Raw genomic sequence first — 72089 nt, 5'->3', positions numbered from 1 at the left:
CTTGGATGAAATATACTGTTGAAATTAATTAGCTAACAATAAGGTACTTTTCTATAGTTGATTGCCATAGAATTGAAATGCCTTTCCATTAATTAGGTGGCAAAATCACCACTTGCTTCAAGTATTCAATGAAAGAGAATTCTAATTAAATAATATGTAGCATGATTGTGTCTAGAGTACTTTCCTAAATTTTAGCTCATTATACTTATTTCTTGTGCATAAATATTAAATACTAAACTACAAGCATTGATGTTCTTTTGTGTCCATTAACTGTATTACGTGGTGTTTGTGATCTTGTTACATATATAGTCCTAGTTATGCGCATGGAAATCCTTGAGCCTATTGACCGCTCATGCATTGTTTTAGAATTAGAGTCTGACTTTACCTACCTCTTTGTTTTTTGGTAAGTGATTTAAATAATTGAATGTAAACCACAATTCGTTTTATTTATATTTGGTAAGTTTAATTAATTTACATTTCCTTATCATTTTTCTTATGAAATTAGGGTTCACTGTCAATATATATATATTATCTTTCATAAATTTCGCTAACATCCTTGGGAGTTGCAACTTCAGATAGGAACTTGAGAACATTTTCTAATAGCGAAGCATAAACTTCGACAGTTTCTTGAACCATTAAGTTTTTAAAAGAATATTTTCCAGGCAATGCAACATTGTGAGCTAGAGGTGATAATCTTCCCTTTGATACCACTTGCAATACAAGATCTGTTAGAGCCCTGATATTCTCCACTGGGAAAAGATAGCCATTCACCTTGTCAACAGCCTAAATGTTATAGCCATAAGAATAATAAATAAGTTACAACCAGGAAGTTTAAAGACATTTTCATTATTATAATTGGACATGTCATAACCTTCCAGAAAGATTGGAGACCCATATTGCACATGAGATCTCTTAAGGCCAAATATTTAACCTTCTAGAAAGCCTTAAACACATGATTTAGAGAAGGTTCACTCAAAGTGCAATCAGAAATTCTAAGTAAAGTAGGATCTGCAGATAATTTTTGTTATGTCTCCAAAATAGATGACTGGAAGAAGGTTCACTTAAAATAAAATATTAGATTCTAGTGAAAATTGAGGCATGACAGTATCTCTTTCTTAAAGTCTCCTAAGCCTAATAATGTTGGCCTTCAAGAAACTTGTCCACAAATTACAGCATACTTTTGAACTGATAATTTGATTTAGATCACTGGGGGGGAAAAAATGACATGGCTGAATGAGAAATGAATGTATTTAGAAAAAGCTATAGCACCAATTAGAGAAGGCCAAAGAGAACCCACTAACAAAAATATGAATAAGACAAATCTGTTTTGCAATTTGAAAGAAGATATAGTCTACATAGAGAGGCCATTACTTGGTGCAATGGCAAAAGTTATAGGTGACAAACGTAGGTGTTCAGATTCAAAATTCAGAACACCTACTTTGAATTGTTTGTTGTATATTATTGCTTTTACAACTTTTGGTTGAATTTCACAAAAATTCCTAGTGCCAATGTTGTTGACAGTTCTAAAAGAATTGAAAAAGAGAGCCAAACTTGAAAGAAAAGGAAAGAAATTTCTAATAGAATAATGATGGGGGTTGCATGAGAAGTTTGATTTGTTTAACATCAGTGTTTTAAGAGTATCATGGATTAGTCATGTTTATTTTAGTTAATTATGGAAAGAGCATGCATGAGACTTTGCTTGTGATGCCCTTTCAATGTAATTCAATGAACTGAATTATAGCAAAAGGCATTGCTTTGCGATTGGTTCTTTAATATAACTGTTCTTTTTTATTATTATTATTATTTTTATTATTGTCTTGATGTATTACTAAATAGTTGGTTCATAAACTTTGATGCTCTTTCTTAGGTTAGTAGTCCTTTTTTAAAAAAGTAAAAAATTTAATTCACTTCCATGCTCACTTTGCCTTTAGGAAGACTTGAATACTTTACAATGAACTATATTTTTGAATTGTGTCAAGTCACTAGTAGTAATTACAAATAAAATTTTGTTAAGTCAATAGTAGTAATTACAAAGAAATTAGTGAGGCATTGGACCAATTTCTGTAGTAGGTGTAGTGGACCAGCTCCTTAGTGGGTTCTGTCATGCTAGGTACATAGTTCAACCTTACATTCATTAATCTCCTCCCAAAAATATAGAAATATTCCTCAATTTGCAATGGAGCTGTAATGACCCAGATTTTTACGGATAATTTTTTTTCCGTTGTCTTTCCTTTCTGAGTTTGCTTTCTCGTTGATTAGTATCGTCTCGAGTACTCTGGAATGATTTCTGGGACTCATTCGTGTCGATTGAAAACTTCCTTTGAGAACCGAGTCATTTTCACATTTTTCTTTTTTCGACACTATTCACTTTTTTGTCCTTTTCCCTATTTCGTCTTTTTCCCTGTCTTGTCTTTTCCCCGTTTGTGACTTTGTTTGCATAACCACACTTCTTGTGTTCGGAGTTAGTTTTTGACTTCATATATCTTCATCTTGAGTGGTTTTCATAAAATACGTATCTTTACTTTTGCAAGAAAATATTCTGGTTGCTCCCGGTGTCCGTAGGGACATGGATGCAAAGTTCTTTGGAATCTTTTTCTTTTCTTAGGGTGCTTTTCGTAAATAGCTTTTAAAGATATTTTATTTCAGGAGTTTTTAAGAAAATATTTTTGGAAGATATTTTCATTCTGGGCCATAGGTGCAATTTTGACTTTTTGGACCGACCATTGCGCAATTAATGAAAGTTATTGCAAAATATCTTATTTTGAGCCTAAATCCTCGTACGGGATTCATTTTCACATTTTGTCGAGTTGTGTACTCTTGGAATTTCATCGCGCCAAACTTGTTTTGGGCATAACTTTCTGATCGGGACTTGGTTTTTGACGTCCTTTCTTCCGTTGTTCATATTTTATCATCTTGAATCTTTTTTGTTCACAGAGTTTTTTCATTTAAGCGCGTCTGCTCAAATTTCACTTTTTCGGACTTGGCGGAGCCCGTTCGGGGCACTTTTTGAGATTTCTATAAAAGGGGGGTGAGATATTTTATTTTTTCATCTTCCCCACTCTCTTGCACGACCTGAAGCTTCCATGGTAGCCCAAGGGAGACTGCCACCTTCTCTCTCCTCTTTTGAGCTTCATTCCTTTATCAGAACATAGTAAGGCCTTTGCGTTTTGTGTTCGCGTTGACTATGCGCTTCTTTCACCCTTATTAGAACCCATTTCTAGCTAAATTTTGAGTTGGGTTTTGATGTCAAGTAGTGATTTTCATGGGTCCTCTTTGGAGTTTATCGTTCATGGCGTTATCCCCGACAAAACCCCGAAGTATTGTCGGATTTGGAGCCATTTCGTTTTAATGGCTTTTGAGATTTTCATCTCAAATTGAGGTAGGGGATGTTCTAGGCTTTTGTGTGTGTTGTATTGAGTGTTTAGCATGATTATACAACTTAATTGCATGCCTTGTATTAAATCTAGAAAATTAGAATTAATTATTTCTTTGTATGAAATTTAATTCACAAGGATGTGTATAACTTAGAATGGAATTGAGGCATGCTAGAAAATCATGTTTTAATATGTTTGTTAACATATATTAAATTGAGATTAATTGAATAAGAGTTGCACTTTTTATTTAATATTTATCTTTTATGAAAGATTAAGGTTCATGACCGTACCTTGCATGAAATTGAGTTGCAATATGTTTTTAAGTTAAATCTTGGCATGTTTTTTAACATACTTAAATTTAAGGGCATTTGAATAAGTATAAAAATCTAGAGATTTTAATTAAATTGATTAATTAAATTCTACTTTGTTGTACCATTGGTCAAATTGAGGTTTTAGTTAATGTATGTGTATACCATGCTATGTTGTATAACATGTATAAATAAGGGACTATTTGGTTGAGATATGAAACTTAGAGAAATTAATTAGGCTATGTAATTAATTTCCGTTTCTTTTGCGTTGTTGATTGAATTATGAAATTGACATTGATAATATGTTTAAAGTATGATTTTGGACTTATAATGAAATTATGAGTTTGTCTTTAAATATTGGATTATATTGTTATAGCATGTAACGAATCGTACTTGAAGATTCGACATTTGTCATCCTTTAGTAGTTGTGGATTTGGAACATGTGTTGTGTGGTTACAACCTACTTGTGCATGGAAGTTAAATTCGTGTATTGTATAATTATGTATAAGTTGTGAACTTATTTGGATTATTTTGGAGTTTTGGGACATTTTTTTGTGAGATGACTGGCTCTAGTACGGGGACGTGAGTCCTCTAAGTCAAAAGTTCACGCGTTGGGTAGGCTGCCTGGAGGTTAGTAGCTCCAAATTAGCCCAAAGGAGTTCGCACGTTGGGTAGGCTGCCTGGGGGTTAGTAGCTCCAAATTTGCCTTGTCTCGGTGGAAATCCGAGCTTTGATGTCCAAGTCTTCCACTATTTGTTTTCGCATTCAATTCCAAGTTGACAACCAATGTTTAATTGTGACTTGTGATTTTGGTTATTGGCGATTTGATGTTGTTAAGTACATCCATACTATATTGTTATATTTAGTTGATTTCACACTTTTAGATTTCTAGTTGATAGTCTAGAGAATCTATGTCTTGATATGTGGTATTAGATATTCTAATTATACTAAATTGTTTTATTTAGTTGATTTAGCATTTTAGATTTCAAATTGATAACTTTGAGAATCTATATCTAGTTGTTTTGTCTAAACATGTTTCTATCTAGTTGCTTTGTCTAAGCATGTTACTATCTAGTTGCCTTGTGTAAGCATGTATATCTTGTTGATATGTGTAGCATGCTCTTGTGTTGTTGAAACTGCATAAAGGATGTGATTTGTGCTAGAAATGATCTTAAGTAGCTTAGGATGCTCCCTGAGTCTCACATAGACATAGACGTTAGGTGGAATGAACCACAATGATTAAATCATGCAAACTTGTAAAACGTAGGTCGATGCATGCTCATTTCCTACGAGTTACTTTATGTTACTCACCTCTACGATACTGTGGCATATTTCAGGTACAGGGTTCAAGATTGGATATAGCAATTGCTTGGGTGATTTGCTGAGTTGAGCTTCTTTAGAAACATTCTTGTTCACATGTAAATGTTAGCATGTTCATGATTTGTCTATGAACTGTAATTTTTCTAACTTAGAGGTTTAACGTGTCAAATGTTGTAAATGAAAGTTAATAAGGCCATGGGCCATTGTAGCATGATTAAAATGTCATTTTACATTTGCGTGTATTTTCACATCATCACACACTTGCATAGAATGTAATTTGATCATGCTATGGGGGATTCAAATGAAAACATAAGGTCCATTTTCAGCTTTGGTGCATAACAGGTTCATATGCACATTTTCGAGCCATTTCAGTTGACCAAAATGCCAGTTCGATCGATCGATTCTCTTTTGATTTTAATTGTTCAGCACAAAGTCTAATTCCAGTAGCCTTTTTCACTTCGAGGCTTATTTCGGTCGACCGGTTTGTCATTTTCGTCGACCGAAGTGAAGGTTTATTTCCTTCCTTTCTTGGTCCATTTCGGCAGACCGAAGCTCCATTTCGGTCGACCGAAATGGAGTTGTTTTGTGGTTTTTGCTTGGTCGTTTGTTTCGGCTGGTTTGTTTTGTCTGTTGTTCGACCGAAATGGAGTTGTTTTGTGGTTTTTGCTTGGTCATTTGTTTCGGCTGGTTTGTTTTGTCTGTTGTTCCCACATAACTTGGTTTATCTTGTTTAAGCCAATTAGTGGTGTACTTGGTCTAGTTTGAACTAGATCTTGTTCCTTTGGTTGTCATTGGTGCTATAGGGTACCATTTGACCTTTTTATTCTAGCTTTCACTTTCGATTTTTTCTTTGAGCTTCATGACTTCATGGAAGATCATATTGGTGCCTTAGAGATGGTTTATATCTCTAAAGACTTTGGTTTCATCTTTTTCTTCCGCATTTTGGATCCGTTATCGGATCATTTTTCGGTTCATCACTGACGCACCGGGTTGAAAAACTTGGGCCGTCACAAGTGGTATCAGAGCTCCTAGGTTCGAAAACCTTAGGACGACAAGTTTTGGGTGCATATCATGCTTTTGTTTCCATGCTCTATGTGCTTATATGCTTCGTGATAACATGTTTTGGTTTGATAACATGTTTATGTGCTTACGTGCTACATGTGGTATGTCATTTGTTTAAGCATGATGTTATTCTGATGATGATAGCATGACATGTGATGTATGCTAGATTAGAATTACATATGCATAACTATGTTGCATATTTGGCATGACACGGGATTGGTCATTGAGGCACGAGTTGAGATTGCTGGTGATTATGGTCACAATCTCGTGGTGGTTTAGGTTGTTGTCGACCTAGCATTGTTTTTTAGTAGGTGGGAGTTCACTTTTTGTTTAGGCTCTTGTGAGATGAGTTATTTGGTGTTACCATAGTGGTGGATTTGTTGGTTTTGGGCCATGATGTGGTTATGGACCTCTTAGGATCCTTGATTGTTCAGGATGATTCTTTTGGGACTTGCGTTTTTCGTGGGCGGGTACGCTGTGGGCGGGTGCATGGCACTGTCATGCTACCATACTGGCATGCTACATGTGCAGTTCAGATGGAATCAATGTCGATTTTGTTTTGATAGGCGTTGTCCTTTTGGTCGATGATGATGATGATGGTTGTTTTGGAGATCAGTCGTGGTGATTGATTTGGTTGTTGCTGGTATAGCCATAGTTGCCATTTTCTTTGGAGTTCTTCTTGCGTGATGACGCTTTTGGGATCAAGTCTATTGATTGATGTTTCGGGTAGAGAGAGCATTGTATTGTTAGTGTCACTTGTAGTGTCACCTTTAGATTCAGAGATGGATTGTTAGAGTCTTACCATTGTGGTAAAGGCTCACGTTTGTTTTGAGACGGGTGTTGTCGCATTGAATTTTGGAGTCAGTTTATGACTAGGATTGGTCCTTCCTTTTTCCTAGACACTCTAGGACACGATGTCCATAGGGTTCATGGTTGCATCATTTTTATCTTCTGCAGTTTCATTTACTACCATGTTAGTAGTTTGATTTATGATATTGTGATGCATGAGTAAGTGGAGGTCTATCCACATTTGCCTTTTTGACGTGTGGCATTAGCATGCCTTTCTTATATGCTTAGAGATGCCATGTTGTTACTGCGCTTTAGTGACATGATTTTATGCCTACGTGGAGACGTGCTGCATGTACCCTTGATTTTTATCTATGTGAGTAGATTTTCTTTCTGGTAGTTGTATTCTTTGTCATATGCATGACTTCCAGGTTTGGTTTCCCTTTTTGTTCTCCTCAGTCGCACGTAGTGTGTGTAGGGGTTTTTGTAAGGGTTTCGTTGTGAGATTACTTGTAGAGGAATTCTCCTCCTTTCTTGGTTTGAGTAAGGGACTTCACAAGGAGTGAGTCTCTTCTCTTCGTTGCGTTGTGCACGGTTTTGGGAGTTGGTTGGTCCGTGAGGATCACCATTGTTGTTTTGAGTCGTTGGTGAGGATTTGATGGGTTGTGGTCGACTTACTTCCATGTAGGGGGTAAGTCTTTAACCTTGTTGTCTTTCATTTCAGAGATGAAGTCGTGGTGTTGTCCTTTTTAGGACTGGTGGCTCCCTTTCTTTCGTGTCTTTCCTTGGGGAGTTTTTGCCGTGGTTATTGACGGTTATGGTGCTCAGAGTGAGTTGATTGGTGTGAGATCATTTTACAGGGACTTGTGTCCATATCATTGAGGATTTGTTTGATTCGTGAGGTGAGCTCGATGCTCTTTTGAGAATGTCTTTTGAAGACTTGTTTTAGTTTTGGAGACCTTGATGTGGTTGACTCTTAGGAGGAGTTTTGGAGGATCGCTATTGGATATGGCTTGTTTGTGTAGTTTTTTGTCCTAGTTATGACTAGGCGTGGTTTTGAGGAATGGTAGTTCCGATGATTGGTTGTGGATTGAAATTGAGGAATTTTGATTTAGCTTGGTCTTGCCAAGCACAATTTTGAGAGATTCATTTTATGACCTTGTTTATCGAGATTTTGATGTGTGTGCCATTTGGTGGACTTATATTTTGAGGATTTAGTTATCCGTGATAGGGATGTGGATCTGACATTTGATTACGGTGTAGTCTTGTAGTTGATCTGTTTCAGGGAGAAATGTGAAGGACTTTCGATGAAATGTCTTATGGTGAGGTTCGTTTTGATTTCTAGAAGTTTTGATTTGCTTCTCAGGTTTTGGATTCTCGATTGTTGTTGTTGATAGGAGTGTTTTGAGACATTGGAGAGGTTGGTTTCGTTGTATTGAGGATTTGGGGCCATAAGCATAGTGGTACCTATAGCATTGTTGTCAGAGTTTTGGGATTGGCCAGGATGGTTCGGCCGGACATCTTTGGACCATATCTCAACTCTCACAAAGTGTTGGTCCCCGTAGTGCTTTTGGTAATGATCATTTTTTACATTGATGTCATTGGTATCGAGAGTTCCATCGGTAGACCTAGTGGGGGCAGGTTATGAATTAGTGTCTTATACTGTCATGCTACCGTACAAAGTTGTGTGTTGTCGGCGAGTGCTAGTTGCAGTCGATGCTACCTTACTGACGAGTAAGTGTGGGCGGGCACTAGGTACTGTCATTGCTACCGCACATTTGAGTACGTCGTGGGCGGGTTCTGGTCTCTATTCGTACTGCCACTTTGTCTTGTTCGGTACCCTGATATGATATGTGGTTATCTTGGAGTTCTTTTGGTGGTTGTTTTTGGATCAGTTTGATGGTTCAGCAGGAGGGATGGTCACGGTTGTTGTTTTCTATTCTTTTGTCTGACCTTGGGTTCTGTGTATAAGTTTTGACTAGTCGTGTGACCATGTGATCACTTTTCTTTTGAGAGGTTGTCTTGTTATGAGCACGTGGGTGCAAATGACACTGGTTGTTGTGTTCCTTTCAGCTTGAGGTCGCTGGTGTGGCGTGTTGTGTGGAATGCTCGGAGATGTACTCTGTAGTTATCCTGGTTTCGCCTTTTGTTTTGTTGGGGCTGGATTTCGAGGACGAAATCCCTTTAAGGTGGTAAGGTTGTAATGACTCGAATTTTTACGGATAATTTTTTTCTGTTGTCTTTCTTTTCTGAGTTTGGTTTCTCGTTGATTAGTGTCGTCTCGAGTACTCTGGAATGATTTCCGAGACTCGTTCGTGTCGATTGACAACTTCCTTTGAGAACCGAGTCATTTCCACATTTTTCGTTTTTCGACACTATTCACTTTTTTGTCATTTTCCCTATTTCGTCTTTTTTCCTATTTTGTCTTTTCCCCGTTTGTGACTTTGTTTGCATAACCACACTTCTTGTGTTCGAAGTTGGTTTTTAACTTCGCGTATCTTCATCTTGAGTGGTTTCCATGAAATACGTATCTTTACTTTTGCAAGAAAGTACTCTGGTTGCTCCCAGTGTCCGTAGGGGCATGGATGCAAAGTTCTTTGAATCTTTTTCTTTTCTTGGGGTGCTTTTCGTAAATATCTTTTGAAGATATTTTATTTCAGGGGTTTTGAAGAAAATATTTTTAGAAGATATTTTCATTTTAGGCCATAAGTGCAGTTTTCACTTTTTGGAGGGCCATTATGCAATTAATGAAAGTTATTGAAAATGTCTTGTTTTGAGTCTGGATTCTCGTATGAGATTCATTTTCACATTTCATCGAGTTGTGTATTCTTGGAATTTCCTCCTAGTCGATGTTTCCAGTTTCAGGGTTTCTGGCCCTAGTTTGCGCCAAACTTGTTTTGGGCATAACTTTCTGTTCGGGACTCAGTTTTCGACGCTATTTCTTCTGTTGTTCATATTTTCTCATTTTGAATCTTTTATGTTCACAGAGTTTTGCCATTTGAGCGCGTCTACTCAAATTTCACTTTTTCAGACCCCGCGCGGCCCGTTCGGGGCACTTTTTGAGATTTCTATAAAAGGGGGGTGAGATATTTTATTTTTTCATCTTCCATACTCTCTTGCACGACCTGAATCTTCCATGGTAGCCCAAGGGAGACTGCCACCTTCTCTCTCCTCTTTTGAGCTTCATTCCTTTGTCAGAACATAGTAAAGCCTTTGCGTTTTGTGTTCGTGTTGACTACGCGCTTCTTTCACCCTTATTAGAACTCATTTCTAGCCAAATTTTGAGTTGGGTTTTGATGTCAAGTAGTGATTTTCATGGGTCCTCTTTGGAGTTTATCGTTCATGGCATTGTCCCCGACAAAAGCCCAAAGTATTGTCGGATTTGGAGCCGTTTCGTTTTGATGGCTTTTGAGATTTTCATCTCAAATTGAGGTAGGGGATGTTCTAGACTTTTGTGTGTGTTGTATTGAGTGTTTAGCATGATTATACAACTTAATTGCATGCCTTGTATCAATTCTAGAAAATTAGAATTAATTATTTCTTTATATGAAATTTAATTCACAAGGATGTGTATAACTTAGAATGGAATTGAGAGATGCTAAAAAATCATGTTTTAATATGTTTGTTAACATATATTAAATTGGGATTAATTGAATAAGAGTTGCACTTTTTATTTAATATTTATCTTTTATGAAAGATTAAGGTTCTTGGCCGTACCTTGCATGAAATTGAGTTGCAATATGTTTTTAAGTTAAGTCTTGGCATGTTCTTTAACATACTTAAATTTGAGGGCATTTGAACAAGTATAAAAATCTAGAGATTTTAATTAAATTGATTAATTAAATTCTACTTTGTTGTACCATTGGTCAAATTGAGGTTTTAGTGAATGTATGTGTATACCATGCTATGTTGTATAACATGTATAAATAAGGGACCATTTGGTTGAAATATGAAACTTAGAGAAATTAATTAGGCTATGTAATTAATTTCCGTTTCTTTTGCGTTATTGATTGAATCATGAAATTGACATTGATAATATGTTTAAAGTATGATTTTGGACTTATAATGAAATTATGAGTTTGTCTTTCAACATTGGATTATATTGTTATAGCGTGTAACGAATCGCACTCGAAGATTCGACATTTGTCATCCTTTAGTAGTTGTGGATTTAGAACATGTGTTGTGTGGTTACAACCTACTTGTGCATGGAAGTTAAATTCGTGTATTGTATAATTATGTATAAGTTGTGAACTTATTTGGATTATTTTGGAGTCTTGGGACATTGTTTTGTGAGATCGCTAGAGTTTGGCTCTAGTACGTGGACGTGAGTCTTCTAAGTCAAAAGTTCGCGTTAGGTAGGCTGTCTGGGGGTTAGTAGCTCCAAATTAGCCCAAAGGAGTTCGCGCATTGGGTAGGCTGCCTGGGGGTTAGTAGCTCCAAATTTGCCTTGTCTCGGCGGAAATCCGAGCTTTGATGTCCAAGTCTTCCACTATTTATTTTCGCATTCAATTCCAGTTGACAACCAATGTGTAATTGTGACTTGTGATTTTGGTTATTGGCGATTTGATATTGTTAAGTACATCTATACCAAATTGTTATATTTAGTTGATTTCATACTTTTAGATTTATAGTTGATAGTCTAGAGAATCTATGTCTTGATATGTGGTATTAGATATTCTAATTATACTAAATTGCTATATTTAGTTGATTTAGCATTTTAGATTTCAAATTGATCACTTTGAGAATCTATATCTAGATGCTTTGTCTAAGTATGTTTCTATCTAGTTGCTTTGTCTAAGCATGTTACTATCTAGTTACCTTGTGTAAGCATGTATATCTTGTTGCTATATGTAGCATGCTCTTGTGTTGTTGAAATTGCATAAAGGATGTGATTTGTGCTAGAAATGATCTTAGGTAGCTTAGGATGCTCCCTGAGTCTCACATCGACATAGACGTTAGGTGGAATGAACTACAATGATTAAATCATGCAAACTTGTAAAACGTAGGTCGATGCATGCTCATTTCCTGCGAGTAGCTTTATGTTACTCACCTCTACGATACTGGGGCATATTTCAGGTACATGGTTCAAGATTGGAGATTGCAATTGCTTGGATGATTTGCTGAGTTGAGCTTCTTTAGAAACATCCTTGTTCACATGCAAGTGTTAGCATGTTCATGATTTGTCTATGAAATGTAATTTTTCTAACTTAGAGGTTTAACATGTCAAATGTTGTAAATGAATTGTAATAAGGCCATGAGCCATTGTAGCATGATTAAAATGTCATTTTACATTTGCGTATTTGTTCACATCATTACACACTTGCATAGAATGTAATTTGATCATGTTATGGGGGATTCAAATGAAAACATAAGGTCCATTTTCAGCTTTGGTGCATAACAGGTTCATATGCACATTTTCGAGCCATTTCGGTCAACCGAAATGCCAGTTCGGTCGATCGATTCTCTTTTGATTTTAATTGTTCAGCACAAAGTCCAATTCCAGTAGCCTTTTTCACTTCGAGGCTTATTTCGGTCGAACGGTTTGTCATTTCGGTCGACCGAAGTGAAAGTTTATTTCCTTCCTTTCTTGGTCCATTTCGGCAGACCGAAGCTCCATTTCGGTCGTCCGAAGTGGAGCTGTTTTGTGGTTTTTGCTTGGTCATTTATTTTGGCTGGTTTGTTTTGTCTGTTGTTCCCACAGAACTTGGTTTATCTTGTTTAAGCCAATTAGTGGTTTACTTGGTCTAGTTTGAACTAGATCTTGTTCATTTGGTTGTCATTGGTGCTATAGGGTACCATTTGACCTTTTTATTCTAGCTTTCGCTTCTGATTTTTTCCTTAAGCTTCGTGACTTCATGGAAGGTCACATTGGTACCTTAGAGATGGTTTATATCTCTAAAGACTTTGGTTTCATCTTTTGCTTCCGCATTTTGGATCCGTTATCGGATCATTTTTTGATTCATCACTGACGCACCGGGTTGAAAAACTTAGGCCGTCACAGGAGCACATGTAGAGAGCTAATTTTCAACTAGCCAATTAAGGAACCATGTGTGCTCACATGAAATTAGAGAAATATCATAATCTTCATCATTACACCATTAGCATGTGTGTATATTTATATTGACTATGTGTGTGTGAGAAAGAGAGATGGTGTTGATGGTGATAGAGAAGAAGATGAAGCCAAAATAGGTGCCCATTTTCTAAATTAAAGAGTAAAGTTATGTGTAAAAAGAGGAAGAAGAGAACCGAACCCAGAAACAGCTACTGCAAGTCCATCAATAGTTGAAGACCAAACATGTTAATGTATTTGTAATCATTCCAAACATGTTGGCTTTTGTATTAATGTGAATTGTTTAAGATATTTTTTTGTACTTCTTTAATAATTATTTGTTGTCTTGTTGTTTGTTATTTGGTTTGTATTTTTGCATTCTTAGTGTGTAAAAAAGGCCTTGAAATTATGAGAAGACCTTGTAGAAACTTAAATTTGTTGTAGTGGTTTGAACTAATCATAATTTTTCTATGTTTTTTGACCGATTGCATGTGGCTGGGATTATCTTTTTGACTTTTTGTTACAGGTCCATTAACTATATTTTTTTTGTTTCATATGGGCGCAGGATAAACTCACTTTTGTACTTTTGGTTCTTACATGGAATTGGATTTATGGATCTCCCATCTTCCCAATGTTGGCAGATTGCAGGAAGTTGGGCTTATTAGCTTTTTGACATCTTTTTGTTACAAACCCAGTGACTATATTTTTTTGTTTCATTGGGCTCAAAACAAACTCACTTTTGTATTTTTGGTTCTTACAAGGGATTGTATTTATGGTTCTCCTATCTCCCCATTGTTAGCAAGTTACATGTTGATGGTATTAGTTTTTGTTACAGTCCCATTGATTATGTTTTTTTGTTTCATATGGGCTTAGGAAAAATTTACTTTTGTACTTTTGGATCTCCCATCTCCCTATATTGTTAGATATAGGTTTAATCATTCTCTATGTATATGAATCTCGTATTGATCCCATATTTGGAATATGTATGGATGATTGGATATATGAAATAGTATTTTACCTTTTCATTTGTAAAATATTAGATTGTATATTTTGTAATTGATAATTTGTTTAATTGACATGTTTGGTATTAGTGAGAAAAAAAGATATCTTATAAATTAGCTTATTGAGAGGAAGAAAAATATTATTGAGAACAAAAAAAATAAAAACCAAATTATGATTTTTAATGCATTTATTCACAAATTTTAAAAAATTGGCAACTAAAAATATTTGTTGTTAAATATTAACACTTGTGACAAAGGTAGTTTTGTTACAAATTGCACTACATGAGGTGACAAATATATTTTTGTTGCAAATTGCATTATATTAGGTAACAAATATATTTTTGTTGCAATTGTTTTATCTCTTAGTGACAAATTTAATTTTGTTGCAAATAGATATATTTTTAGAAACAATCTAGTTTTTTTGCAAGTATGTACATTTTTAGAAACAATCTAGCTTTGTTTCAAATAGATACATTTTTAGAAACTATCTAGTTTTGTTGCAAATAGATACATTTTTAGAAACCATTTAGCTTTGTTGCAAATTATTGTATATTTAGCAACAAAATTCCTTAGATTAGAATTGTATTAAGCAACAAATTTGTGGACAAATAAGGACAAATTGTTTGTCGCCAATTGTCATCTCTTTAAGGACAAGTAAATTTCTTGTTCCAAAAGATTAACCTTTTAGCAACAAAAGTCTTTTACCAACAAAAGTCCTTGGAATGGAGTTGTATTACGCAACAAATTTTTGGAGAAATTGAGACAAATTATTTGTTACTAATCGTTGTATCTTTCGTGACAAGTAAATTTTTTATTGCAAAAGATTAAACTTTTTGGGACAAAAGTTTTTGTTGCATAAAACCTTTTGTCATTAGCTTATAGGGACAATCTCGCCACAAAATTTTTTTGTTGCAAAAAGTTTTTTGCAACAAATTGTTCGTATTTCGTGACGAAAAGTTTTGTTGCAAAACACCAAATTTGTTGTACATTAATTATTAACGAGAGGCTAGTAGTGTCGTAAATTAATTATTAACGAGTGTTATTATTTCCTGTAGTAAGTGGAGAGTATTTACAGGACCATAATAGACGAGGGGCTTCGAAGTCCTGTGACAAGGTTTTCACGAGGTCTAAACACTCGTAAAAGACGTTTTTCTCGTAAATTAATTATTAACGAGAGGCTAGTAATGTCGTAAATTAATTATTAACGATGGGTTAGGAATCTCGTGAGAGTTTTATTTACGGGATGCTAGAATCGTCATGCTTTAATCTTTTACGACTGTTATTATTTACCCTAGCAAATGTAGAGCATTTACAGGACCATAATAGACGAGGGGCTTAAAAGTCCCATGAAAAAGTTTTCATGGGAGGTCCAGACACTCGTAAAAGACCTTTCCCCCCCCCCCCCCCCCTCCCCCCCCGTAGTGGTGTGTATATATATCAGCGCAACAGCCCAAATAGGGTGGTTTCATTTTGGGGTTTTTTTAATTTTTTTATAATCAAAGTACGTCATGTGAAGCAGATGAACAGTATATATAGGTGTATGTAAGGGCGTGTTTGAGTATAAGTTATTTAAAGAGGGGTTCGGATGTAATGGTTACAATAAGGGGCAATATAGTATTCTCATATTTGCAAGGGCATTATAGTCATTAAGTTATAATTTTTATGTCACGTGACCGCACATGATATTTTACCAGTGAGATCCAATCGGAGCATTGCCGAATGGTGTTATCTGCAACAAAAATGTAGTTCAGGTGGTTAATTGCATTTTTGGTATTCAAGGGGGTCAATTTTATTTTGGTCTAAGGTTTTTGTTTTTTTTTTTTTTTTTTTTGCACTCTACCCAGTATATATATATATATATATATATATATATATTAGGGTAAAGTGCAAAACAAATTCCTTAAACTATTGGTCTTTTGCAAATAATCCCCCCAAATTATAGATTTGTTGCAATTAAGGATAAACTCACCGCAAATGACTAATTTACCCTTTCTCATTAAGTTATTTCTTATTAAATTATTTTTATTATCTTTTCTCTTTTATAAATATTAATTATATTATTTACCTTAATTTTATTATTAGTATGAATTTATCATAAAAATAAAACAATAAATAAATAGATTTGTAATTACTATTTTCTAAAATAATCATCTTATTATTAAAATTTTATTATTTATAATAAAACATATTATACCCAATTTAATAGCAAATACAAAGCAGGATTGTGGCGTACGTTATCAACTACAAAGGCCAGTAGAGTATATGGCGATGGCAGAGGCAACAATTAAGGAGATGATTCTGTTATATGTATGTTGACAGAGTTGGGATACAAGCAGGTAAAGAATGTTTTGCATAGTGATAATCAAGATGCGATACATCTGGAAAAGAATTCAACATTTTATTTAAGGACCAAGCATATAGGATTTCAATATCACTTCATCAGATATTTGTTGGAAGATGGAGTGTTAACACTTGAGAAAATACTCCATCGACACCCAGAATCCGGCTGACATGTTAACTAATACAATTACTATGGAGAAATTAAAGTTGTGCATGTGAGTCGTACGCAGCGGAATGTATTTTAGAAAGTTTTAGATTTTGTAAAATGGATCTATATCATTACCAACTTTACTTATTTTAGCAGCTAAATAATTAATTGCATGCAGTAAAATAAAGCAAAGTATAATATTAGAGATGACACCAGGATTTTAGCGAGGAAACCCCAGCTGATAAAATACGTCAACTGTTATGAAAAAAACCTCGTGAATTGTGCAATCCAAAGTAAACCAATCCACTATGCTTGGAACAAAGTATACCGAACTTTGACTCTGGCTCACACCCTATCGTTCTATACCACACCAACCGCTGACGATCCTCTGGCTTTGCGACTCCCCGTCCAACAGTAACTTGACCTCAGGCTTACATTTGAAATTTATAGAAGAGTAGCACACCATGAATGCTCCAACCCTTCTAAAGTGTGACTGCATTTATTTCTGTTCTTCAACTGTCTGAATGATGTAGAAGAAGATCTGCTTCGTCTGATCAATATTAATACTACTGTATGATCACGATCAGGATTTGAACTCCACAACTCTAACCTAACTAGGTGAGTATGTGTATATTCTAGGAAGACTACAGAAAAATCAACTATGATTTTCTAAGAGGGATAAACTTCCTAAGGCTTTTAAAAATAATGAATCTGTATAACAAAAGCCGTGAATAAACCAATGTATATGACATGGTTTATATAGAGGTTTGCAAAGTCCTATTCCTCTTGAAAATAAAGGAAATTTCGTGCATAGGACTTAGAAGGAAGGTTGGGATCAAAAAGGAAACAATTAGAACAAGAAACTGAAAGTTCTAATGCTATCAGGATTCTTGCTACCGGTTCCCAAATTTACTACCGGTTCAAGATGGACTTCTGCTACTGGTTCCCATAATTGCTACCGGTTCAAGAAGGTCAGAAGCCTTTTCGACGTACTTTGGCTACTGGTTCCCATTTCTCTTACCGGTTCCCACTAGACAAAATCCAACTGAAACTTGGATTTTCTGTGTTTTGGTAACTCTGAACATATACCATATAGGTAATTGTTTCCTAAGTGGGAAACGATGTCCTAATGTGTTGTTCTTTTCTTTTCGATGATCAACAGTACTTTCCTCTTCTGTTCAACCTCTGAATTCCGCAGTCGATGTCAAGTCTAATATGGTAACTGAAATTACAACTCGACTAGAACTTGTTTTGTTATCGAAATATGCCAATTTACAAAAATATATCTCACAATCTCCCCCTTTGGCAATTTCGTGATAAAACCCTATAAACAATGTACAATCTACCCAAAGTAGAAAAATAAATTACAATTGTTTAAGGAAACACAAAATTTGTTTATCTCTGTTCTCTTTTGCCATTGGACAAAATTTCACCTGAATTCTTGCACATGGATTAAGCAAAACTACCAGTGAAAGTTTAATAAAATAAGTTAAAAACTCCCCCTGAATTAAGTATCCAAAAATTTTAGATTTTCTCCCCCTTAATGTAACCTTGTTCTCCCCCTTTTTGGAACAAAATTGACAAAGTAATAGCAAAATAACCAGAGAAAAATAATACGAAAATAGAGTAAACAGGAATTAGTTTAATACATGTCAAAAGCCAAAACAAAATATCCAAAAATATCAAGTCATGACAATGTAAAAACTGAGCAAAAAGTAACGTCATGATGTAGGACAAAATATCAAGCATTAGTATCTCCAGAACTAATGTTAGAAAGAAATCAATACTCTCCATCATCATTCTTATCATCATCCTCATCAGACTCTGTATCCATTGTTTTATCACATATGCATCACAATGACAATACTAGTTCTAGCTTGCTTAGGAGCTTTTGGAATCTCAATTCCTTTACCTTTGGCTTCTTTGAGTAATCGAGATGCCATGTTCTTCACACAATTCTTCACTATGACACTTTCAACTATCTTAGGAATTCTATCAAACACATAGTGTGAACCTCAACACTTGTTCTTGGATAAGCTTAATTTGATTCTTCAAAACCCCAACAATCAATCAACCTAATATCAAAGCAAGCAAAGCTTCAATCACAACCTAAACAAGTCTCAATCTCTAATTTTCTCAAATTCCTAAACTCCATAAATTCTCTTCAACGTCCAAGTTTCAATTTTCAATTCTTGATGTTGATACAAATATCACAATATATGATTGAATGTAAGCAACAATATTATGAGAATAATGCATTTGAAGATGTGAATATATGTGAGCAATATAAAGAGAGAAAGTGGGTACTCTAAAGAGAGAATGTGTGTGTATGCAACAATACCCAACATATCAAATGGGTTCCTTTTATGTCAATTTACGTTGCCAGGAACTGGTAGCCAAAATAGGAACCGGTTCCCACTAGGCAGTCAACAAATCCAAAACGTGGACCACTTTGGAACCGGTACCAACCTTGGGGTACCGGTAGCTAGCCTCCAGTGACTTAAGGCTTAAACCTTTTAAGCTTAAACTGGTAGGAGGTAGGACATGGATAGTAGGTTTTTTAAACTTGAAATTTTTCAGAAACTTTTATCGAACCTTTTGCGAACACTCAATGATGAAATCAAACCTAAACAAAACTAATCTTAAAAACAAAAACTCTTTTTCTATTTTTTCAGTTTTTTTTCAATTTTTTTTTTATAAATAAAATTAAACACAAATCATTGAGCAATTACCAAAAGTTTTTCAAGTCCATACATGATCCAATTTGCAGAGAATTATAGAGATATTTATGAACACAAATTCTTGACACCATAGAGTAGTCAGTCAATTTCAATTCTCAGGAAGTAATCACAACATGAATTTTCACTTGCAAATATTAATGAAATAGTTAGAAATCAATCTAGCAAGTTCAAGTGTGTGTGTACAATCCATCTCATTAATTTTCGATCAATTATCAATCAATCATTGTCTAAACCATATTGATAAAAAAATATCAAGATAAAATTGTCTTTGAGCAATTTTTCTAAGTTTGGTGGTTTCACTCTAAAGAGCAGACAGCAATTCCCCAATCAACTTGTTTCCACCTTTCTTTTTACTCATTTAGATCATCTTCAAAGTCTAATGGGAACTTTCGAACACATCTCAATAGGTAGCCTTTTCCTAAACAAAGAATTCAACATATTTTTCTTTTTCTTTTTCAAGCTGAATTTTTTTTCAATTTTTTCAAGCTCCTATTTTTTTTTTCCAGACAATAACCTTTATAACTTTTATGATCAATATACTCTAGTCAACAATTCAAAGATTGTCAATCAAATTTTTCAGATTTGGACTGGTGCACAAAATGTTATGAACTTAAGAGATTTAAATCTAAACATCCCTTAATCAATGCAAATGAACTTTCATTGTATAGATTACAAACCAAGAATCTATTTTTAATCAAAAAATCATGCGTCCAAATTTGCATTCAAAGATAGATCATAAATTCAATGGAAGATTTTTCACAAATATATCATGAAGACTATGATCAGAAACTCAAACCCTAGCACGTGATCCAATGGCAACAAAATTTTCTTTTAAACACAAGCCATGATCATTAAATTCATAGGACTTAGTTTGAAGGTGAAGTCCTTTTGGAAACTAGTTCTACGGACTCAACAGACACATAATTGATCAAATCAATCTTTTTGATCCACATAGCTTTCACTCTCACTTCCTGAAATTCTCTTTCATACTTTACCTCTTTCTTAAGTAAGTTTTCAGCTTTAAAAATCTTAGGTGACACAAAATCCTTTTTCTTTTTAGAAAACACCTTTTTTCTTTGCATGACTATCATGAGAATGAAAATCAGAAAAATCTTTCTTTTTCCAGTGTGAATTCCTTTTAGTATGAAAAATTCTAGGTTTATTCCAATTTCGCTTTCTAGCATTAAACTTATTTTGTGCAAAGGAATTATAATCATGTAAATCATAAAAAGAATTATCCTTTTTTCTTTTTATAACAATAGTGTTGATTATGTCCAGTTCTACTACAATAAGAACAATAACACACCTTGGACACATTCTTAGCATGCATAGACTTAACAAAAACTTTAGGTTTAACAATAGGCACATTCAAGTTCATAAGTTTAACAAAAACAGTTTGACCCTCTTTTCTAGATGAAGCCTCATTAAAACCTAATCCAGTTTTATCACTTACATGCTTACCAACACAAAACATCTTATCAAGCTTAATCTGCCCAGAAGTAAAAGCAATTAATTTCTCTTGAGATTTTTTCAATTCAAGTTTAAGAAAATTAAATTTGGTAATAAAAGATTCTCTAGTAGAATTAGCTTGACTTACCTCGCTCTCAAGGAATTTTACCTTGTCATGAAGATTTTGAATTTCAGATTTATTCTTCTCAAGCAATTTCTATTTTTACTTATCTTCCTTCTTCAATGATTCATTCTCCATCTTCAAGGTATCTCTTTCCCTTTCCAAGGCATCTTAAATGCTTTCTAATTCTGTTAACTTCTTAGATTGCTCATTGACATCCTTACTCAATAACTCAATTTGGGAAATATTTCCTACATAAACAGAAGAATTATTAGTAGTATCATCATCAATATGAGCAATAAATGAAATAGAAGTATCTTTATTATTTTCCTTTTCTTTCAATTTAGAATGATCTCCTTTATTACAATTTATATTCTTTCTATTTTTCAGGAACTTTCTAGAATTTTTAGATATGATGAAAACAATTTTTGAAAAACACAATAAAACTAAACTTTCCAACAAGGATCAACTCAATGTACAGAGAATTGCTCTGATACCAAATTATGAGTCTTAGGCAGCGGAATGTATTTTAGAAAGTTTTAGATTTTGTAAAACAGATCTGTGTCGTTACCAACTTTACTTATTTTAGCAGTTAAACAATTAATCGCATGTAGTAAAATAAAGCAAAGTATAAAGTTAGAGATGACACCAGGATTTTAGCGAGGAAACCCTAGTTGATAAAATACGTCAACTGTTATGGGAAAACCTCGTAAACTGTGCAATCCAAAGTAAACCAATCCACTATACTTGGAACAAAGTATACCGAACTTTGACTCCGGCTCACACCCTATCGTTCTACACCACACCAACCGCTGACGATCATCTGGCTTTGCGACTCCCCGTCCAACAACAACTTGACCTCAGGCTTACACTTGATATTTTTAGAAGAGTAGTTGGTAGATCAGACAACACTCTACGAATGCTCCAACCCTTCCACTGTCTGAATGATGTAAAAGAAGATCTGCTTTGTCTGATCGATATTGATACTACTGTATGATCACGATTAGGATTTGAACTCCACAACTCTAACCTAACTAGGTGAGTATGTGTATCTTCTAGGAAGACTACAGAAAAATCAACTTTGATTTTCTGAGAGGGATAAACTTCCTAAGGCTTTTAAAAATAATGAATCTGTATAACAAAAGCCGTGAATAAACCAATATATATGACATGGTTTATATAGAGGTTTGCAAAGTCCTATTCCTCTTGAAAATAAAGAAAATTTCGTGTATAGGACTTAGAAGGAAGTTTGGGATGAAAAAGGAAACAATTAGAACAGGAAACTGAAAATTCTAATGCTGTCAGAACTCTTGCTACCGGTTCCCAAATTTGCTAGAAAGCTCAAGATGGACTTCTGCTACCGGTTCCCAAATTTGCTACCGGTTCAAGAAGGTCAGAAGCCTTTTCGACGTACTTTGGCTACTAGTTCCCATTTCTCCCACCGGTTCCCACTAGACAGAATCCAACTAAAACTTGAATTTTTTGTATTTTGGTAACTCTGAACATATACCATATAGGTAATTGTGTCCTAAGTGGGAAACGATGTCCTAATGTGTTATTCTTTCCTTTTCGATGATCAATGGTACTTTCCTCTTCTGTTCAACCTCTAAATTCTGTAGTTTGTCAAGTCTGATATGGTAACTGAAATTACAACTCGACTAAGACTTGTTTTGTTACCGAAATATGCTAATTTATAAAAATATATCTCACAGTGCATAGCTTAAAGACAAAGATGAGCGCACCAACATGCATGAGAAGAAGATGGATTAGGTGTACAAATGCTCCAACCTCCAAATGAAAGATTGTTGTGATTTGTGGAGTCCTGAAGAATTTAAACAGTCAAATCTGTGCAAATTTAATTTTGTTGTCTACGTTTGCTACTGGGAGCCAACAAAACAAATATCCCTTCGTGTTCCTGTTTGGCATATCTGCCAGTATCGGGCTAGTAAGAGATGAATTCTCCAACACAGTGGGTTTGGAAGCTGGGATTTAAAGCAACACATATATTGATATATATATATATATATATATATATATATATATATATATTTGGATTGATTTTCAAACAAGATAAAAACAAACAATATATATAAAATGGATCAACAACAAAGTTACATCTGAGTACGGACTATCCAAACCGAATAGAGGCTGGCTAACATCAATCATGGTCCTTTTTTATTTATTTATATTATATTATTTTTAATATTAGATTGACAGATAACATTAAGAATGTATATATATATATATACATACGAATCTTAATGGGACCCTTCATCTGCCAATTAACACACAATAACATACAACAATGCCACACATAAGAATAAGAGGACGATCTTAGGAATGGGAAAAGCAAACCATAGTGATAGATACTTCCGCATAGGTGCCGACTTTTAGTCGAGCGATATATTTTTGTTTAGGGCAGACGAGTAGAACGATGGTAATTGTATGGATAACAGGATCTTTTTGAAAAGGAAGGTATCCAAAGCAACAGATAAGAGTAATTTGGTATCGTCTTTATATTTGGCTTTGATAAGAAGAGCGTAAGCGGTCCCCAAAACTACATTCACTTTCATGCCCACAACGACGCCATTGAACTCCAATTTATTTTCTTTGGTCGCCTCCTTTGCGATGCCTATCACTTTCGAGTCAGTTGGGTCAACCAGAGTAACCCAGTCTAGCACAGAGTGGACCACCCCATCAACATCAGCAACCTCCACCTTCCCATTACATGTCTCTTGTAGGTAGACCACCTTGTCAGGAGCACTACCATCAATTATTTGGACGGAAAGCTTCCCATTAGTTTTCTCATAAAGGGTCTCCCAAGCATCCGTATCACTGGACAGTGACATTTTCTCTCGCCGTATATATGTTCTCTCTGTAGCTATTTTCTCTTGTAATAGATTTTGATAGGGAAGTGGAGGTGGAGGGTCACGTATTTATAGGAACCACCATACAGGCTTTATTTGTGACAATCCCTTTGCTTTCAGATACATATAGGGATTAGTTTCTCAATAATTTTTGTTGTTAGAATTTTTATTTTATTTTAACAAGCTAGTATTAGTATTATATATATATATATATATAATATATCACATGTTCAAGCATCAACTTCTTCAGCAGCGTAGTTTGAGCATCAACTAAGTCTTGATCAACTAATTGACTTAAGTTACAACTTGGGATATATATATATATATATATATATGAAAGAATGGCAGAAAGAGAGAGGGAATATATTTATCAACTAATAGTTGACTTAATTTACAACTTCGGATATATATATATATAATATATATAACATGTGCAAGCATTAACTTCTTCAGCAGTGTAGTTTGAGCTAACTGTACAAATATTGTTCTTAATTGATCAACAAAGTCTTGATCAACTAATTGACTTAAGTTACAACTTGGGATATATATATATATATATATATATATATATATATATATATATGAATGAATGACTGAATGGCAGAAAGAGAGAGAGGGAAATATAATAATACGACTTTCCTAATCAAAACATATGTAGACTTCCAGCGAGCTATTGTTGTTAAAGAAAGACTTCAGCTCGTCTTTAACGGGTCAATGGATCCCAACAACAGAACAAAGCTAGAAAATATTAGTAAATTAAAAATTAAAAAATTAGTACGTCATGATCTACTGTACTCCTGACACAGTAAGACATTTATATATTTTCTTTGTTACTATTATTATTTTAAAGGGATAATTACGTATAAATGGGGTTAGGGCTCCGTATTTACTCAGAGGCGGAGTCAAAGTTTCATATTTCCCTAAAATGAATTGCTGACGTGGCACATGAATTATTACTGTTCAAGAAATGTTTTGCCAAAAATGTCCTTCTCACTTTTTTTGGTGTTGCCTAAAATGCCCTTTCTCCATAATTTAATATATTGCCCTAATTCGTTCGGTAAATACGATCTTCTTTGGCCCTAAAAATAAAATTCTCTCATTCGCTGCTCTCTCTCATCGCTGCTCTCTCTCTCTCTCTTTCTCCACGACTCTTTCTAAGCCGGTCCCTCCACCCTCTCTCTCTAGCTTTATCGCTGTAGGAATTGAGAAACCCAGCTCAATTTTCAGTCCAGCTACAATGGGCTCAGAAGAGGGATCAAGGGTTCTCGGTGAGCTTCAAACCATACATTTGTCAGTGCATTTTCATTGTTTCAGTTGAATTTTTCTTGTTTTCTTTTTTCAGCTGTAAATTTGGATTGAGTTATGATGATTTGGTGTTTCTTAAGCTTTTTTGTTGTAATGGTTCTTGTTTTTGTGTTTTCTTCTTATTGTAGGCTATTGGGTTTTCTAAAATTAGGGTTTTCTTCCTATTGTAGGCTATTGGGTTTTGTAAAATTAGGGTTTTCTTCCTATTGTAGGCTATTGGGTTTTCTAAAAATAAATATAGAAACTACACAACAGGAGCCAGCTGCAACTCCTTTTTTTTTTCACTCAATTTAATAGGAAAAATGTAGAGAGCGTGATTTTACATCATGGATCGCTGGCACTTATAAAATGTTTTACATAGCACTTGAAAAACAAGAGTTCAAATTTGAGGAGTTGTCACTTAAGAAGCAAGGAATTACTCTTATCGTGCACTATGGTTGGTGTCTCTCAAATTCGTTGTGAATCAGTTGCTCTGTTTCCAATTTATTTTAATTTTAATTTTTTTTTTTAAAAGAAATTGTCACTAAAATTTTCTTACTTCATCATCAATCAATTGCACAGAGCACCATCACATCAATCACTACAGACTCAACTGATTGATTTAACTATCTAACAAGCTATTGGTTGTTTGTGAATAGGCGAGTAATGGTGAGGAGCCAATGTAGCTGAAGCTATATTCTTCCTGGGGGAGCTCTTGCTCTTGCCGTGTTCGTATCGCTCTCAACTTCAAAGGTCTCTCTCACTCTACTACTTTCGCTCTCTAAATTTTGATCAGTCAATTTCTTCTGCCGGTTTCACTTTCTAAAACCCTGATTTTTTATTTGATTTTAGTTAAAAAAAAAAATTTTTTGTTAATTATTGACCATTAGTTATCGCCTCTTTCAACATAGATCTCAAATATGAGTACAAAGCAGTTGATGTCATGAAATGAGAACATTTTAGTCCTGGTGAGAACATACATGGTGTCTCAAGAAATTTCTTGTAGTATTTAGGCTTATTTATATGATGATAAAGTATGATATTTATAATAATTAACATATTGGGTGTCTGGCATTAATGTTACACTATGGACATTCAAACTTCAGAATTCATTTTTTGTTCACACATTATGATCAGTAACTTTTGTTGGTGGTGGATAATTTATCAAAGAAAGTTACTTTCAGCTGGAAATAGACATCAATTTAAAGGAGAAGTCACCCTCTCTTGAAAAGAGTCATAAGCTCTCTTCACTGGCTATTGGATTGAGAAAAATATCGTAATTTGTGAATGTAAAAACACAGTCTGAGAATCTTATATCAGTCCTATCCATAAAGAGAATTCATGGCTCTTGTCAACTGGAGATCTTTGGATAGCTTTACTATTAATTTAAAAGGTTTATTTGGAAATGCAGAAATGTAACACTAATTTCATAAGTTAGTGTTTGTCTTAACTTTTTAATCCATTTCATGCATCTAATAAGTGAAAACAAAATAGAAACTTGATTATTATCTATTGCTTGTAATATTATATATATATTCAGTTTGGCTTTATAAAATAGAGTCTTGAACGGTCGTTGCAATTTAATCATTGGCCTAAAAGTTTTTGGGACTCTAGCTCCATATTCTTTTTTGGTAGTCTTTATATATCTTGTTAATGTGTTATCTGTTTTTTGAGTATAGAATATTTAAATATCTTGTCAATATCTTGCTATTGTAGGCTATTGGGTTTTCTAAAAAGAAAGATAGAAACTATTAGATATAAGGGGACTACACAAAAGGAGCCGGCTGCAACTCCTTTTTTTTTTCACTCAATTTAATAGGAAAAATGTAGAGAGCGTGATTTTACGGGTTGGATCGCTGGCACTTATAAAATGTTTTACATTGCAATTGAAAAACAAGAGTTAAAATTTGAGGAGTAGTCACTTAAGAAGCAAGGAATTACTCTTATCGTGCTCGTATCATACTCTTTAAATACTAACCAATATGTGTTCCTTACTTTTTAAACTTAGTGCTTTCTAGACAGTGGCTTTAAATTGAATGTACCCACTAAATGGTTGATTTGTTAAAATAAGCTATATCCTATTATGCACTAAAATAATTGGATTGGTTATGTACTTTCTGCTACAATGGTTTTCACATAACATAATTGTCTGTGTTCGATGATTAACACTCGCAATCAGCATCTTTCTTGAGCCTCTTTGTTCTTTTGAAAGAATATTCTTTGAGCATTTGACTTGACCAATATATGAAAAATGATATATCTCAAATTTCTGTTGTTTCGAGACAGGAAACCTTCACTGACTTCAATTTTTTGTAAATAATGACAGGATAAGTTCTCATCTATTGAAGATAAAGTGGAAGTTGTTATTAAGATTTTTTAAATTGATGTCATTCCTGTTATTGTGAACTTCAGAAGGTTAGTTTCTATAATCCTCTTAAGAATGTATAATCCTCTGAAAAATACCCCTGCACACTATCATACTCTTTAGGATATATAATCGAAATCGTTATAAATTATAGGGATTATTACACATAAATGGACTTAGGGTATCATATTTACTAAGAGATTGAGTCAAAGTCCCATAGTTTCTTTAAAATGGGTTTGACCCAAAAGCTGAGGTGGCACATGAAAAAATACTGTTTGATATTTCTGTTGCCTAAAATACCCTTCTTCCTATTTTATGTGTTGCCTAAAATGCCCTTTTCTACACTTGCCTAATTTCAACCCCTAATGCCTTTCATATTCCATTCGGTGTAACCCTCTCTCACGACTCTTTCTCCCTCACTTGTTTCCTGCGATACAGATACAATCTGCCATGGCACGAACAATCTTCGATCTGCTAAAGGGAAATCAAATACTCAGGCTCAACGGTTCCTCTTTCCCTCTTTGCTGAAACCCTAACCTTTCTCTTCCTAATTTCTGGTGTAGCGGCAATAACTGGACGGTTGCAAACAATTGGGGTTTTTTACCGTCATCTCAGCCTCCGGTCACGTTATAACTCTTGAAATAGGTACTTTGACCTAATTAGAGCCCTAATGCTCTTTCATATTTCTATTTGTGCAGACCCTTCTCTCTCCCATTCTCAAATGAGACCTAGCCCTCACTCTATTGAATCCATCAATGAAAGCCTAACCCTTTCTAAGCACTGATATAACTTTGCCTCAATCACAAAGGCTGATTGTTTGAAGCTTTGTCTTTTGCAAGTTTCACCTTCAGAGGAAAATCGCCCAGGTACTGGCCTTGTTCTCCTTTCTTCCTTTTCTAAACATTCATTGATCTTTATTATTCTGCTTTCTTCCTTCTCTGAACTCTCATCAATTTTCTAATTTTTTCTTCAATCGCAGAAGTTATTTCTTCAAGCATAGGGATAAGCCCTAACCCTCTCTAACCCGGGTACTATTTTCCAATTTCCTCTTTCATCTCTGCCTTCCCCTAGAAAGTTGTAGAGTCTCTCTGTAAATGATACTATGTGTTGAAAATTTTAATCAATTAAGTTGTTGTTACTTTCTGCTGACATGATTTCAATTCATGTGTTGTTTACATATTCACTAGATTTGAGGATTCATATGCTGTAAACTGTGTTTTTCTGTCTTATGAAGTTGCTGGTTTTTTTTTATTTTCTTTTATTTATTTATTTTTTTAATAGAAGAATGATTCAGTTTTATCCTTTTTGGTTTTGGTTGTGCTACTGCTCCAATTGGGTGCATACTAATTTGCAATAAAAAGTGGAACTAAACTTTCTTGTTTCTCCAAAGATAAAATTAGAGGATTTTTTTTACTTTAAAAAAAAAAGATAAAAAAATATTAGAGGATTTTTCAAAATAACTGCATACCAGTAATACTGGTAATTTCTTTGTAGTCTCATTGTAAATATGACTATGATTACTATTGATAACTCCTCTGTTCATGGTAGGTGTGATGGCAATACAATTATTGGTTATATATTATGCAAGGAAGTAAATAAGTCAAATCCAAAAGTTAAGGGAAAAATAACTGTGATGTTAATGAGTTCTCATTGGGAAACACTTGCAACTAATCATGCAGAATTTCATAAAGTTGTGGTAAATCTCAAATTTCTGTTGTTTCGAGACAGGAAACCTTCACTGACTTCAATTTTTTGTAGATAATGACAGGATAAGTTCTCAGCTAGTGAAGATAAAGTGGAAGTTGTTATTAAGATTTTTTAAACTGATGTCATTCCTGTTCTTGTGAACTTTAGAAGGTTAGGTTCTATAATCCTCTTAAGAATATAATCGAAATCACTATAAATTATATTAACCCAAAAAGACAATCAGAGCTACTTCACCAAAAACCCATAAGCCTGAACTCTCTTCAAGGACTTCACAACTGTGACTAGTACCATGTGATGAGAGGTTATATACAAATTTATAAACTCAATCTACCATATAGCACAAATCCATGTATAATGGGTAAGGCAGTCAAGTAGTTCCTAATATAGTAGTAGTTATGTAAGGAAAAAGCTCTTCAATATTGGTATGTATAGAAGAGACTACGTACCTATGCTATGTCTGACTGTGTAGTTAAAAGTGCTATTTTATAGCCAGAAGTTAGACACATACGCGATAACTAAGTGGTTGCCATAGGGAATATCGGAAAGAAGTAGTACCTTAATCTGCTACAAAATAAGGAACTACGGCTACAAAATATTTGCTACAAGATATGGAGTATATATGTATTGGCTACTAACTACCTCCTGGGACATAATATGCACTACCTCCAATAATGATACTAACATTATATTTCTTCAATTATTTGGTACAATTTCAAGAATCTTGTTTAGTCACTTTTGTTTTTTTAGATAATTACTCCAAAAATATTATTTTTAAGTTTTCTAGTTAAGTTTAATGGTGGTTAATAGCATGCTTTTTACATACGTGCTTTAATTTTGGTGAGAAGGTGAATATAATGATTATGGAAGTATCAACTAGGTATAATCACTTATATAGGAATAAGTAGTTGATATATTCTACCAACAATTGCAGTTATCTTATACAATAAATGTGTTAATTATTTCATCTTTGTCTTAGTTTTGCATCTTTAATCTTATGACTTTACTTCTCAATTATTAGGGATTAGATTCCATATTATGCCTATTTGATTACTGAAATGTCACAATTTTCTCCCCTTACCAGAAACATATGCATACTAAAGATTTCTTTCTATTAAAATGTTGAATTCCAAGCGAATAATGTACTTCTTTTGTAGATTTTATACCTCAAGTTGCTAAAATTTTGTTCCAGACATTCCATCAAGCTAAAGTACAATTATTTCTAATAACGTAACAGTAGAAGTGCATGTTATTCCCAGCCATGAAAATAGTATTTTCTCTCTATTTTTTTTTCCTTGGCAAACTAGAAGGAGAAAGGACTCGAACACAGTAAGCTGGCCACTCTATCAATTAGGCCACTGGGTGATACTCTTTTCTCTATAGAATGAACAAGTTGACTGAAAAATAATTTAGGATAAGTAGATTATTGTTGATTAATTAATCTCATTTTGTTGGATTTGTCTTACTAATAATGGTGTCTATGCAAAATTTCATTTTGTAGCATATGTGGATGATGTTTCTTTGTGTATGTTGAGAATTAACAATGTAGGACAAAGGGCTAGCTATGTCATTAAATTTGTTTGGTAGAAGGCATGGACTTTGGTATTGATCATCCCAATCTTTTATAAAAGTTTAAGTCATTGCTTGGACTTTTTAAGTTAAGATGTAGGTTAAATTAGGCTAGAACACAACAATTTTGAACTGTCCATTATTTGGTAGCAGAGAAAATAAGGAAAGAAGAAAAACTTTAAGATTAACAAGTTTCTATAAAGGAGTAGAATTGTTACAAGATTCCATGTTTCCTAATTTCTTCTTGTTTTCCCAATTTCTTGGCAACCAAACATAGGATAAAGTATAAGGACTTAGGAAAAGATTGGTTGAATGGACTTGTATCCAAATTTTCAGATTTTCCAATAGTTATTAGGAAGCCTTTTTATGCATAATGTACAGTTTATTGCAAATTTCAATCACTTGTGAAAGTAGTACAGCAATTATTGAACCTTTTTTTACTATTTCGTTGTTATTATTGTATATATGTTTGAATATTGTTGATGTAGCAAGTCTCATGATTGTTTTTTCCTTTATACCTTATGTGGATACATAATTTGAAACTTTGAACTAGCATTTAGAGACATCGTAGAGCATTCCTTGGCAGATTATCCTGTTAATTTAAGTTTTTCATGCGTTTCACCTATCTTTTAGATTTGATATTCATTTGTTTACAGAAAAAGAAGTCAATGGTCCAAATTTAATCAACAATTAAAACTAAGAATCTACAGTCACACAGACACATTTTCTCAATCTTTTGCTCCAACAGTGAGAAGTTGCAAAGCATGACGCGCGTATTTTATTTTGACTAACAATTATGATAACAAGGCTCCAAATTTCCCATCCTCCAGAACTTCTTAAGAACTCAATTCATTTATGCGAACCGAGCTGAGTAATTGGTTTATTTGAGTGAGTCAAGTTTGATCACAACTGTTTAAAAATTAACCAAGCTCAAACTAAGCTCAGACACTGCTTCTAACCAGCCAAGCTGAGCATAAGCTCTATAAAGTTGGCTTGACTCAGCTTGTTTACAGCCTACGAAATGGCTGATCTCATACTTAAATATGTCTCCTTATAGTGGCCAGTTTAAGCTTTCACCATGTCACCTGACCCCTTTTTTTTATCATATATATATATATATATATATATATATATATATATATATATAAAGTAGCATTTTGAATACTAAAGAGTTGAACTATCACAAAAATATACTAGGCCATGTAGAAATTCCCACGTCTTGAAGAACCGGCTGGCTGGTGATTGTCCCTTCCACTTCCAAAACCTTTTCTCCTTTTGCTGATCGAAATGCAGAAAGGAGAGATGACCCTGATTGGGTCTTCAATTTTCTTATTGCCCTTTAAGAAAGACAAAAAAATAACTCCACTAGAAGTTGGATTTGATGTGACCTTATTTATAAATTCATTATAGGATAAATTATTTAAGCTTGAAACTTGAACGGAGACTCAAGAAAACGTCATCAGAATATCTCCCATCAGTTAACTGGACTCATGTACACATATTTTTCTGAAAGTAACATGTATGTGTGAGATTTGTTAAACCACCAAATTACAAATTCTGAGTTTCAACAAGAGTATATCTAAAGAAAACAAGGGTTGAAGTAGTTTTTAGTTTAGCATACAGTTGCCAGTTTGAAGAGAGCCTTGCATTCCTAAGCATGCTAACTCTATTTTCTTTCATTAATTCTTTCTTTATTTCTTTGTTTCTGATGCACACTTTCTTATTTCCTTACACTTAGAATAGCCTTCCTTAATTTACAATTATAGTAACATAAAAGCTAAAGCATGTGGTTCCTATTTTGTAGCATAACTACTGCATAAGACTCAGCTTAAATGAAGACTGGACTTATAAATTTGAATATCTGTGTCATGTTCGATTTTCTATTAATAGTTAATAAGTTGGTGTATATGTCTTAAGATGACTGTTCGTGTTCATTCTAGCTTCTCGTGTTTATGGTTATCTTGTTCTGAGATTTGTAACTGTAATTCTTGTTTTGCAAACTAAATCCTATTTGGTGAAAATTTTTATGATCTTTTTTATATACTTTTTTTTTTATTTATGAATTTTAGTTATAAATATTTGTGAAGATAATGACTGAAACAGGATCTCCCTTTGCAGGATTTGAAAGACTAATTGGTAAATTTGGGTTGAACTTTAGTCTTGAACAAGCTGAAGGCCCTTATTGTGGATTATAATTTTTACAATTGCAGCACCCTACGGTCTTACCATATTTTAGAGTGCTTTCATCACTTCATACTGGTAAGTCATATCTTTAATTATTTAAATATATATATATATATATTTTTTATTCCAGTTTTTTTCATGCTAATAATAAATTGGATGTTAACCGCATGAAGCATAAATCTGTCAATTAAGACAGGCACCCAATTGTATATGAAACAAAGTACAATATAAAGTAACAAAATTTATTAATATATAAACAACAAAATTTTCATTTTTTTATTTTTTTATTTTCTTTTGTGTGTGTGTTTTTGTGTTTGAAGGTTGAAAGAGTTGTGTAGTTATTCAGTTGTAGAAGCAACAAAAACACTTCCAGTGCTTCCCAAAAATAAAAATCATCATTATCATGGTGTTGTCATAAAACTTTATTTGAAAAAGGATAATTCTTAACTTATTTATTTGACTCGAGAAACTGATGTTATTAATATTTGTGGGCCAATTTGGGTGCTTAATTGGTAATTGATTGTGTGTTTGAATTTTGAATGTCCTAGATTCAAAGGGGGAAGCCACATAAACTTGCACTGAGAATGGCATAAACTTTATAAGTTGTAAACTTCCAGCACAAAATGAGTAGTTGGTAGTCCAAAACTCCTCAATTAAAGGATCACAGTGCTGCTTATTCAGTCTATTAGACAATAATAAAACTCCCAAATATCTAATTGGGAGGGTCCTAATAGAGAAATTAAGCTTTCTGAGAATTAGGTTTTGAGTAGCAGTCTCTATACCAGATCAGAATATGACACCTCTTTGCATTATTTGGAATCAAGCTAGAAATAGAAGTTAAAACTAAATTGAGCTATTGATTCTGTCAGTATTTTAACAGATTCAACATCCCAGCTGCGATTAACATAAGATCATCAACAAAAAGGTCCATTACTTATCCTCTGAGCTGAGCATTTCCAATGGTAATCGAAACCCCCTAGAGTTATTCTCTAATTAAAAATACGAGGTAGAACCTTCATTCCTATAACAAATGGTATGAGGACATTGGATCCTTCCTCCTTCCCTTATCAGGTAAACCATACAACCATTAACATCCAAGGAAAAGAACTTTTCAACAATTTCAATAAAAGAAATAAAAATAAAAACTGTAAGTGTTTTTTTTATTTCCTTTTATCTATTCGATTGGGTTAAGTGATGCTTTATATATGCTTATTTTTGTGTGTTTTACCTATCATTACGTGCTTAGTTGGATTAATTCTGAAGAATGTGTATTGAATTAATGAATTAGGAATATATGAGTACTCCCAAGTGCCTTTGTAAGCTAGCAGATTTGAGATTGAATCTTTTCAACATGTAATGTGTAGAAGTGCAAATTGGTAAATTTAAGTTGGACTGTTATGTCCATATATGTGCTCTATCCTTCCTTTTTGTATCTAATGTGCCTGTGTTGGTAATTTATTTGTAGATGTTGAATACCCGGTGTTCTCCAAATAAATTCAAGGAAACGGTTTGCAATTTAAGTGAAGACAAAAAGGTTGCCGTACAAGAGATTGGGTTTGGGTCCCTTTTAGACATCGAGTGTACCATTTTGAAGTGCAACCTGTGCTTATGGTTGGTAGAACACTTTGACCCTAGAACATCTCATCTCACCCTTGAATCTGGCGCTCGGATCCATGTTACGCCAAGTGACGTTGAAGAGGTACTTGGCCTACCCTCGGGAAGAGGAGAAGATGTGCCAAATTATATTGTACAAAGTGTGCATTGGTTAGAAAATGGCATTTTTTTAAAGGACGGTGTAATAGAAGTGCCAAACTTAGTGCATCAATTAGACGTTCTTCCTGTTGGGGATGACTTCAAGAGGGCTTTTGTCCTTTTCGCTTGCGGATCACTTCTAGCACCCATATCGAAAAATGAGACAAGCAAAAGGTTATTGGCAGCGGTTGACAATGTGGATGCTATTAAATCGTATAATTGGGGGAAGTTTGTTTTAGATTGGTTGAAAAAAGGAATTGCGTCCTATAAAGGAAAGGAAGGAAGAGAAGGTTGTACATACATACATGGATGCTTGTTCTTTCTCATGGTATGTTCTAAGATATAATATTTGTAATGTGTCTATCATTTTATTTTAAATAGCTATAATGTCATTATCATAATGGCTTATATGTTGTAGCTTTTCTACCTACACCGTGTGGATGTCAATGGACCAAAACCGAAGCCTGAGATGTCATGCGTACGTGGATGGACCAACAAATTAATAGGCGAGAGGTTGAATTTGGAGAAGCATAAATATAATGGTTTCGACTTCGGTGAGGTAAAGTTTACAACTGATACATCTGAAGATGCCGATAAGGTAATCACGTCAATTATGGCTTTTTATAATTGGTACTAAATATACGGTTATATTTGCATATTCATAATTACTTGGAACTCTACGGTTACATTTATATATTAACTGATATATATATTTATTAAACTTGTTTAAAATTGTTAGGAGTTGGCATATGAAATTATTAAAGTTGTTAAGAAATGGAAGCAACGGCACAATGTAGGCCAAGGCAGGGGGTCGAGATCCTCAGAACCCAGTTCATCCACACGACAACCCAACCCATCTTCGCAATTGTTTGCACAACACAATCCGATTGAGGAGGAAGATGAATCCCACATACCAGTGGAGGAGGAATTCGAAACCTCCACAAGACAAGCAAACTCACCCTGGCAATCTTTTACAAAACACGATCCCATGGAGGAGGAAGGAGAAATCCCCGCACCAATGGAGGAGGAAGTGGGAACCTCCACAGCAATGGAAGAGGAGCGTGATGTGCAGGAAGCAGTGATCCCTTTATTACGTGTTATAAAGCCTGGGCGCCATAAGGGATCACCTTGGGTTGAAATGAAGGTCAACCGATTGCGTGTCCTTCGTCCAGAAGCAAAGGCAGTCATCTCATATGCCATGGATGAGAGCAGAAATGATGAGTGAGAAATTATATAAATAATTTCTTATTTGCTCTATATTTACTTACTTTCTATGCTCAAACACTTAATATGTTATTGTTTAATTATAGTGAAATGCTGGTGAACATAAATGATATTTTCCTCACAAGAAAAGAGATGAGAACAATCTCTTACAATCATTGGATATCAAATATGGTATGTTCACTTAAAGTTCATTGATTTTTCAAACCAATCACACGCATGCATTAATGGTTTAAATGTGATCATTGTAGGTGGTTGAAGTCTATTGCCAAATGCTCCAGCTGAAACAAAAGCGTAGAGGAACCAAATTTTTCTTTCCGCCTTCGATTGGGGTAACAAATTCTTCTATCTATAGTGAATGTTTGTTTGACACATATTAGGTTATCAATTGTGTGCATTTTCAGATTGAACTTTCCAAGATACCTTCAAAAGTGGTTGATAGGAAAGGTAAAATACAAGCAGTTTGGAACAACTATAAAAGGATAAGGAATGTCGATGATAACAAAGTTTGCCAATTCAATATGGTAATATTTATCGCTTGCAAACATAAATAATTATTATACTTTTATCAAAAAAATATGATTCTAAAAGTAATTAAATTTTTACATTGTTAAATATGCAGCTTTTCTTTCCAATACTTGTAAATGAGAAACATTGGTGCTTGTATGTCTTTAACATTTGCGATAGTCGTATGGATGTGTTGGATTCAAACAAACATTCTTCGCATGATAAGCGTACTCCAGACAAGATGTCAAAAGATTTGGTAAACGCTTATTACATATGAGCTCATTTTTTTGATTATGTATTCATTTACTGTTAAATTAGGACGGTAAAGTATACAAGTTGAAGAACGTGGTACTGAATTTTTTAGTCTAATCATTTATATATTGTGCATTTGTAGGTAATGTTGGTTGAGGTATTCACCGGAAGAGATCTACAAAACTTCATATACAATGTGCCCAACGTACCTCAACAGCCCGATAGGTAATTTTATCACTTAATGTTCCTAGTTTGGTGTACTGATTATGTTCACAATTATAATTAACAGATACCTAAACAGTCTTTTATTCAGTGATAGTTGTGGTGCTTTCATGTTGGACTTCATGGAGAAATGGGATGGTTCACTCAGTCACCCAAAAGAGAAGGTGAAGCCCAATTCTATTTTTTACATGGGTCTTATTTATTTTTTTCCCCGAATGAAGAAAATACCGAATTACTAAATCACACAATCTCCTCGATACTCTTCGTTAATCATTTAATTCTCTGTTTTCTTCTAAACCATTGGTGCATTGTTAATCTAAGCACCCACTGGTCATTAGTCTTCAAAGGAAGAAATGGGTCTTGCCTTTAAAGGTTTCAAAAAATATATTTGTAAAACTGATCCACATTCCTACATACTTTTGTTCAAGGGTTGAAACTGGAGGGTCTTCAATTCCAATACATGCAAACATAATTTAAAAAATTAATGCAACCACAAAATGCATCCACTATAACGTTTTCCTTCCTCTTCACTGCACTCCCCATTCTGTTTTTACACGTTTTCCAGCTTATACCTTTCTTTTTTCTTTTTGCATCTTTTAAACCCATGTTTGTGTGCAAGTACTTTGCTTTCCGATCTCTCCCCGCTAGGCTGCAATGTCGTAGTGTCAATAGCGGGAAGACCAGGGGACTATGGCACGTGTTGAAACAAAGAGAGCGGTAAGCAACCCCTTTAGGCAACAAAATTTTCAACCTTAGAACCCCCTAATGCAGTATACCCTTAATGTGTGCCATTTTTTTGAAAGAGAAAGCATCCAGCTCTAGTGAGTTTTAATCTAACATGAAGTAAGCAACAGTACTCCCATGTAATGAATGATATAGAAAATGTTTGACATCCACTGTATAATGGGTCCTATCGAGTAGAAACCAGCTTTGCTAGATGAGGTTTAAATGAATAGCATATTCTTAAATATTTTCAGACAGTTTTTCATTGTCAAAGAATTCAGTATGAGATCAGTAGCTTAAATCATCAGTCAACCTTGTTTTTCCTACATCACCTAACCAATTAGATACGCAAATACTGGACTCCTGTCATTTTAAATGAACATATTGCAGTTAATATGGTCACTTCACTGTACTTAGTGGTGCTCATTAAAAATGAACCGAACACAAAAGATACTGAAACTACGACATATTGAAATGAATGATTAAAAAATTTCAAAATAAATAGTCACTTTAAGATTACTTTTGGAATGTCAGAAAAAAGGTGTGTGCCATTGAGTGTTTGGAATCAGTAAAAAAGGATAACTATTTTGGGACAGGGAGATCTTTCGTATTATTAGATTTGTTTTGGTTTTGTTTATGTTCTGTCTCTGTGCTGATCTGACCAAATTGCTAACATATTTCCCAAGGATGAAGCTACCTGTTTATGCAATATTTCACATATAAAAGTTTAGTATCACCGAGATTTTGTGCATATGCCAAATTCAACATTGTTGAAAAAGTTTTCTTTATCAAATATATAGTTTCTGCAACACTAGATTCCTATCTATTTACACTTATATGTATTCACGCATGAAGTCCATTTCCCTATCCTATATTCATGATTTGTCTTTACCTGGTTTAATTTGCAGGTGGATGTTGATAGATTACGTGCAATTATTGCTTCAAATTTGCTTTCAGATGACAATAACAAAATGAAGGATTTTGTAAAGAACAAAGCACTTTATCCATTTGGTCAAGCATGTTGATTTCAAGTAAGCTTCCATCAGCTTACTTGTGGTTAGTAATTTTTTTTTTATTTTTTATTTTTATGATTCTAACATCACCTCCATCAGCTAACAAGGTACCATTTACCTCAAGGAACCTCACATACCAGTATTTGCCCAGTTGGAAGCTAGAGGAAGTGGGATAGGACGATCGTTGAATTTTCTAAAAAGTGGTACCTGAAATGATGTGGGATATGGGACATTTGTATTGTTGAATAGTGTCATTTTTTTTCATGTATTTTGCACTCTATTGGTGTTAGCTATTTTTAAAGTTTTAAAGAATAGTAGCTTTGCAACTTTTGATTGTGGATTAGGTTGGTATATTTTTGTAACTATTGTATGGCTTATTATATTGGCATCTACCTTACATGAAATCAAATGAAGTTGCTCTTTTGGGTTCTCAGGAATTAGTATTGTATGGCTTATTATATTAGGGTCTCAATGAAATTTCTTTCACTACTATATTAATGTACTAATTTCAAATTTGATGGAATTTAAAACTGAAGCAGTTTATAATGAATGAAAAATTGGTTTGGATCTTCCTTGGTTCCATGGTGTCGATAAATGGATAGTTTAATGAATGAAAAATTGGTTTGGATCTTCCTTAGAGAAAACGTGGTACCTTGACGCCAAAAAGAAGTACCTTCAGTTCAAAAAACGTGGTCCCTTTGGGAAAAATATTGTACCTTTACAAAAGGTACCTATTTTTGCAATTGAATATGGTATTACACCCCACATCGCTAATTAAGTTGCATATTACATCCACAAACAGCTCCATTAGCGCCATGAATAAGTGTTTAGAGAAAACGTGGTACCTTGACGCCAAAAATGAGTACCTTCAGTTCAAAAACGTGGTACCTTTGGAAAAAAAGTGGTACCTTCGCAAAAGGAATTTATTTTTGCAGTTGAAAACGTGGTTTTATACCCCACACCGCTAATTAGGTTGCACATTAAATCCATAAATAAGTGTTTAGAGAAAACGTGGTACCTTGAGGCCAAAAAGAAGTACCTTCAGTTCAAAAAACGTGGTCCATTTGGGAAAAAAGTAGTACCTTTACAAAATGTACCTATTTTTGCAATTGAAAATGGTATTACACCCCGCATCGCTAATTAAGTTGCACATTACATCCACAAATAGCTCCATTAGCGCCATGAATAAGTGTTTAGAGAAAACATGGTACCTTGACGCCAAAAAGTGGTACCTTTAGTTCAATAACATGGTACCTTTGGAAAAAAAGTGGTACCTTTGCAAAAGAGATTTATTTTTGCAATTGAAAATGGTATTACACCCCGCATTTCTAATTAAGTTGCACATTACATCCATAAATAGCTCCATTAGCGCCATGAATAAGTGTTTAGAGAAAACGTGGTACCTTGACGCCAAAAGGTGGTACCTTTAGTTCAATAACATGGTACCTTTGGAAAAAAAGTGGTACCTTTGCAAAAGAGATTTATTTTTGCAATTGAAAATGGTATTGCACCCCACAGCGCTAATTTTCTTGCACATTACATCCACAAATAGCTCCATTAGCGCCATGAATAAGTGTTTAGAGAAAACGTGGTACCTTGACGCCAAAAAGTGGTACCTTTCGTTCAATAACATGGTACCTTTGGAAAAAAAATGGTACCTTTGCAAAAGAGATTTATTTTTGCAATTGAAAATGGTATTGCACCCCACACCGCTAATTTTCTTGCACATTACATCCACAAATAGCTCCATTAGCGCCATGAATAAGTGTTTAGAGAAAACGTGGTACCTTGATGCCAAAAAGTGGTACCTTTAGTTCAATAACATGGTACCTTTGGAAAAAAAGTGGTACCTTTGCAAAAGAGATTTATTTTTGCAATTGAAAATGGTATTACACCCCGCATTTCTAATTAAGTTGCACATTACATCCATAAATAGCTCCATTAGCGCCATGAATAAGTGTTTAGAGAAAACGTGGTACCTTGACGCCAAAAGGTGGTACCTTTAGTTCAATAACATGGTACCTTTGGAAAAAAAGTGGTACCTTTGCAAAAGAGATTTATTTTTGCAATTGAAAATGGTATTACACCCCGCATTTCTAATTAAGTTGCACATTACATCCACAAATAGCTCCATTAGCGCCATGAATAAGTGTTTAGAGAAAACGTGGTACCTTGACGCCAAAAAGTGGTACCTTTCGTTCAATAACATGGTACCTTTGGAAAAAAAGTGGTACCTTTGCAAAAGAGATTTATTTTTGCAATTGAAAATGGTATTGCACCCCACACCGCTAATTTTCTTGCACATTACATCCACAAATAGCTCCATTAGCGCCATGAATAAGTGTTTAGAGAAAACGTGGTACCTTGATGCCAAAAAGTGGTACCTTTAGTTCAATAACATGGTACCTTTGGAAAAAAAGTGGTACCTTTGCAAAAGAGATTTATTTTTGCAATTGAAAATGGTATTGCACCCCACACCGCTAATTTTCTTGCACATTACATCCACAAATAGCTCCATTAGCGCCATGAATAAGTGTTTAGAGAAAACGTGGTACCTTGACGCCAAAAAGTGGTACCTTTCGTTCAATAACATGGTACCTTTGGAAAAAAAGTGGTACCTTTGCAAAAGAGATTTATTTTTGCAATTGAAAATGGTATTGCACCCCACACCGCTAATTTTCTTGCACATTACATCCACAATTAGCTCCATTAGCGCCATGAATAAGTGTTTAGAGAAAACGTGGTACCTTGACGCCAAAAAGTGGTACCTTTAGTTCAATAACATGGTACCTTTGGAAAAAAAGTGGTACCTTTGCAAAAGAGATTTATTTTTGCAATTTAAAATGGTATTGCACCCCACATCGCTAATTTTCTTGCACATTACATCCACAAATAGCTCCATTAGCGCCATGAATAAGTGTTTAGAGAAAACGTGGTACCTTGACGCCAAAAAGTGGTACCTTTAGTTCAATAACATGGTACCTTTGGAAAAAAAGTGGTACCTTTGCAAAAGAGATTTATTTTTGCAATTGAAAATGGTATTGCACCCCACACCTCTAATTTTCTTGCACATTACATCCACAAATAGCTCCATTAGCGCCATGAATAAGTGTTTAGAGAAAACGTGGTACCTTGACGCCAAAAAGTGGTACCTTTAGTTCAATAACATGGTACCTTTGGAAAAAAAGTGGTACCTTTGCAAAAGAGATTTATTTTTGCAATTGAAAATGGTATTGCACCCCACACCGCTAATTTTCTTGCACATTACATCCACAAATAGCTCCATTAGCGCCATGAATAAGTGTTTAGAGAAAACGTGGTACCTTGACGCCAAAAAGTGGTACCTTTCGTTCAATAACATGGTACCTTTGGAAAAAAAGTGGTACCTTTGCAAAAGAGATTTATTTTTGCAATTGATAATGGTATTGCACCCCACACCGCTAATTTTCTTGCACATTACATCCACAAATAGCTCCATTAGCGCCATGAATAAGTGTTTAGAGAAAACGTGGTACCTTGACGCCAAAAAGTGGTACCTTTAGTTCAATAACATGGTACCTTTGGAAAAAAAGTGGTACCTTTGCAAAAGAGATTTATTTTTGCAATTTAAAATGGTATTGCACCCCACATCGCTAATTTTCTTGCACATTACATCCACAAATAGCTCCATTAGCGCCATGAATAAGTGTTTAGAGAAAACGTGGTACCTTGACGCCAAAAAGTGGTACCTTTAGTTCAATAACATGGTACCTTTGGAAAAAAAAGTGGTACCTTTGCAAAAGAGATTTATTTTCTAAAATTGAAAATGGTATTATAACCCACACCGCTAATTAGGTTGCACATTACATCCATAAATAAATCCATTAGTGCCATAAAGAGTACAAACTTTATTCCAATCTATCTAACTTGAGGGAATGAGTAATACAAAATATAGTCCAACATCACTTAAAACATTACACATAAGCTAAATTTTTTTTTTTTTTTTCTATAGAAAAACAATTATTCTCTCCCTAATAGGTAAAGAAGCTGCTTTTAAGCCAGTTCCATTATGAAATAGTACTTTGCAAAAAGTTCTCCTTACCTGATTTGTGTCCATAGTTCTTCAAAGTTTTTCTCCCGGAACGGAGCTCTCAACGACTACAACTTCCACCAGCGTTCCTTAAGCAATTTGATAGAGTTTTACCTTCCAAGTCTATAATTAGGAGTTATGCAAGCAAATCGTAGCGGGTTGAAGTGAGAGAGGTTAATAACACAAAATATTTTTACAAGGGTTAGCATGAATTTATGGAAGACAATTCACTAGAGTTTGAAAATTTCCTAGTAACTTATTATATATACTGAGGAGATTTCCTAGTATTTTCTTATATATGAAGGAAGAACATTTGATGGTTGAAGACAATGGCAAGCAGCAAAATCCTATACGTCGGAGGGGTCTCATGGCCTCACGAAATGTCGTGAGGAGTTAAAAATGGAATAGTTTCAAATATGAGGAGTTAAAAATGGAATAGCTTATAATGCTATAATGAATAGAAGCCAAATAATAGCAAAATAAATACAGGGTACATTTGTAAAAACACTTTTGAAACGTTTATTGAGGGAAAAATAAATACACACTTGAACACATTGAAAAATAAATACACACCAAATCTCGATGGAGGTGATGACGATTACATGCCAGGTTAGTTTTACAAAAAAAAATGAACCATCGATGTGAGGAATTATAAATGGAATAGTTTTGAGAACGATTGAGAATGTAAAACAACTACTTTCAATCCATGCATCTCTTAACGAGTACTTTCGTTCTATATACTTTCGATCCATAGATCAACAACTGAGATTTACTAGTGCTAATGTTATGGTTTTGTGCATATGCCATAAGTCTATTTATAGAGCCCAATTCACAGACATGTGAATGAATTTTACCCATATCATGATTTGGCAAAAGGGACTTACACATCTCTCTCTTTGGCATGATAGGGGTGTCTTCATAATAATTGTCGTGTTATACACCTAACACCACTATTTTTAACTTTACCCATGTGATGATAAGATGAGAAAGTGGATTGGTTTTGTGTATCTACAAGAGCTGATTTTTTCAGTGAGAGTCATATTCTGTGACTAGCCATGTGATTGAAAAAAAAGCCAAATAATTTGAAGTGGCCTTACACCATGGCAGATAAAGATGAATGGTCACATCATCAAGAAAAAGCCTTAGTGTCTGAAAAAGTTATAAATAGTGGCATTGTTGTCATGAGGCAGAGTATTGACATCCGTATTTGTAATTACAATTTACTAATCTAAGGTTTTTATTTTAACAAAACTATTATAATGTTAATTTATTTTTTAAATAGATTTCTAAGTGCACTTTGATTATGTAGTATCTTTATTTTTTCTCATATTTGATCAAAGCTATTAAAAAATCTATATGTCAGATGTTGCAGGAATGAGAGCATTTCCATTGCAAAGAAGATGCATAAGGATCCAATTGAAGTTATTCAAGCCATTACTAATGATCCAGACTTATAAGTTGCTTCAGAGCTGTCAGATTATTCAGATACAGGGGATGATGACTTTGTAATTCCACCTCCCCGTTATTGCTAAAAAAAACTTAGTAGTTGAGTTAAATTTTATGCAGTATGTATATGAAATGTATGTATTTTTTATTAATTTTATGCAGTATTTTGTATGAATTCCACCTCCCCGTTATTGCTCAAAAAAACTCAGTCCTTGAGATTTACTAGTGCTAATGTTATGGCATTGTGCATATGCCATATGTCTATTTACAAAGCCCAATTCACAGACATGTGAATGAGTTTTACCCATGTGATGATTTGACAAAAGGGACTTACACCTCTCTCTCTCTCTCTTTGGCAGGAAGTGGGGTGTTTTGCATAATAGTTCATGCACCTACTACCACTATTTTTAACTTTAGCCATGTGATGATAAGATATGAAAGTGGGTTGCTTTTGTTTATCTACAAGAGCTGATTTATTCAGTAAGAGTCCCATTCTGTGTCTAGCCATGTGATTGAACAAAAAGCCAAATAATGTAAAACAGCCTTACACCATGACAGATAAAGAGGTATGGTCATATCATCAAGAAAAAGCCTTAGTGTTTGAAAAAGTTATAAATAGTGCCATTGTTGTCATGAGGCAGACTATTGACATCCCTATTTGTAATTACAATTTACTAATCTAATGTCTTTATTTTAACAAAACTATTATAATGTCATTTATGAATCAAATAGATATCATCATCATTGACAAACAAAAAGTAGCGAAGAAACTACTACCAAAACGTACGAACAAAATAACATACATAAATAAACAAAACCAAGATAAGAGAGCCTAGTGCTAATTTGGGCAGTAGGCAACTTAATTCCGCCTACTCCTGATAAACAATACTGCTTTCCCATACAATTAATTTGGGTAATGGAGGTCTAAATCCCCGTGACCGCCTAATTTAATTCCAAAGGTTTTGTATTTTTATGTAAATTTTGGTATACACCCAGAAAGACCAATTAATTATATTGGATTCTCAAGTACAAGTATAATTTAACTTGATTATCAGTGAACAAGATATGTAAGTAGTAATAGAGTAAATAGTAAAGGGAACCAAGATCCAGTATAGGATATTTTCAGCAAGGGGTAAGAAAACAGGATCATAAAAGAACTAGACAAAGAAACTGCAACTATATTTCAAGATTAACCAGTTAAACATCACCTTTTGAGTCTTTAATTTCTTTAATAACCCTACTTTGGGATCACTCCTACACCAACACAGTTATTTTATTTTATTTTTTTTTAGTATTTTCTTCAGCAGTATCCTAAAGCCATCATCCATACCAAGACAGTTTTTGGTTTCTTTTAATTTTCTAATACAGTTTTCTAATACAGTGTGTGATTGTTCCAATCAAGAGAACCAACCCTTGAACTATGCCCGTCTTGCAAAGTCCTCAGCTGTTCAGAAAAACCATGAAAAATAGAGTACAGGATGGAGAGGTGGCACCAGAAAAATCAAATCTAATGCCTAGATCATGAGAAATGTGACAATTTGCAATAAATACATTTCATTTCACTCCAAATAAAGAATATAATACTCTTAGTTCTAATATTTGTTTTCTAAAATATAGGCCAACTATACAAGCCATAATCCTTCATAGTAGTTCACTTTATGCATTATATCAGTATAATAAAATCTTCAATGATACATGCCTCATTCAACCTTGCACTTCACCACTAAACTGGACTTTGTTCTCTTCCAAACTAAAAAAAACGTAAAAGAAACTACCAACTTTATCATAACTTAAATGGGATATAAAAATGCATGTTGTGTTGCATTTAAACCCATGTTTTTCTTTAAGTTTTTCTTTTTCCACACAAAATGCAGTTAGAGAAACTGACAGAAGCCCAATTTCTTTTTCCACACAAAATGCAAGGATCCTCTTCCTGTAAGCTTCTTTGGCTGGAGAGCATGGTGTTGGGCTTTCCTTTCTTACCATCCCACCGTTGAGCATGTAATGTGCAAAATCAAAATCCATTGCAGATCGGTTGGGAATAAACCTATCCAGCTGCCATCCCAAAAGAACAAGATTAGTGTGAATTTCCAATAAAACCTATATATATATATATATAAAGGCAAAATGACAGGAAAAAATCAGCCATAGAGTTTAAAACCCAGGAGCAAGATTAGTGTGAAGCCTATTGCGATGACAAAAGAAGGCAGGCAAAGATATTAAAAAAAAAAATTAAATAAATAAAGAGAGTATATTTTGAAATGTAATATTTTCTTTATATGGAACACAAAAACAAAACCTGAAACTATCGTTACTGTCTTCTACAACTATTTTGGTTCCTTTCGAGTAAAAATTCTTTGTAATCCAAGACAATAGGACATATGATAATATTACATTATTATCTATTTTCCTCACTTAGAAACCTAACAACTGGAGAAATGAAAATGCTTACCGGTTCACCTTATAGCCTGTTGGCTTATGGTTTGAATTATAAACCCACTGGTCAAGGTTCGAGACTGGTATATATAGAGAGGAAGCTATATGAGAAGTCACAGATGTTAGATTGTGAATCTTTTGGTCATTCAACCCAACATTGCTCTTCTAAGCCCACTACTAAGCATACACAAAAATGGAGAATGAAGGAGGACGGCTAGACCTAATTCGAATTAGTGGGAGGAAGTTATAAGGGGAAAAGGGAGAAGTGTTGTGGATCCCCCCAATGAGGAATTGTGAAAGGAAAGCCCAAAAATGGCTATACCTATTGCTTCATTATCAAATATATTTGAATTCACTTCTTCTATTTGATGTGTCTTTGATCACAATCTCATTGCACCTCTCTCAAGAGATTATGGGACCTATTGATTATTTAAACTTTATTGGGTCTATTTCTCTGAATAAAGAAAGAACTACGTAAATCCAAATTTATACAAATAGAAACAAAAACATATTGAGTGTGTTTTCCCTGAATCTTCATGTTGAATCCCATGGAAATCCAAACCATCCAAAAAATTATCAAATGATGTCAAAAATTCTAGTCGTGCAGAATCTATACAAGTTGAACAAATAAACCCTAAATTCCTGAAAACTCATATTCGTAGACAATAAACCATCCAAATATGCTAAAGAAACCCTTACGTGAAAAAAAATCAAAATCCAAGAAATTAATGGGAACATCAACCACAAAAATCTAAAGATATTGCAAACAACACTAGATATCGTCTAAAAAAAAGAAACATTCAAATAGTAGACGAAGAAACCGTAGTTCACAGTAAATCCAAAAGTCCAACAAATTCACGAAGACAAACAAAAGAAAGAAAATCAAAAGGAATTCGATACAAAAGCTAAAAGAATTTAAACTTTTCTCGTTTTCTTGAATTCATTGCAACGAAACAGAAAGCCGAAAATATCAATTGGTTGGCGAACATACATAAACACACACAAGCAGATGGAAACACATACTTTTTCGCACAAATTTTGCCTTCGAAGTTTCTGATCGGAGAGAGGGAATCGCGACATTTTTGTGTCCAATTCCTGAATCCAAAATTGATGTTTTAGGAACAGCGTATATATATATATATATAGGGATCAAAATTGTATAAAAATAGAGTAGAAATCCTAGCAAAACGATGAACAAGACTAGAGAGAGAGAGAGAGAGAGCAAGAGAGCGTTGATGAATGAGTTGGGTTTAAGAGAAAATTAGCAAAACCTCCACATATCAACATGTACGAAGAACGTGAGAACTTGCATTAACTCATTAAACAACTTATCAACAACTTCTCCTCCACAACAATCAATCAAAACCTCCACATACGATGATCCCATACTCCCATGCTTTCAACATTTTAAAACAAGAAAAAAAAAAATGGCCTCCACATGGGCCGATGTAGCAATAAGGTACTAAAGTTCATGATACACCATAAAATTGGTCACTTAAAGGCATGTGACCCCCCCGAGTGTGAGTATAAAAAGCATTACAAATGTGCAATCATAAAAGATTTTTATCGAACATAAAGACCATATAACTTACAAATTTGATGTACTTGATAGCCATGCAATCGGCGCTCCCGTTGTTATCTCTTCCCAGCCCCTAGCGGGAAGACTACATTTGAAGTACATGCAAATCAATTAAACAAAATATAACACCAAAATATTGTACAAGTGGAGATGGTTAAATGAAAAAACTCAAAAATAAGGGACATATGAGCAAACAACTTTTTTATTAGGCGCTAGTAACCAAAAGCAAGACTCTAAACAAAATAAATAAATAAATGGGGTAACAGTAGTCAACTAAGATTATAGCAAAATCCTTTTTATTATTGTTTATTTATTTTTTTATTCTATCAAACATGATTGGACAATTTGGACAACAAAAAATCAGAAGGAAGCCCAAAAATCTATTTGAAACAATTTTTCCCAGAAATACATACTTCACTTTGAAAAATCAATAAAAAAGAAATTCTCAAACAATTTGCATGAAACCAAGTCCATTGGAAGCTTAAACACACAATTTTTCTTCTATCAATTTAAATCAATAAATTTTCTTACCGATTAAATAAGGTTTGAAGGAAAAGATAGGAAAAATTCTGCTTACAAAACAAGGATCACAGCATGTTAAGATTAACTTCAAAAATCCATACTAATTTCAAAATCCAATCAATTTGAGCCAAAACAAAAACCTGTAAACTCATTAATAATAACTGATATCACATAATTTGAAGTGATTATTGTCAATTATGCTCGTGAGTTTGAAACGTATTCGTTCACGTGATCTTTTGGACATTTAATAGAGAAACAAACAAGTCTTTTTCTTTGTCATTGTATAAAAAAGAACAAGTGATAAATACCAAAAAGTGCCATACATACCTCATCGGTTCGCAACACAACAAATTGGTCTCTGCTGGTTATATGTGACAACACCTCACTTCAGGGACGGATATAAGTCCAAAATCCTTAATAAAGTAGTCCCCAAAGGCTCTAGACATTGCCAATCTGGGGCATTCCTCATTCGGCAGCCAAATTTTATGCACCACAGGCTTGTCGTTTAAACTGAACACTCTTCCTTTGTACTGATTTATCCATTCAGCCTCATCTGTCAAACAATGTTGATAATGTAAACACAATGTTCATATAATTTTTGAGACACAAAGAAAGTGAGGAAGAGAGAGACTCACGAGGTAAATTGTGGTTGAAATAACAGTCATAATGCAGTAGGGGAGCTCCAAGGAATTAATAGTGAGGAAACAAGTCATAATGACTTTAATATGATGTTATTTTCCTAGCCTTCCGTAAGCATGTAACATGTAAGCCCGTCCATTGTCACATAATCCCATAACCTCCTTGCTTTCACGACCCTCCAGCTGCCAGAAAACTCACACACCTATGATTTTTAAATAACACTCCACATGAGACTCATACGAGGACCCAGGAAAATAATTTCAATACCAAAATAAACCACCAGACGAATAATACAGATTCAACTTAGAATAAGTTACATCATACTTAGAAATGTTTTCTAAATAAGTTAGAAATACTATCACAACATAGTTATACTAATGCAGTAGGGGAGCTCCAAGGAATTAATAGTAATTACAAAATAATTCCATATTTAAGGCCTTAACACCTTACAAAATAACTCCACTAGAATTAGCAATTATATAACTATTCTATCCAGGTATAGGAGCCTTGCACTTTCGACGATTATGACCATTCTCACCGCATCGCGAACAGTGTAACGACCTTACATTTTGAAATTGTGATTCGATTCGTTTAATACGAGGTCGTCCAGGGGGACGTGTTACCGCAGGAGGCCTAAGATGGGAAGCACCTTCACCGTCAGCAGTAGCAACAGCAGCTGCATTCGGCATATCATGCATGGGGACAGAAGACATGAGATGTTCACATAGTTTTTGTTGTGTTTCAACCCTAAACCATGGATCAACCATCTCATAAATATTTAAAGATAATTCATGGATGGCATAGCATGCATGCGAACAAGGAATCCCACTCATGGTCCACTTCAAACAACTACAAGAATTTTCACTGCCAAATACCACCCTGAATGGTTTTCTGTCTCGATCATATATTGTACACTCAGTAGGCGAAACACGCATCGACTGAAAACCAAGAGCTAACTCTTGCTCTTTTTTTATTTTCTCCTCAATACGATCCCCAACCGGGATAGTCCACTTCTGAACGTCCAAACTCTTTTGGTATAAAAATTTGCTGAGTCTTTGCATGTGTGTATCCATCAACCTTGTGATTGAAAAAACCCTCTCTTCTTTCACCCATGCATTGAAGGACTCTGCTTGATTGGTGTATAATTTATCACAACGATTGGAAGTAAACATAGCATTTGACCAATGTTCAGGTGAATTCGCCAAAACCTAATCGCATAACTCCACTCGAAATACCCGCATGGCAGCCAATGCATTCTTATACTCATCTACAGTTCGAGCATATGCAATTTTATCGAGTAATTTTTTCGCATGCTCTTTACCCGAAGCCCTCAATCCTAAACTTTGTCTCCCAAGAATGGATGTAGAAAAATTCGCCGTTAGGTGACGAAGACACCATGAGTGGTACTGGGAGCCAAAAATATCTCTAATACAACTTATTAGGCTCGGATGCCTATCGGTTAAGATTGTCACAATGCGACCATCTAGAATCTCTTTCACCTTGCTCAAGAACCAATGCCAATCATCATCATTCTCAGAAGAAACAACAGCATACGCCAAAGGCCACAAGCCATCATTCGCATCGAACCCCGTTGCACCAAGCATTGTTCCTTTATAATTGCCACTCAAGTGGCAAGCATCGATTGCTAACATGGGCCTGCAATAGTTGATGAAACCTCGTATGGAGCACCCATAAGCTACAAACACTCGCTTAAATCTCCTATCATCCGTGCACTCCCACGATGTAATTGTCCCAGGAATATATTCTGCTATTCGTTCACACAACCACGGGACTAAAATATAGCTATCCTTGGGATTTCCCTCAATGATATGACGTGCACACTCCTTAGCTCTCCACGATTGCATGTAAGTCATTTTAGCAGAAAATTCACCGTTTATGTCTGTGGAAATAGTCTTGGGGGTGCATTTAGGATTGTCCCTAACCTTGTTCACAATAGCTCGACCCATTTCCTTCGACCAAAAAATGGCTTTATAATCTGAAATGTCTTGAGCAGTGTGAGTGTGAACATTATTAAACCGTTTGATTCTCACTATATCACCACTTCCTTCACAACCAGCTGATAATTTCCATGGACAATTATTAACCTCGCACACAACTCTATAATATTTTCTGCTATTGTCCAAGTACTTGAACCGAAAATGATTACGAAGACCAAACAAAACGAGTGCATCTTTGAAATCATTTGGGCTGTCAAAAAGCTGATCCACGCAAAGAATGTCATCAATGTGTCGGAAAGAATCCCGATGCGCATTTATCGGAGGAAATGAAGACGTTGACGCAACACTTTGTAGAAGACCAATTGGCGATGTGGCTTCAACAAATTGTCTACAAGTGGATAAAAAGGTATATTAAAAATCACATAACCTATGCAGCGCATACATCAATGTATTACTTTAAATATATGTGTCTTACCTCTCACTATGATCAGTAGGAATTGTGCATGATGCAATTACAGGCTCTGCATCTTCCATATACACATTTAGCATGGGACCACTCACTAGAAGCATCACTCTAAATCCAGATTCTCCCGTCATCCTCAAAAGTTCATTCTTGTTAGATTCGGTGGTATAATATATGACTTTACCACTCATGTTTGAAGATGAACGTTGTTGTAACTCATTTATAAATGATTCGTATGTTGTTGTTGTTGTTATCATAAAAGGGTCTGTGACACCGCCGATGTATATAATTTCCCCATTCTCATTTTTGTCAATTTTCCCATCAAATCGACAATAGCATATAATTTGTCTCTCATCCATTTGTCCAACTGCTTCGAAAATTGACTCATTAGTTTAAAAAAAAAAACTAAATATGAAGTTAAAAAAAAAATGAAATATAAAACAATTAAATATCATAATTATATAATGTAATTTAGAGATCTATTTACACCGAAACACTACTAATTCCCTCAATAGGGATAGGCGGTGTCAAGATTAAACTTTTCCTAAACACACACTACAGACCTTTTTCAAATCAAAATACAACCACAAAATCAATGCCATTGATTACTAGATAATTGTATCACTATGTGTACAACAAACATATATACAAGATGAGGGAGATTATGAGATGAATAGAGAGTTAAATGGGACATTATAGATTGAAAATAAAAAATTGAGAGTTAAATAGAGAGAGAGCAGAGTGTTGAATATTTTTCACACACAAATATTATATGTGTAAGTCTTGAAAATGGGGGAGACAAGTACAAGGGAATGTTGGAATAATAAATTAATACTAAATACATTTTTTTGATAAATTAATGCTAAATACATATATTAAAAAAGCCTCATTTATAGAGTTTGCTAGCTTTTGCATCAATTCTATCATGTGCGTAGATGCCTAAGACATATTACACAGAGGTATACTCTACATGCCATTTGAGAAAGAGGCAACAATCTTGAATAATTCTTGATCTAAATTGAGTTATAATAATTAATTATACATAAAAACTAATTGGACTACCTATGTGTTGGTGGCTTTGAATTTTAACTCCTAAATTCCTACGTTCTGCTGAGGATTTAGTCTGCAGTCATCAAAGAGCCTTGAATATATAGCTTGAATACAGATATAGCTGATTTAGTCTGACTCTTTTTGTAGGAAGATACAGATATAGCTGATTTTACATAGATATTATTTTCTAACGGAGTGAATTGATACTACTCATAGCTATCGACCAATATTGTGGTGTGTATTGGTTATAACTGACAATGTGAATTTAAAATTTCAAATGGATATAACCATGGTCAGTATTAATGGTTTTAACTAAATTTTGATATTTCCATTAAAATGGTATCTCTCTTTGATTTTGGATCATGTGTGTGGTTATTAAATTATGTGTTGATTTGTAAGGTTGCTTTCAGATTTGGACAAAAATAAAATGAAAGTCTTGATAGTTTGTTGATGTAATGAGCTTAAAAATTTAAAATTATATGCTTTGAATATATATCTATATCAGTCCATGGCAACTACTGCTTAATGATAAATAAGCCGTGAAACTACTTTGATCATATGGAGCTTATTAGTTGCATCATGATTACTACTAGTTTTGTGTATGTGTTCCATTATGTACTAGTTAATGTGTGGTATTTAGGCTTATGGCCAGTGTGTGTGTGTTAAAATCATGTATAAACATACATATATATGACAAAGTCGTGTTATGTTTAAATATTTCAGCCTAACTCTTGTAAAAATTAGAACAAATTCATGTTGGTTTGGATGACTCCTAAAGGTTTTTTGTTTGGAAGGTTAAACAAGTATTATTATACCATTTCTCTCATTCCTTCTCTTTCTCCTTCCAAATCGAGGTACCTTAGGGTTTTCTCTCCCCTAATGGCACACGTGTTCTATGGACCTGTATTAGAGTATAGTTCACACTATGATTCTTAAGATTGATATGCTTATTGACGGTCCAGTGCTGTTTCAATCTCCTCCTAACAGCACTTAACATAATCATAAACTAGATTTAGCTCAGCCATTTTGTCTTGAAGTTTTTCCTCAATCTCATTGGGAAGCTATTCATGTAGTGGCTGAAATATGTTTGTTTTTTTATGATCCAAACACACTCAAACAAACAAGAACAGTGACCAATAGCTAGCCGCAGAAATTACAATAGGTGTAGCTAGCCTATGACAAGTGTGTTTGTGTTAAAATCTAGGTCATACAATTCTTTTTAACAGGTGTAAATCTAGCTCCCATTCTCACGATTTGTTTGTAATTTAATTTTGTTGCTTTTGCGCTCTATCTACCACTTTATGCGACTTAGTATAAAACCAAATATAAATATTAACTTACTGAATTTTTCTGTTACTATCAAATACCATTAAAGCAAAATTACAAAATTAGACCCTCCCTCACAAGAAACAAAATTTTAAGAATTTATTAATCACTCTAATCGATTGCAATAGGCTGCCAACATAGTTAATTGAGAGTCGATAATTCAAAGAGCATTTCATTTTATTTTTGTCCAAAGCTGAAAGCAACCTTACAAATCAACACATAATTTCATAATCACACACATGATCCAAAATCAAAGAGAGATACCATTTTAATGGAAATATAAAAAAATAACATGTTTGGATACAATTGAAAATCAAAAAATAAAAGTACATGAAGCACCAGATTTAAAATTAGATTCCTCATAAGTACAAATAATTCTTTGAGACTACGCTTTCATGAGTACAAATAATTCTTTGGGAGCTCCGAGAATTAGTGGGGTAAAACCATGTATATCTCGATTGCGAGAAATATATATAATGCAGCTAAAAGAGCATAGGCAGATTTAATAAGGCAATCCCCACAAAAATCTATAAACTCTACCATGTTTGAAGGCTTTTCTCTTAAAACAGACTTTAGTAGTACTACACTTATCTGTTTCCCATTGAAAACTTTAAATCACCCATTAGCTGTTTTGATTTTGATTTTGATTTTGATTTTGATTCCTTTCCTAGTGCAAAGACATGTAGTATCCGTATTCACCTTCACATAAAGGTGGTGTCTTTGGTTTGATTGTAGTGCCAGAGTTTTGGACCAAAAAAATCAGATCCACCTCAAAGAGAGAGAGAGAGCTCTCTCATGTAGCCTTTTCAAAACAGAGCAAAATACAAAGAAATATTGTCAGTGTTCCCTCAACCTCTTCACTCCTCATTTATGAAACCTGTCTTTCTTTATTTATTTGACATCAAAGCTCTATCAAGTGAAATTCTCAACTCAACTCACAATATTATATATATATATATATATATATATATATATATATATATATATATATAATATGTTTTTGGAGTAAGTGTTGTGATTCTGTACACAATAGGAGATTATTTATTATCTATTATTAGAAAATCGAACAGATAAAATGAGAAACTTTGGGAATACCCCCCCTAAGGTAGTGTGTTTAATTGTGGCATTCATATTAAGTCATCAATTTAATATGTATGTTCCACAATATATTTATATATATGCACGGGTGTAGAATATATTAGATAAAAAAGTAGTGTTACTCTTCAATTTATACAAAAAGTAGTGTTACTCTTCAATTTAGTTCTAACTTCTATTTCTACTTTGATTCCAAATAATGCAAAGAGGTGTCATATTCTGATCTGGTATAGAGAATGCTACTCAAAACCTAATTCTCAGAAAGCTTAATTTCTCTATTAAGCTCTCCTCTTCGCACTTCTTCAGCTCTCACGGCTGTTGGGGAAGTTCTTGAAAAATCGGCAAACTCTCTCTCATCTCCCAGAGAAATGCTGCCCAGAATTGACGAGAGTGGCAGGTTTTGCAGCCCCAGAGCCGCCAGAGAGATCACCTTCTATGTCCCCCTCTTACCAATTTTTGTTTTTCTGTGTGTGTATATATATAGAAAGTTCGGGCTATTTGTTTTGGTTCTTTGATGGGTTGAAAATTGCTTGAATTTCAATGTCAGGATAATTATTTATGCGGCGTGTTTGGAGGGTTAAGACCCAATTCGGCTATTCAAGAAGAGAATCAACGCCCGAAGAGGTATTAGTATTACCAATGCTATGTCTTGTTTTATGACAATATGTTTATCTTTTTGGGTTTTTCTGCATCCCTTTTGATAAAACTGAATAAGTACTTAATTTATTTATTTATTATTATTTATATAACTGGTGTTTAGATAACTACCTACTGCTTTATATTTTCTCTTTTTCATCTCGTTAGAAACTAAATAACTTCCAAAGCATCAGTCTTGGACAGAATTTTGATCGAAATTTACTTCTTTCTTTCATTCTCTCTTTCTTTTCCCGTAAATACAATTTAGACGTAAAGGTCATATAACAGTTTTCCCATTATTGTTCGTGTCTTGTATTTTCAACTGAATTTGGGCTTAGGTATAAAGCAGCTTGCACTCTTCACCGGTTGGGGGGGGGGGGGGGGGCGCGGGGGGAACTTGTAAGCATATCTAGAAATTTGTTGTTTAAAACCATTCAAATTTCATGAACAGATGGTGAAGAAATCTTTTCCATTTCTGGTCATTGCATGGCAATATCTTAGACTAAATTTTTTAATCGTTTAAAAATGTTAACATATTCAATCAGTCTACTAAAAAGAATTATTTATCTAATTTATTTAAATGTTGGTAATTATCAGACACCAAGGCCATCACTGACATGCTCTAAAATGCTATGTTTCCCTAGTGAAAACATTTACCAAAGACTTCCAACCTTGTAAGCTAAGGCACAAATCATAGCATAACCATGAAGATTTGTTACTTCATCTCTGAGTCACAGTCCAAAGATCCAAACAGAGTAGCTTCTTCCCTTTTGTTTTATATTGAGAACTAAAATCTTTATTAGTGATTCTTAACACCCAAGATATTAATCATGAAATTATTATAAAGCATTTTCATTTAATTGAACCAAACTCAAATTTTATATTTAATTACATTTCAACCACTAAACCACAACAAATATAGTTTGTATGAAAAACTTGTTTTTAATTTAATATTGTAGAACCAATACTAGTAATCTTAAACAATTCTTTTACTAAGCAAATGCAAATGGGAATGTAGATTTCACAAACATTTGATAACAAGTGTCCCTACCCAAAGACTATCACATGCATGCCTCTTTACAGTTTACATTCATTGATTGTATCATAAGGTCTCCAAAGCAAATGACTTATGAAGATAGGATTTAAGCTTGTTACCTTGGCACAAGCTAGTTAGCTAACTAGTGAAATCCAACAAAAAGCCTGTAGGCACCACACGTACTGCCACTTGCTTCCACATGGTCCTAGTAAATTTAAATAACATGAATTATTTGGATTTAGGGACATTGAATCTCTACTATACACAGGTAGGCATTAACAGTACAATGTTTAAGTTTTAAGATCAGATTAATGTTCTATAAAAAAAAATTCAGCAAGTAACAAAGGACATGCATGGAAATTTGTTTTTTATCCTGTTTAATTATGTTTTCTTCAGCAAATTCCGAGTATTTTAAGTATGAAAACCCATGCTAGTGGAAAGATTGTAGGATAACATTTGGGATTTCAGTTCAGTCAACGTATAAAGAAAGCATGAACTCTTCAAAAACAAGCAAACCTAATTACAAAAGAAGAAGAAGAAAAATAAAAAATAAAAAATAAAAAAAAACATTTGATTAATTAAGTATCTACTTTATGAAAATTTTGCCTTTGTTGGTGGGATAAAACTGAGTTTTAAAAATTAATTTTGTCACGCACAAGAGAGCAACATTTTGTTACGCACATTTCAAACATATACAACAAACAGAGCAACAACAATCTTGATTGCAGAATAGAAATTATATATATATGATTGCATAATAGAAATTATAAGAGGAGAATATATATAAACATAACCTACATGAAAATCAGACATCCAATTGGAAAAAAAAAAAAAATTATAACACTAAATCAGGACCATAATCATCTAAAATATAAACGTGTGTGTGTTAAGAGGGAGAGAGTACTTACCATATTACTAGAACAACAATAAATGAATGGCAGAAGTGGAGAAGTGCTTCGCTGGGTTACAGAGAGGGCGCACCAACGACGGTTAGACGTGGAGAAGTGCTTTGCTGTTACAAAGGGGGAAAGAGAGAGGGCTTGAATGAGGGTTAGGGCTCAACCGCTACGCTTCAATCCTGTTACAGAGATGGGGGGGGAGAGAGAGAGGGCTCTTAAGGGCTCTTCACGAATGAGATGAGGGAGGGTTAGGGTTCCATGTTCGGTGATGCTGTGTTTGCCTGGGCTTGCTTCGCTGGATTTGTGACTGTGTATTTTAGGGCAACAATGCTTTAGAGTTGAGTGACTAAATTAAACGGGGGCAATAAGGTAAATGTGCTGGAATAGTGAGAAGGGCATTTTAGGCACCACAAGTTTTAAACAGTAATAATTCATGTGCCATGTCATCAATTTAGTCAACCTCATTTTTAAGAAATGTGAGACTTTGACTCAGCCTCTTGGTAAATATGAAACTCTAACCCCATTTATATGTAATAATCCCTATTTTAAAAGGCATATTTATTTATTTTATTTAACAAAATGAATAAATTAAAAAGCATTACCCTGGAGTTCTCGTTTATTTGCTGCATTAATATATTCATCTATTTACCGGCAACGTTCACTTGTTGAAAATAATTAAAGTCAATAATAGTATGCTCGATTTCAAAAAAATTAGTTACTTAATCAATACTCTCCCTTCAAAATTTTTGTTAATTTGGTTCTTTTTTAAGCCTCATTTTAATCATGTATGCCAAAAGATAAATGTACTAGAAAATTTAGACGCACCTCCATTTTATGCTATAAATATATGGATAATCCAATATATATTTCACCAAGAAAAAATTCGACCTTCTTCTAGTGGGATTATATATGCCAAGGACGATAATTATTTTTTTATTTTTTATTTATTATCAAAATAACACTTATGGACACATACCTAAAAAAACACCACTTACTAAGTTTAATTTAAGGTGATAGTCTCGGTGTAGTTAACATTAAACCTAAGTCAAGACCTAGGACGCAAAATGCTCTAACTAAATGCCCTAACCAAACCTGACCTCTAACTCGATGAACCCATAAACTCGAATACTCTGATCTGAATCTTAAGATTTTAACGAGGCAAAACGCTCTACCTAAATGCCCTGACCCGACCTGACCTCTAACTCGATGAACTCATAAACTCAAATACTCTTATCAGAATCTTAAGATTTTAACAATGACATCAAAATGAAATCATAGCAAATAAAACTCAATTTACTTGACACTTGTCGAAGGACAACATGGAATGATTGTAAAGGTGTACTTTTCCAAATTAACCTACAGTCAAAAAAGATTTTGGTGGGGTCTGAATTTGTTCATCCATGTTACATCCTTAATTAGTAATTCATTCTTAGTTATCTTATTGTGGAGTTGATATATTTCCATAATGTTGCATGAGGTGAAATTGAAATCGACTTGATCTATCCATTTGGAAAAATAGGGATAATTTGTGGGAAGTTTGCATCAGATTTAATACTGAAATTTTACTTTGAACCATGCTTAATTGCTATCACTTTCTAAGAAATTTAAAAAGAAGAGTAGAATAATGATTTTTTACAACCTTTTAGATAAGAGAGTAGTAGAGTAGAGTTAGTAACAGGTCAGTGATCGGGCAGTACGAGGGAGACCAGGGGTAGCAGAGTTGAAAAAAATCCATTAGTTTTAGTTGTAAAAGTGAATGATTTCATATTCAAACAGATCAGATTCTTTAAATTACAATTGTCTAAATTATAACTGTCCAAGTTATACCAAGTTGAATTGATATAATATGAGCTGGTGTCAAATTTTCAAGATTCATTGGTTTATAGCATTTCGCCTCAATTTATTTTTAGCATGTACAATTAATACCAATACTCGTATCCTTTGCCTACGATTGGCGATCTTTTTGATCAATTGAAGGGAGTTACGTACTTCTCTAAGATTGATATCATCAACTTCGGGTTAAGAAGCAAGATGTTCCTAAGACAGCTTTTCTCACTACATATGGTTCATATGAGTTCCGTGTCATGCCTTTCGGGTTGACTAACGCACCAGTAGTCTTTATGGACTTGATAACAGAGTCTTCAGGGCTTATTTAGATCAATTTGTCATCGTATTCATTGATGATATTTTGATTTATTCTAAGTCAGAGGACGATCATGTTAGACATCTTTGCACAGTGTTACAGAGGCTTCGCGAGCACCAGTTGTATGCCAAGTTCGAGAAGTGTGACTTTAAGCAAACAGAAGTGAAGTTTCTGGGACACATGATGTCAGAGAAGGGGATAGCGATGGATCCAGCCAAGGTCACAATTGTTTTTGAGTGGGGACAACCTACCTCACCCATTGAGATTTGCAGCTTTCTAGGATTGGCAGGATATTATCGCAGATTCATCCGGGGGTTTTCGAAGATAGCGGGATCACTCACCCATCTGACAAAAAAGGGTGTACCGTTTGTATGGGATGAGCATTGTCAGACTGTGTTTGACACATTGAAGAGCAAGTTGACTTCTGCACCTGTTCTAGCTACACCCCAAAGTGGGATAGAGTATCTTGTCTACACATACGCTTCTTTGCAGGGTCTGGGGTGTGTTTTAATGCAGAAGGAGCGACCAATTTCTTATGCATCTCGTAAGCTTAAACCTCATGAGCTTAATTATCCGACGTACGATTTGGAGTTAGCAGCTATGGTTTTTGCCTTACGTATTTGGAGGCATTATCTGTTGCGGGAGTCCTTCAGACTATTTAGTAACCATAAGAGTTTGCAGTATCTCTTCACACGAAAGGAACTGAATATGAGACAGCGTAGGTGGTTGGAGTTTGTAAAAGATTACCACTTCTCCATACAATATCACCCAGGGAAAGCGAATGTAGTAGCAGATGCACTCAGTCACCGACCCTTTACTAGTCTTTCTACGATGTTTGCTACAAAATGGAATGCTTTGAAGACTGTAGATGAGTTGTCTGATGCTTTTATGGCATGCATAGTAATTACACCTGCTATCATCCATAAAATACTGAAGACACAATTTATGGATCAGCAGTGCATTGATAGAGTTAAGGAGTTAGCTTATAGTGATATCCCATTTTACTCTATTAGGGCAGATGGAGGCTTGAGGTAAAAAGGACACCTAGTAGTACCTTCTGTTGATGATTTAAGAAAAGATCTGATGACGGAGGTTCACAAATTTGAGTTCTCTATCCATCCAGGTGGAGATAAGATGTATCAAGGCATGAAGCGACAGTTTTGGTAGGCAGGTATGAAAAGGGACATAGCCATCTTTGTCTCCAAGTGTAGTACTTGTCAGATGGTCAAAATTGATCATTAGAGACCGCCTGGCTCCTTGTAGCCGCTTCTTATACTGCAGTGGAAATGGGATAGTATCTCTATGGATTTTGTGGAGGGATTACCAAATTCCAAAAGAAACCACAATTTTATTTGGGTCATTGTTGATAGGTTGAAAAAATTAGCTCATTTCTTGCCTATACATATTGATTTCACTTCAGAAAAGTTGGCGAGGCTTTATATTACGGAGATTGTGAAACTGCATGGCATACCGATGTCTATTACATCAAACAGGGATTCGAACTTTGTATTAGGATTTTGGGAGAGTTTTCAATAGGCTTTGGGTACCAATTTACATCTTAGAACTACTTATCATCCTCAGACTGATGGGCAAACCAAGTGGGTTAATCAGATCATGGCGGATATGCTTCGAACTTGTGTCCTTGATTTTAAGGGCAACTTGGAGGATTATTTGCCACTCTTGTAGAGTTTGCCTACAACAATAGTTTTTAAAAGACTATTGGTATGGCACCGTTTGAGGTGTTGTACAGTCGACCATGTCGATCTCCTGTTTGTTAGTTAGTGGTCGGTGAGAGCAGATTTTTGGGTCTTGAATTTATCAAAAATACTATTGACCTTAAGGATTTCATCCAAGCACAATTTAGTTGTTTTAATGATAACAAACCATTAATGGTGTTTAAGGATTAATGTTTACATTGCATGTTATATAGATTATTCACATTCAAAGAATGACCTTAATGAAGTACTAAAGATCATTCCAAGTATTCTATTATTCAATAACACATCAAGCAAAGCAATGGATACAAAGAAGACTTGAAGTTGTAAAGTCCATCCAAAGATAGCTTGGACATCAATAATCAAGAAAATAACTCAAAGAAAGAAAGAAAACAAGGAAGTAAGAATACCTCGAAGCATATACGATCATGGACAAATAAGAAAGTGATAGATAGAATGATAAATTATTAGGATTCAATGTCAAAGTATTTATGAATCCATTTGAAACTCATCTCTATAGGACAATGTACATCATATCATCATTTATATGTTCCTATATCCATTAGTAATAGGCTATGCACTTCATTCATATATAATTAACACATGAAGTCATTGCTAAAGAATGAGTTAGTTCAAGCTTGCTTAAGCTTTGAAAGAACTCATCACTTGTGCTAGAAATGTTAAGACCATGCACATCAATTATATGATTCATATTGGTCAACTATTAAGACAGGAGAAGCCTTCATTACCATGAGTTGGCAAAGGATATTAGGACCCCTGAATGCTCGTTATGAAAAATCGTGTTTTTGGCTAAGTATGAAAAATGGCTAAGTGTGAAAAATGAATATTTGAAATAATGATTATTTCAAAATAATTTTTCTTAGTAATAACTCATTATACTTCAAAAAGCTTAAACTGATTTTATGGGATTTTTTCATCCATTCTACATTGTTCTACATGAGGATTCATTTTTACCAAAACTGTCGAAAATCTAAATTTGTACTAAAACTGAATTTCTACATTTTGATTTAGTTGGATTTTAATTTTCTTTTATTTTTTATTGAATCGAAATGGGGGGTACTTCCTTATTTACATTATAAACTTAAAGTAAATTGATATTTACTTAAATGTTTTCAATGAAAATAAGGTGTATGCAGAAGTCCTGCAGAAAAACTGTCCACTGTCACCAAAATCTGATGTCCATATAACCGGTTACGAAAATTCCTCTAGCTGAGTAGATGAATAGGACAAAGAGCATGTTCTGAGAATCACATCCAGTAACTGGTTAGCATATCTATTCTAACCGAGGAGTACAATGGATAGAATGAACCATTTAAGTATGACTACTCATAACCGGTTAGGAAAGTCTTTGTAACCGATTACTTACACTAAAGTAGAAAAGATCATTTTTCACTTTGCAATTGTTGTAACCGGTCAGGAACCCTCTTGTAATCGAGTAGTTGCTCTAAAACTGATAATGCACTCACAGCTGATGTAACCGGTTAGGAACATCCTTGTAACAGGTTAGATAAGATCTGAATCTCATCTACTCGAATAGTTTAAGCCTTCTAACCGGTTAGATGAATGAGCAGAAGCTTCCCAACGGCTATTTTGACTATTTAACATCATATGAATTTACCATAATGCCCCCAAACGGCTATATTCTTCTAAGGGCGTATAAATACACAATCTAAAGAATTTGCGGGTATGCAAGAGAGCCGACACTTGAGAGACCTCATTAGACATCAAAGAGAGCTTTTGTTCTCATATTTTCTCTTCATCTCTCTCATTCATTCATATACTATACTTGAGAGATTCAGCTAAGGATTCAAAGAGCTTTTGCTCTATTCTATACTTTAGAGATCCTATTGAGTTCATAAGAGCATTTATTCTTCACTTATATTATCTTCCCTTATTCATATCATTCATAGAGTTTGAACTTCATTGATATTCATATATATTTTAGTTGAAAGCTAAATTTGTACATTAATCTTTGAGAGATATTTCTTATACTTCATTGTTCTTATTACTATAAATTGTATGGGGTTGGTTTGACCCACCGGGTTACTGTGACCCAAAGGAAGACTAAGGGAATGTTATTCTCTTAATAAGGTGAAGTAAAGAGTTGTTTCACGTAAATGTTTTTTCTCCACCCGTAAGGAAAAGTTATAGTGGATTGGGAAGTCTCAAGAAGGGTCTTAAGCCGAGAAGTAGGAGTTTCCGAACCTCACTAAAATCGCCGAGTCATTGTTTGCAACTTTCACTACAAGAAAAACAGTTTTTTACCATGCACTTTCTACCACGGTTTTAAAATAACCGTGGTAAAAAGGGTCTTCTACCACGGTTTTTTTAAAACCGTGGTAGAAGACCCTTTTTACTACGGTTATTTTAAAACCATTTTAAAACTGTGGTAGAAGACCCTTTTTACCACGATTATTTTAAAACCATGGTAGCAAAGTTTTCTACCACGGTTAATGAAAAACTGTGATTATAACCACGCACTTTTTACCACGATTATTTTTATAACCGTGGTAGAAAGATTTTCTAATACGGGTAAATGAAAAACCATGATAATAAGCACGTGTTTGTTAAAGTGAATTATTTTCAATCCTGCTTACGCGCGTTTTGTTCCCTCTAGTTTCATTAAAAAGAAAAAATTTTAAACAAAAGTATAACTCATAGAGAAACCACACATAACATATATACTCAAAAAAATATATATATCTGCATCTATCTCCAAAGCTGGCCCCTTTCTCTCGCGATCTATACTATCTATCCTCGATTTGCAAATCCCCGTTCTCTCAAATTTCCAAGCCTGACCCATGCCTTTTTCTCTCCAAACCCAACCCTTCTACCGAACCACTGATTTCTGAAATCTCCACCATTGAGGAGCAGCGGAGGGTTGAATCGATGGTCAGCGCAACGTTAGAAAGGAGATAGCGGCACAGCTGATTGAAAAGTTCCCTGAGTTTTAAGGTGCGCAGTGCCCCTGTAAAGTCCACCACAGATGGGCGTTGAGACTCAACAAGGATTCGCTCCTTTCTCCAAGCCCTAACCATAGCTCCCTCTCTCATTCGAAGTCCTAACCCCTCCCTACTATTCGAAGGACACTTTGGCGTCAAACCGAAGACCTAATTTATCGTGTGTGCATCGATAAATTTTGAGGTTTGTATTTTCATCCCCTGTAAATTGTTATCTTCATCAAATTGATACTCAAATAGGTATGACCTGACTTTAGTTTAATTCAATTAGGGTTTCTTATAAATTCCATGTCTTAATGTGTACTGAGTAAACCTTTTTTTTTCTTTTCTTCTCTTTTTTTTTTTTTTTTTTTTTTTGCAATGCCTATATTGATTCTTTCTATAGGATGTTCATGATTTTTTTGTTTTCTCTATTTCTTTATCATTTGCTTGCGTCACATGAGGAAATTATACTTACTATTTTTATTTTTTTTTTGTTTCGATTTCGGAATAAAATCCAGCAGCATTTCAGTAAATCTAGACTGTGTATAGTTATTATATAGCCATTGTCTTAGAACAATCAAGTGAATCGTAAAATTTCTGGTTAAGAAATAAATGTGCCTAAGCAGTGGAACTGTTAACTGTTATCATCTGCCAGAAGTGTAATTTATGCCTGATGTGGGTGCACTAGACTTTTTAGTTGTCACCTTATTGATGTCTGCTCATCCATTTTCAGTCGGCTTTTTTTTCTTTGTTAATTGTCATCATCATACACTTTTAGCCCTTTTGCTTTCATTTTTTTTATATGATTATTTGTAAGCTAAAAATACTTGTATCAGAAACTAGGATGTGGATTTTGGTTAATTCTCATCTAAAATAATGTTATGACCCTGTTTTTCTCATTGTGAGATGAAATTTGGGAGCTACTGCTTATGGCGTTGTGAACATAGGGAAAAAATGAAAGACTTTAGTAAAGAAGATGAAGGACCTACTATATGTGGCTCGGGCTTACTCTCCTAGTATTGCAAAGCTTGCAGCACATGACAAGCTATTGTGTGAAATGAAGCAAAATATTCAGGAGTTTGAACGTATTCTCAGTGAAGCTACAGCAGATAAAGATTTCCCACCACAGTAAGTGATGATGACTTTATGATTTTCTAATATCCATCCATATAGTCCTGAGCAATAAGAATTTTAAATGCTTCTCTGGTGCAGCAAAGTGTTTGCTAATTGCCTGTGGATCTGTTTGCTAAGTTCAAATATCACATTTCTTTATGCATATGTTTGTTTAGTTGAATGTAATTTCTGTACTTTAATCCAATACAAATGTTTTTATTATAGCCTTTTCATAATGGGGACCATCAATAAATTCTTTCACTACATAGGTCATGTTGTATTGTATATTTAGCTGTACTGCCTATGCATGTTTCTTTTATGTGGCCTAGGTTTTCCTGGTGCATTCATAACATGGTCCATTGGCAAGTTTTTTGACTCGCAATTCTTTCCTTCATTCATTTTATATATTGAAACTTATTAAGTCTTACTGCTTGAGGCCTGCCTTTGTCTGAATTTATGATTCTGGTATATAAATGTATAGTATATACCATGTGCTTGCCAAACATGACTTTAATAAAGAAAATAATAGTGATAAAAACAAGAAGAAAAAAAATGCAGTTAAATGTCAACAAGAACATTAAATTTTATTTTATTTTTCTAAATCAATTAATCAAGGTTTGTAATTCTTGTTTTGCAAACTAAATCCTATTTGGGGAATTTTTTTGCTTGAAGAATCTTGCACTTTTGAAGAATCTTATATCTGCTGAACTGGTGTGAAAAAAAATATATATATAGAGAGGAAATTTGATTGACATTGCTGATGTTCTACAGCTAAATGCAATCTAATTGTATATTTGTATTGCATAGTTGGTATTCCTGTTAAAATTATATATATTTTTAGGGCAGTTCATAGGACTAGTTCTGAAAACTAGAGTAAATTGGGGTACCAACTAGAAGGTGTTTCTGTGGTTCTGTTTTTGGTGGTGTGCAGTGTAATGGAGGAAGTGTTTGTTTTTGGGAAATGATATACTACCTGGATTTATTACTAATTTTCTTTTTCTGAAGCTATGTTTCCTTTGTCACACCACACCAGTGGTGTTGAACAATTTAAATTTGAATTTAAGTTCTTTTGCATTATAGTCCATTCTTTTGAGCAATTGATTCCCTTCAACTCTACTGAGAGTTTAGTCTTTCCCTTCTTGTCCTCAATTGGTGCTGGTTTCTCTTAACTGTATTCCTCCATATGATTCCTATAGGAATTATTCAATATTCACATCTTCTGCTTTTCCCTTCATTTTGTAAATTTTCACCATGATTTGGTGTTCAAGCTTTCAATCAAATTCTCATGGGCTGTTATTGAAATTGTAGTTCTGAATACTGTCTTAGCTCATAAAGAGGAATGTATGTTGCAGTTTTTAGAATTATTTATGTTCACGACTTTTTGACTTTTTCAAGTCTATTTTTTGATAATTTGATTGTAAAAAATACTTAACTATTGATTTATATCTGGCTTTTGTAGATCATAGGAAAAACAAATAAAATTGGGGTGGGACCAAAAGAAGCAAGTGACAGGTACATCAATGAGTATCATGGTAACATGAAACAAATTCAGTGCCTTCCTCCTACAGAAGAGCCAGGGGTAACTGATCATATAGAGCAGATAAAAAACATGATCCATCAGGTGATTCTCTTCCTATCATCATTCTTTGTCTTTCTGAAATACCTAGAAAATCAGGAGTTTCTAAAAATAAAATCGGATGAATAGGGTATTTCAAAATGGAAAAATGATAAATTTCTATGTCAAATAGAGCAAGTAATTGTTCACCTCTTAGGAGGATTATCTATTTCTTGTTTTGTGGAAATAAACCAAGGTAGGCTACTGTATCTCATTGCTTAAACCACCTTTGTGACTGTAACTGTGGAAGAGAGCTAAGGTAGACAAACTTCTACATATAGTTTCTTATCTTGAGGTTATGGTGGTATATTTTTCTTATTGAAGTTGTTTATGCAGGTTTGTCTTCACATTTGCCGTAGGTGCTGGACCAGTCCCTAGTCTCCTCCTATCAGAAATATTCCCTAACCGAATTAGAGCAAAGGCAATGGCAATCTACATGGCAGTGCACTGGGTAAGTGGATAATTGTGTTATGCAGTTTATTCTGTCACTGGTATTAGTATTTCATTTTTTTCCTTCTTTCAGTGTGTGAACGGCAATTTAATTCCAACTTTTTGAAGGTTTCTTGAAAATAAAGTCTTCTACCTTTGAATTTCTATTCCATGTTGAATCCCGATGATCACTTCTCAAACTGTGAACCACAACTTTGAACTTAGTAGTTGAATTCATTCATGCTTATAAACTATGAACCAAAGATATCCCTTGTTAAATAATTAAAATTTTCTAAAAAAACATATACCCATTCAGGCTATTTCTAACTTTCATAGTTGCATGAATCTAAAACTATGTCCACGAATCAATTTTAATTACTGGATAGTTGCAACCAAATATAAAATTATATATGTTATGGCCATTGCTTGGTGCTGGTAAAAACTTAGGCTAACAAGTGTAGACATGGATTCAAGTTTGATAGCAGCAGCTTTAAGAAAAATAACGTCAAAAGGTTAAATCTGTCTCCATTCTTCAACCCCAGATTTCCAAGTAACTGGACCAGCACTACATAATGGCCTTTTTGCATTGGGCATATCAAGACCTAGAGCAAGAAAGGCATTCCTATATATTTAATATTTTTAAGCTACTAAGTTGATTGTAAATTAGTAGAACTCCCCTACTTCACTTAAACTAAATAAACGTAAGGAAAACAGAAAAGTGATGCATAAAAGTCCAAGAAGTCTCAAGAGTGGGCATTTGTCTAACTCCAATTTCAACTGTAAACTTATTCAAATCTGATTTTCATATCCATAGCATAACTAAAATTTCTCAAAACTCCCAAAAAATAATTTACATTGTTGTTTATTAAAGGGGCAAAAAAAGAAAATGATAAGATAGCATTACTTGTTCTTCTAATTCTTTCAAATAGGCTGATTTATTTCCAATCCCATTAATCAGCTTAACATGCAACGCCTGCAAGGATAAACAAAGAAAACTAGTCATTCTCTATAGAGTGACACTTAAAAATCATGCCAAATCAGTCAATGTATGAATGGGTGATAAAAAGGATTGAGTAGGATGGAGACAAGAAAAATGAGACAAGAACAGGTCCCATCCTTTATGGAAGTTTGGAAAACCCAGCTTACAAATGTAAAGGATAGACTAATAAAATTGTGAAGCAATTGATAAGAACTTGTGATATAACAAATAATGAACTCTTATCCCAACCTTAAGCTGTTCCAAATCCTTCACATCTGTATTCTGAAGTCCCTTCCACCAAATTGCCTTTTTGTCTTTCGCAATAATATCTAGTGCCATAAGGACATTCAATGCATCATATACTTGTCGTCTTATATTCTTCTCATCAGACTAAAACATTCAGAGGTTCACTTCTCAGCATACACAAGAAGTTAACATGATAATAACAGTGTAAAAAGGTTAAACTCTAGGGTTAATCAAATCTCATTGAAGGAAACTGCTGAACTATTGTTAATTCTGGTAAAATCTGCTACAATTTCATCTGCAACCTGGACATCATGAACCAAACAACCCAATAATTATAAGATAAAACATAATCATACACAGAGGCAATGATAGTAATCTAAATGAACTGGAAGAGAAGGCCGATCAGAATAACAGGAGAAGTGAGAAGAAGAATAACAAATAGAGATTTTTAGGGAGAAACCTTAATACTAGTGTGATAAATCCTAAAGACATTGAAGCACATATAAGGGCAAACCCTAGACAAACCTAATAAAAAATTTAGCAACCTCAAGGGGTTCACGTGCCTTTAAGTGACCAATTTTGCGGTGTATGGGGGGTCACGTGCCTTAAGTGATCATTTTTTTTTAATCTGAACATATTATATGATGGTAATTCACTTTGTCTTCGAGTACTTTCAATCACCTATTAAATAAGCCATGCTTAAGCTTTAATCCTGGGACTATTTCCTTGACACACTGAACTTGCTTTGCTTGAGTTAAGACAATGTTAATACTTGCTTTGCTTGAGTTAATAGGAAGAGTAGATCATTCAAAGTACCTTTATTATAATACTTGTTTTGCTTGGTTTAATTTTGGCAACTTTACAACTTGCTTTGCTTGGTTTAATTTTGGCAATTTTACAACTTGCTTTATATATATATTTTTTTCCTAAATAACTTGCTTTATATTAATTCTCTTACTTCAACTATTACATCTTTGTAGGTCAAAGCTAGGATTGCGGGTTACGGTTGACGTTACGTTTTTTTTGTTGCCACTATATTTTTTGTATGGCTCATGAAGAAGTTGCAAGAAGATATGAAGAATTTTTGTTTTATTTTGGTTAAGTAAATATATAAGGTGTGGATCATGTACTTTTTTGAAATTTGTATATGGTTAATTTTTGTATAAAACAATGACTTGAATTTGGTTACATATATATATATGATGTTATTGGTCAGTTTTAAATTATTTTGGTTTTGATTTATTTTTTATTTATTTTGGGTTTGCTTCCAGGGTTCTTATAAGGCTAGAAAAAAAAAGGCTTCATAAGGGCTAAACTATTATTTAAAAAAAAAAAAAATTATATAACACTTTCTACCACGGTTTTGTACCGTGGTAGAAAATAAACTTTCTACCACGGCTATTTCTACCACGGTTCAAAACCGTGGTGGAAAGTCTTTTCCACCGTGGTAAAAAGTTATTTTTCTTGTAGTGTAGGTGACACAAAATCCTTTTTCTTTTTAGAAAACACCTTTTTTCTTTGCATGAATATCATGAGAATGAAAATCAGAAAAATCTTTCTTTTTCCAGTGTGAATTCCTTTTAGCATGAAAAATTCTAGGTTTATTCCAATTTTGCTTTCTAGCATTAAACTTATTTTGTGCAAAGGAATTATAACCATGTAAATAATAAAAAGAATTATCCTTTTTTCTTTTTATAACAATAGTGTTGATTATGTCCAGTTCTACCACAATAAGAACAATAAAACACCTTGGACACATTCTTAGCATGTATAGACTCAACAAAAACTTTAGGTTTAACAATAGGCACATTCAAGTTTATGAGTTTAACAAAAACAGTTTGACCCTTTTTTCTAGATGAAGCCTCATTAAAACCTAATTCAGTTTTATCACTTACATGCTTACCAACACAAATCATCTTATCAAGCTTAATCTGCCCAGAAGTAAAAGCAATTAATTTCTCTTGAGATTTTTTCAATTCAAGTTTAAGAAAATTAAATTTGGTAATAAAAGATTCTCTAGCAGAATTAGCTTAACTTACCTCGCTCTCAAGGAATTTTACCTTGTCATGAAGATTTTGAATTTCAGATTTATTCTTCTCAACCAATTTCTATTTTTACTTATCTTCCTTCTTCAATGATTCATTCTCCATCTTCAAGGTATCTCTTTCCCTTTTCAAGGCATCTTAAATGCTTTCTAATTCTGTCAACTTCTTAGATTGCTCATTGACATCCTTACTCAATAACTCAAATTGGGAAATATTTCCTACATAAACAGAAGAATTATTAGTAGTATCATCATCAATATGAGCAATAAATGAAATAGAAGTATCTTTATTATTTTCCTTTTCTTTCAATTTAGAATGATCTCCTTTATTACAAGTTATATTCTTTCTATTTTTAAGGAACCTTCTAGAATTTTTAGATATGATGAAAACAATTTTTGAAAAACACAATAAAACTAAACTTTCCAACAAGGATCAACTCAATGTATAGAGAATTGCTCTTATACCAAATTATGAGTCTTACGCAGTGGAATGTATTTTAGAAAGTTTTAGATTTTGTAAAACAGATCTGTGTCATTACCAACTTTACTTATTTTAGCAGTTAAACAATTAATCGCATGTAATAAAATAAAGCAAAGTATAAAGTTAGAGATGACACCAAGATTTTAGCGAGGAAATCCTAGTTGATAAAATATGTCAACTGTTATGGGAAAACCTCGTGGACTGTGCAATCCAAAGTAAACCAATCCACTATGCTTGGAACAAAGTATACCGAACTTTGACTCTGGCTCACACCCTATCGTTCTACACCACACCAACCGCTGACGATCATCTGGCTTTGCGACTCCCCGTCCAACAACAACTTGACCTCAGGCTTACACTTGATATTTTTAGAAGAGTAGTTGGTAGATCAGACAACGCTCTACGAATGCTCCAACCCTTCCACTGTCTGAATGATGTAAAAGAAGATCTGCTTTGTCTGATCGATATTGATACTACTGTATGATCACGATCAGGATTTGAACTCCACAACTCTAACCTAACTAGGTAAGTATGTGTATCTTCTAGGAAGACTACAGAAAAATCAACTTTGATTTTCTGAGAGGGATAAACTTCCAAAGGCTTTTAAAAATAATGAATCTGTATAACAAAAGCCGTGAATAAACCAATATATATGACATGGTTTATATAGTGGTTTGCAAAGTCCTATTCCTCTTGAAAATAAAGAAAATTTCGTACATAAGACTTAGAAGGAAGTTTGGGATGAAAAAGGAAACAATTAGAACAGGAAACTGAAAATTCTAATGCTGTCAGAACTCTTGCTACCGGTTCCCAAATTTGCTAGAAAGCTCAAGATGGACTTCTGC

The 72089-nt window shown here is 34.1% G+C and overlaps 3 protein-coding genes and 1 long non-coding RNA gene across 9 annotated transcripts; 3 read left to right on the top strand and 1 right to left on the bottom strand.

Annotated features, from left to right (window-relative positions):
* Window positions 1–25540: 25540 nt before the first annotated feature.
* LOC132314118 (uncharacterized) lies at window positions 25541–38619 on the top strand. Its single transcript, XM_059813018.1, has 13 exons — window positions 25541–25603; window positions 32607–32747; window positions 34138–34752; window positions 34843–35022; window positions 35164–35645; window positions 35735–35819; window positions 35897–35977; window positions 36050–36169; window positions 36268–36408; window positions 36547–36629; window positions 36718–36790; window positions 38258–38380; window positions 38462–38619. Exons 3-12 carry the CDS (start codon window positions 34138–34140, stop codon window positions 38372–38374), a joined length of 1977 nt encoding a protein of 658 aa, XP_059669001.1. The 5' UTR covers window positions 25541–25603; window positions 32607–32747; the 3' UTR covers window positions 38375–38380; window positions 38462–38619.
* Window positions 38620–48749: 10130 nt separating this feature from the next.
* On the bottom strand, window positions 48750–57630 carry LOC132314863 (uncharacterized). Its single transcript, XR_009483528.1, has 4 exons — window positions 57526–57630; window positions 56737–56822; window positions 49050–49255; window positions 48750–48967 (listed from the first exon to the last, which is right to left on the bottom strand). It is a non-coding gene; the product is annotated as an uncharacterized LOC132314863 (long non-coding RNA).
* Window positions 57631–59863: 2233 nt separating this feature from the next.
* Window positions 59864–60694, top strand: LOC132314117 (uncharacterized mitochondrial protein AtMg00860-like). Its single transcript, XM_059813017.1, has 2 exons — window positions 59864–60203; window positions 60561–60694. Exons 1-2 carry the CDS (start codon window positions 59864–59866, stop codon window positions 60692–60694), a joined length of 474 nt encoding a protein of 157 aa, XP_059669000.1.
* A 3394-nt stretch (window positions 60695–64088) lies between these two features.
* On the top strand, window positions 64089–69945 carry LOC132311551 (probable galacturonosyltransferase 7). Of its 6 annotated transcripts, XR_009483059.1 has the most exons (5): window positions 64101–64539; window positions 65365–65465; window positions 66910–67071; window positions 67402–67516; window positions 69700–69945. XR_009483059.1 is itself a non-coding variant. In XM_059809489.1 (4 exons), the coding sequence occupies exons 2-4, from the start codon at window positions 65314–65316 to the stop codon at window positions 69727–69729; spliced, it is 297 nt and encodes a 98-aa protein (XP_059665472.1). In that variant the 5' UTR covers window positions 64089–64539; window positions 65285–65313; the 3' UTR covers window positions 69730–69945. The 6 variants fall into 6 exon arrangements, 3 of the variants coding, with proteins under 3 accessions (XP_059665472.1, XP_059665473.1, XP_059665471.1); XM_059809489.1 differs by lacking the exon at window positions 66910–67071 and having other exon boundaries at window positions 64089–64539; window positions 65285–65465; XM_059809490.1 differs by lacking the exon at window positions 66910–67071 and having other exon boundaries at window positions 64089–64539; window positions 65244–65465.
* The last annotated feature ends 2144 nt before the right edge of the window (window positions 69946–72089 follow it).

Source organism: Cornus florida, unplaced genomic scaffold (assembly GCF_030987335.1).
Source record: "Cornus florida cultivar Cherokee Brave unplaced genomic scaffold, ASM3098733v1 CherokeeBrave_3.0.0_Hap2_Chr06, whole genome shotgun sequence".
Classification (NCBI taxonomy): Eukaryota; Viridiplantae; Streptophyta; class Magnoliopsida; order Cornales; family Cornaceae; genus Cornus; species Cornus florida.
This window is presented reverse-complemented; position numbering and strand designations above follow the sequence as displayed.

Bases quoted from the DNA above. Each gene is read 5' to 3' on its own strand.
- LOC132314118 (XM_059813018.1), top strand. From the start codon at position 34,138: ATGTTGAATACCCGGTGTTCTCCAAATAAATTCAAGGAAACGGTTTGC. The intron at 35,978-36,049 runs GTAACAAATTCT...GTGCATTTTCAG, and splicing joins TCTTTCCGCCTTCGATTGGG to ATTGAACTTTCCAAGATACC. The intron at 36,630-36,717 runs GTAATTTTATCA...TCTTTTATTCAG, and splicing joins GTACCTCAACAGCCCGATAG to TGATAGTTGTGGTGCTTTCA.
- LOC132314117 (XM_059813017.1), top strand. From the start codon at position 59,864: ATGGATCCAGCCAAGGTCACAATTGTTTTTGAGTGGGGACAACCTACC. The intron at 60,204-60,560 runs GTAAGCTTAAAC...TGGCATGCATAG, and splicing joins ACCAATTTCTTATGCATCTC to TAATTACACCTGCTATCATC.
- LOC132311551 (XM_059809489.1), top strand. From the start codon at position 65,314: ATGAAGGACCTACTATATGTGGCTCGGGCTTACTCTCCTAGTATTGCA. The intron at 65,466-67,401 runs GTAAGTGATGAT...TTGTTTATGCAG, and splicing joins GATAAAGATTTCCCACCACA to GTTTGTCTTCACATTTGCCG. The intron at 67,517-69,699 runs GTAAGTGGATAA...ACATCTTTGTAG, and splicing joins TCTACATGGCAGTGCACTGG to GTCAAAGCTAGGATTGCGGG.